The sequence below is a fragment of the Chanodichthys erythropterus genome, chromosome 12 (assembly GCF_024489055.1).
Source record: "Chanodichthys erythropterus isolate Z2021 chromosome 12, ASM2448905v1, whole genome shotgun sequence".
Lineage (NCBI taxonomy): Eukaryota > Metazoa > Chordata > Actinopteri > Cypriniformes > Xenocyprididae > Chanodichthys > Chanodichthys erythropterus.
Window position 1 is genome coordinate 27,788,160 of NC_090232.1, and position 72,089 is coordinate 27,860,248.

At 37.6% G+C, this 72,089-nt stretch overlaps 1 protein-coding gene across 1 annotated transcript; it reads left to right on the forward strand.

Annotated features, from left to right (window-relative positions):
* Nucleotides 1-21,064: 21,064 nt before the first annotated feature.
* pudp (pseudouridine 5'-phosphatase) lies at nucleotides 21,065-55,199 on the forward strand. Its single transcript, XM_067404367.1, has 4 exons — nucleotides 21,065-21,175; nucleotides 21,370-21,588; nucleotides 22,155-22,384; nucleotides 53,205-55,199. Exons 1-4 carry the CDS (start codon nucleotides 21,121-21,123, stop codon nucleotides 53,388-53,390), a joined length of 690 nt encoding a protein of 229 aa, XP_067260468.1. The 5' UTR covers nucleotides 21,065-21,120; the 3' UTR covers nucleotides 53,391-55,199.
* Nucleotides 55,200-72,089: the final 16,890 nt, after the last annotated feature.

The window sequence follows — 72,089 nt, forward strand, 5'->3', positions numbered from 1 at the left end:
ATACACACACACACACACACACACACACACCAAAATAAATAAATAAATAAGCAGCAGGATTGTTTTCAACACAGATAATAATGTTTATTGAGCACTAAATCAGCATATTAGAATGATTTCTGAAGGATCATGTGACACTGAAGACTGAAGTAATGGCTTCTGATAATTCAACAGTTATTTTAAATTAAAATAATATATCACAATATCCCTGTTTTTACTGTATTTTTAATCAAATAAATGCAGCCGTGGTGAACATAAGAAACTTCTTTTAAAAACATTAAAAAATCTTACCAACCCTTAAATGTTGTAAGCTGAATGCAAACTTTTGTATGAATGCAGTCACAATCACCACTTTACTGCAACTGTCAAGACTGTTTATGAGGAATGCTACAAAAAATGTTCTTCTGAAAGATCATTCTTTCTCATAAAAACACACAAGTTGATGAGTTAAAAAAGTTGACTTGTTTTTATTTTAATTTATCACCCACAAGTTCAATTTATACTCCATTAACTTAATCCCCCAGAACCCATTTAATACATTAATTATAGTGGGATACATTTCTTGCAATATGTTCTAAATTCTATTAGGCATATTTTCTGTTATTTGCTGTACAAATTCACTGGAGCCTATTTTAGTTACACACAGTGTTGTTGACATGGAGGAAGACTTCTGACATTTAAATTGTAAAGGATTATCTGTGTTCGTTGTCTGTTTGGGATGGAAGTGGTGAAGTCAGAAGTGAAAAGGGGTGTAACGATATGCTCAGCTCATGATACGGTATGTATCTCGAGACAGAGTTCACGATATGATATGCATCACGATATTTTGAGCAAAATGAAACTGAAATTCAAACAAGATTTATTCAAAAAACATTAACAAATTTCAATAATTTTCCTTGTACATACAAGATCACATTTCAAGGTTTAATAAAAACCTTCTGTATTCAAATCAACAGCTGAATAGGTCTGTCTGTCATTGAAAAAGAATGTTAAATTTAACATGAACAAAGAATTATGAATAGGGGCCGTTCACATATCGCATCTAAAAATGCGTGGAAGGCGCTACCGCACCACTTCTCCTTCTTTCCAAAGCTCTTGCGCTCCCGTCGGCCGTTGCTATGCAACCATGAACTGCGCTCTCGAAGAGGATCAGGAAGTTTATGCAAAGGATAAATGATTTCTAGCCCTTGCATTAGCTTTACTACTAGATATATTTATAGAGATAATATATAAAAACCACCCTGTACAGCTACGATCAGCTGTTCGGCTGAGCTTTTGATGTTTTGTTACGGAAAGGCCATAGCTGATCGGTTGATTCTTGTCACACGACCTGCAGTGCGCTTGCGGCATTCTGAAAAGTTGAGAATTGTTCATCTCGATGCGCCTGGAAAACGCACCGGATGCGCGTTGCGACCGCGTTGATCCCATTATGAGCCGCCTGCCGCGCGGCTACATTTAAAATAACTGACTGGCACGCGGAAAAGACGCAATATGTGAACGGCCCCGCGGAACTTCTTAAAGCAAAGCATCGCAAGCATCTTTTGCTTTTCTGTGAGCACAGCTGTTGCTGTGGCACTGCAGTAAAGGAAAGCCACGACTTTTCTCACGCGACCAAGCAAGAGACTGACGCGAGAAACGTTTAAACCTGCTTTCAAGATTCAATGTGTGCCCGAAACACTTACTGAACTAAAGAGCTGATTGAGACACACCATTTATATGCGGTGACAACCGGCTTTTCTCACTCCCACCTTGCAGAGTAGGTCACGATGGCAGCTCAACCGATAAGATTAGACTGTCGTCATATCATAAAAGCATCGGCATCACTCTACGATGCATATCGTAACATTTTTGCATTGCGAAATATCGTACTGCGATAAATCGTTACACCCCTAGAAGTGAACTGACGAATGAGAGCCCCATCACCTTTGAGTGTAAAATAATCGAGCCAATGCAGTCTTTTCTTGTGGACGCCAGGAGGGCGGCACTTCACCGTGTAGGAAGGGTGACCTGAGGATTACGGTAAGGGCTTCCCCACCAAGACCATCTCCGTGGGCCCCTAATTCCTCCAGCACACTGCAGCCAGTGGTGCTTCCTGAAGATTGTGGTGGTCACCCCCATGAGTGACCATCCGTTTCTTTTGGAGTGCCTGTTAAGGACCAAATGTCAATCACAGCATCGGAAGGTGAGCATGAGTTATCTGGAGATGAAGACTCGGCTGTGTTGCCTCCTTCCGGGAGAGTAGTATTGTCCAAACCCAATCCAGAAGTGACCGCTATGCTTTCCCGGGCCGCCGAGAAAGTCAGGCTCGCCTGGAATCCTCCACCGTGTCCCAAACCTTCTCGGTTGGATGATTGGTTTCTCGGGGCAGCTCACTTGTTCACAGTGCCCCACCCCAGTACCTTTCTTCCCGGAGGTGCATGAGGAGGTGACCAGATCATGGAAGACACCTTTATCTATCCAAAGTCGCAATGAAATTGTGTCCGACTGACGGCACGCTCGATTAGTCAAGCGATGGCCACTTTAGTGGTCTAGGACCTCACCTGTGGCTGAACCTGGCCGGTATGAGGGATAGCGATAAGTATCGGTTCCTGGATTCCCCCATATCTCAGGTCGGCCTATTCAGTGAAGCGGTCGAGAGCTTTGCCCAGCAGTTCTCAGCTGCACAGAAGCAGACGGAGGCAATTAAACACATCATTCCCTAGCGGTCCACTGCTGCCACCACCCCACCACTGGCCGCAGTCCCTCTGCCTGCTCGTCGTCGAGGGTGCCCGGCTGCATCGTCCTCCGCCCCTGTTAAGTCTGCCAAGCAGCAAGCATCGTGGATGCAGCGCCCAGCCCGCTCAGCCAAACCAGGTGGCAAGAGATCCAGGAAGCAGTCCTGAGACGGGTGACCTGGAGGAGATGAGGACAGCTCTTCGGGAGATGATCCCTGCTGTAACGAAATGTAGCGGTTATTAATCAATTTATGGATGAAATATGAATATAATAATTCATAAGGTTATGAATAAATTATGATTCATATATCGACCCAACGGGGAATTAAACATATATCGTGAATCAATTACAACGAATTATAATCAATTACATATATGATTAGTTCTGGTTTAATAATTATTTAGAGAAACTGTTCGTTTGTCCAGCAAACTAAGTCCCTCACAGAATATTACAAACAAAGTTATCTGGCCATGAAAACAACCTGCTATTATAACATCAAAGCATTAAACGATCGAAAAACGTTAAAGTGACTTGGGTTTTCAGCTGAAAGAACAAACAGAACAATCGAGCATGAATAACGTTTTAATATATGCAAACTACGAATACAGAGGTTATACATCTAAATATATATACAAGAAAATACACACCTATGTACAAGAATAGAAGTAGAGAAGGAAAGAGAGAAGGCAAGTAGCAAACTCACAACCAGTCCTAAGCCAGCACGGAAATCAGTTTCATCATCTAAGATTGAGAAACGGCAGTATACTTGCATTGGTTGCGTGTGTCGAATTTCAGGTTAGCGCTGGTGCAGTTCGTTGGCTTCCTCCGTTCAGCGGGAAGGTTTGAACTGAGGACGAGAGTGAGTTTCGCTGGAAGATGGCGATCCCGAAGCTGAGCGCGATGACAGCGCGTGGTCACCGGAGGGGTCCGGGAAAAACGTGCACGAGATGCTTTGCTTTTCTTTGCTTTTATGACAGATAAGCCGACACACCTCCTTGAGGTGGGGTAGCCAATAACATGGGTGCAAAGTTGGCGGGAAAGCTTTCCCATTGTTTGGCCTCACGACTTAATCCAATGATTTATGACTACCAGATCAGATCTCCAAACGGAGTGTGTTCTTCACAGTATCATTAAACACATAGAAAAATACATTTGTCCGTTTGGTGACATGTCTCAATGAATAGCTCGAGTCCGGAGCTTTGAAACGAGATCAAACTCGATAGGTCAGGAAGGCATAGGAGAGAAGTTATGGTTTACAGACAAAATTATATCATTAAAATGCACACTAGCACAAATACACTCATTTAAACACTAGGAAACATGCATACGCCCTAAAATATATGAAATATATATTTCAGCATAGTGGTGCTATATATATATATATATATATATATATATATATATATGCAGTTAAAAGTGTATGTTTGTGTGTTTCTGTATGTGTGTCTGTGTGTGTGTGTTTTTGTGTGTGCCAGTGTGTGTGGGTGCTGGAATGTGGATCTGGCCCGTAGTCCACATGAGGGGCCCCTTTGATGTCCTAAGAGCAAGGAAATTGGGCCTGCTGTGTTAACTCGGAGGGCCACAAAGGTGTCAAGTGGGCTCATCTTTAGTAGACAGTTCGGAGCCGATTTAGTGATTAAGAAACAAAGTTCATCAGGTTAACAGCGTTCTGGAAACTCCAAAGTTTATTGATTATCCTGATACGTGTGCATACGCTACACTGCATTGCTCCCTCCCCTGGAGGAGGGTTGGGTGGAGAATCTTTTGTTTCGTTTGTTTCTGTTCCATTGCTGGCTCCTCAGAGTCCAGAGGTATCCACATCTTCACTAAAATAGCTGTTTCCCATTCCTCCAGGTCCCAAGAGGGTGCGTCTGGCGGTGTGCGACGCTATGCCTCGCCACCCTCAGCCCCCTCCCACTTTGCTAGCAACAGAAGTGTGTGTGTCGAGGCCAACCCTTTTGTACCATCTCCCATACACCCTGTCACCTCACCGAGCCAGACCCCACTTTGGGCCGCTCTGCCATCCAAGTCGGGTCTCTCTGCTCCGCCTTGCTGCCCCACCCCAGGTACATCTGTGGTGCCAATGGTCCCACTGGTTCGGAGTCTGGGAGCTTGGCTTACGCTTCCCAGCCCATCCTGCTGGCTCCTCCGCACCATCAGACTATGGTCCAGGCAGCTATGCAATTCAGTTCATCCAGCATCCCCCATTGTTAAGGGGTATTCACTTAACTCGCATTCCTGCAAGCGATGTCCCTGTTCTCCGGCAGCGATCGATTGCAGCGATCGACTTGAAGGTTGCGTACTTTCATTCTTCCTTGACACAGACCCTTTCTACAGTTTGCGTTCGAGGGTCGGGCATATCAGTATAAAGTCCTACCCTTCTGGCTGGCCCTGTAGGCCCGAGTCTTTACCAAGGTCACGGAGATGGCCATTGTTCCCCTCAGGGAACGTGGCGTTCACATTCTCAACTATCTCGGCGATTGGCTCATTCTAGCCCACTCACGAGAGCAGCTGTGTGAAGATCTGGTGCTAGCTCACCTCAGCCGGTTGGGTCTTCGGGTCAAGTGGGAAAAGAGCAAACTTGGCCCATGCAGAGGATCTCTTTTCTCAGGATGGTATTGTACTCGGTCAGTCGGACAGCGGCCCCTCTGAAACTGTTTCAGTGGCTCCTTGGAGCATATGGCATCAGCAGCCACAGTCACACCACTCAGATTGCTTCATATGAAGCCGCTTCAGCACTGGCTTCACAGCCGAGTCACAAGATGGGCGTGGCAATGCGGCACACTCTGTGTGCCCATCACACTGAGCTGCCGTCATACCCTCAAACCGTGGTCGGACCCCTCGTTCCTGCGGGCCACTGTCCTGTCCACAGATGCACCACTTGGGGAGCCATGTACAACGGGCATGCAGTTTCGGGTCTGTGGACGAGGCCCCAGCTGCAGTGGCATATCAATTGCTTCAAACAGCTGCTACTAGGCAAGCATGTACTGGTCTGCCAGGTCATGCTAGTTGCGCCCTATTGGCCCAACCGGACCTGGTTTCCAGTACTGATGCTCCTCGCGACAGCACCTCCTTGGCCCATTCCTCTGAGGAAGGACCTCCTGATTCAGAGACGCGGCACCCTATGGCACCCGCGTCCGGACCTCTGGAAACTCCAAGTCTGGTCCCTGGATGGGATGCAGAGGTTCTATGTGATCTATCCCTGTCAGTGGTAGACACCATCACTTCTGCTAGAACTCCTTCTACAAGGCACCTCTATGCTTTGAAGTGGAACCTGTTCATCAAGTGGTGTTCTTCTCACCGAGAGACCCCCCGAACTTGCTCGGTCAGGTCAGTGCTTTCCTTCTTGCAAGATGTGTTGGAGCGAAGGCTGTCTCCCTCCACCCTCAAAATGTATGTTGCTGCTATTGCTGCACATCACGATGCAGTCTCCTGATTGAAGTGGGTTTGGGTACCTGCATGCTTTTTCGGTTGACTTTGTACCGGTACGTGGACAGAACACTAAGCTTTAGGACCTCAGAGCAGTTCTTTGTCTGTTACAGAGACCAGCAGAAGGTAGATTCTAGTATCTTCTTTCTGGGCGCTGGCGAATGGCACCATGCTGATAGATACACAGTATGTAGAGCTGCGTGCTGGGCGACACCTAGCACATACATTAGATTATAGCCTCTGTGTGGAACCAGTTGCTTCCTGCGTGCTCGCCCCAGTGGCCAGTAATGCCTGGAGCCTCCATTCTTGTATCGGCCTGCAGTGCCATTCCCCTATCGGAGTGGATAAGTGCGCTTATTGCTCCAGTGATGGGTCACGTGCTCGTCTCCTCAGTGAAAAACAGAGTGCGATTGCACCCACTTTCACATTTATACCCGCACCGCGAGGCGGGTCTCATGAAAAATGGGTCTCTCGCAAAGCTCGCACGCCAATATGCGTTGGCTCGTTTAGTTTACACTTGAAGGTTACTGGGCTCTCATACGATATCTCAGTTCGTTGATTCACTTCTGATGTACGTCTCCGTTCCCTCCTTCAGGGAACGAGGGTTACATATATAACCGAGATGTTATTTATTGCCTGAATTATTGTTTTCACTTTATGTTCATTTGGTTAATTAGACTGTGTATTTAAGCCCTGTGATTTTTTCTGTTCTTTGTCAGTTCTTGTCATGTGTACAGCGCTTGTTCTGTTTCTAGTGTTCGGAGTATTTTGAGTTCTGTTAAATAAATAAACACTGATGTGAATAGATCCATTTCCTCACCTTCATTGCAACTGTTTGTGGAAATGTGCTGAAAACATTATTATCTAAATGAAATGCTAAAAAAAACATCTACTTATACTAGAAATGTTGTTCACAGTGTCGTTCTTTATAAAACTAGGGGAAGTTCTCTTTTCACCCTCCGGGCTGTATTATGCAATACAGGTTGGGTGTGAAAAGTTTTGGTTTAAAAGGCCCCCCAAAAATAAACAGAAATCAATAAATTTAGTGTAATTTTATGAAAACAAATCAATACTTTATTCCAAGCAAGTATTGATCCTTTATTAATTGATCCTATATATTTTTCCACAAAGCATAAATAAATGTGCCATAAGATAGCTAAGCATATCTAATGTCTTAGTCTCCAGTGCATCAAAAACTCTGCTTTGTTAAATATGTTTGGCACATTATGGATTTGAATATTTAAGATTTTTGCTGCCTAGTTCTTGCCAATTAATGAAAAAGAAGGCCTTACCAAACCCAGATCCTATAATTGAGACTCCTCTCAGTCCATTCCAGTGCACTCAAAGGATTTTAAAGGGTCTTATGCACTTCAGGTTCTTACTTTTTACAGAGACTAATAGAGAAGACAGGGCTGCTGATCAGGTACGTAACAGTTGTAGCAGTGGTAAGACACAGACATTGAAAAGCTTGTGGAACATCTGTTTTGAAATGTATTAATTTAAAGACTTGGGAGAAGTTTTATGAACTGCCTAACCTGTCTGGCCCAGTTTCACACACTTCATTTTAGAGACTTTGTATTCACAATGACATTTCCACAGTGTTTGTGCAAGTTAGCAAACAAACAAACAAACACACACATACACACTCACACATGGATATCCCCTTCACAAAGGACCCATAGGGTGGCGTTTGCAATGTTCTCTCCTGACTTTGGTTCTTCATATTGATTGTATCTGCTGAATTAGCATTTCACCTCACTTTTTCTCCACAGAGAGTGTGATTGCCAATACCTCTTACAGGTCTAGAAACAACTGCTGAAAAAGCGATACAAATCAGCTACTCAAATTAATGAGCACATTTGCATTATGTAAATAGTTCAGATGTTGATTGCCTTCTGTTTTATGGAAATGCTATGCACGGGAGAATATCTTCTCTTTGTACTATAGAATAAGAAAGAACATATTTCTATATATATGTTATGTAGACTGGAGTAATGGTGCTGAACATTCAGCTTTGTCATCACAGTAATAAATTACATTTTTTAAATGTATTAAAATATACAACTATTAATTATTTTAAATTCTATTTATTCTATTTATACTATTTCAGAATATTACTGTTTTTTTATATTTTTTTTTAAATATTTTTATATCGAGCCATATCAGCCTCAAAAATAATACATTTACAAAACAAAATTCAAAAATGCACAGCACAATTCACACTTACAAAATCCGATTCATAAATTCAAAACACAATTCATAAATACACAAGTAAAAGCATAAATATTTCCCCAAATGCTCACACAAATACATCTTACCCAAAATAAATTTAAAATGTTTACACAAATATGTATATATCAAGTTCTTGAATTTCCATCATACACTTATGAATGATGTTACATGTATGGATCGGTGAATCTGCATTTAAAAAATGTCACACATGCGTGGACTGCTTTGAATTTGTGTGCATTTTTTTTTTTTTTCTTCCTGGCAGGGTAAGATTCATAAATATCTTCTTTTTTTTTTTTTTTTTTTTGAGGATGTTTAGCCAATCACTGTGAGCTTTTAATGCACCAATCATAATGCTCCTTAATGAACAGACTCAAGAAACTCAATGCTGTACTGTGCATTGTTCATTGTTCCATGATCTGGTCTTTTATGTAAAGACATTTTAATGGGTACTCTTTTTTTTAGCACCTGATTAGAATTTCTAAAAAAATCACATTATGATTTATATCGTTCACACAAAATACAGCTACCCGGTTTGCCTGCTGTCTTATACACCAAAGTTGCACATACCCTGTTTATTCAGATCAATCTGTAATGTTATTAAATAAGTGTTAAATGTCCAGATATTTCATTTAATAACAACAATTATGTAATAGGACTGGGAAAAAAAAAAAAAAAAAAAAAAATATATATATATATATATAGTTAGAGCAAGGTCAGCTCAGAAGGTGGGTAATCTGTGTAAATTTACCAGGTTGGTAATTACATCTAACCAACCCAAATAATTTGTACTTAATCTATTTGCTCTTTAATTAATCTTTAATTAATCCCTCTCCAAGAACATTCATACCTTCATACATGATTTGACTCACTCCTGATCGCTCTTCAAACATTATGCTGAACTGGTCAAAATGACCTGGCTAAACTTTTTTTTTTTAATGAATGGATTTTATGGAAGTAAAATAATGCCATATGTTTTTGAAACAAAAAGCATGTTGAATTGCACTAATTGAAAAAAAAAAAAAAAAAAACAAAAACAAAAAATGCATTGCATTAACCTGTTACATGTGCACTCTGTTTTGGACTTGGTTTGGACTTGTTGTTGTTCTATTTCCCGCCACCAGTTTGTCACCATAGCAACTAATCATCACACCCAGCTGTTCCTTATCACCCTGCTTGTTATCCCTTGTATATAAGCCCTGTGTTTCCAGTCCTGTGTTGTCCGGTATTGTTCATGTATTGTTTGGTGTATGTTCCTGCCTGTTCCTGTATTCTCCTGTGGATATTCCAGTAAAAGACTTGTTTATATATATTTCTTCTCGTTGTGTGCTTTATAAACCAGCATCCGTAACAGATTACCGGACCGAAACAGTCAAACAGATTGGGGCGTGTTAAGTGTTTGTTGTTTTCCGTCATAGTGTTTTTCTTTTTCATGTTTCTCTTTACATCCCCGTCATCATTTACACACCCGCATTTCTGTTAATCTGCCTTGAGCAGAAGGACCGCTCCCTCGAGGAACATCTGAATGACTATCTGTTCCTAGCACCATCGACACAATTCCCGGACAGCAGCCTTTGCAACTTTCTGTTTGCCGGCCTGAACACCACCACCAAAACGCTGCTGTCTGGGGAAGGACCTCGAGGGAGCTTCCCTGAATACGTGGAGTGGGTACTGGCGTCCTGTGGATCGTCAATGACCATGGGCTTCTATGACAACGATGCCAGTCCCATTCCCACTCCCACTCCAGCGCCCAGCCAGGAACCATCAGACGGCGTGGAAGGACAGCATGACCCCACCAAAGACAGAGAGCCCGCCTCCACCGCAATGCAGGAGCCAGCGACCAGCGGAATGACTGAGCATAACATCACTGCGGAGACGGAGCCCAGCGTGTCTGACCAGGTGTGTGAGTTTGCTGTCACCATCGCCGAGGAAGACAGTGTGGAAGACGAGGGGTTGGATGGGAGCCCCGCCCACACTCCCGCCACTGAGAGTGAGTTCCAAGCGCTATAGAGTATGACTTTGGAGAAGATTCCTTACCTGAGTTAGTACCTCCTGAGACTGTCATTTTCATTTTGGATGAAATGGTCCCGCCCAGCCTCCCTCTCCCACCTCCTCTCCAAAACCCCGTTAATGACTTTGTTTGTCCTAGTCCCTCTGCTTTTCTGCCTGTTCTCCAGCCCACAACCTTTCCTGCTACCCAGCCTTCACTGTCTCACATCACGCCCTCAGCTCTACTCCAGCCTCCTCTCAGTGGCGTGGCTACACCTGGGGCCTGCTGTGAGCCAGCCTCAGGTGATGAGGATCCTGTGGCTCCGCCTCCAGCCTCAGATCACGTCATTCCACCTCAACTCATCGTCCTGACACCTCCGCCTCTGCTCCTGCCACCCTCGTCTACAGCAGTGACCATCGAGCGTTCGGCTCCACTGGACTCCCTCGGTCCTGCGACTCCGCCTGGGTCAGTCATCGCCTTCACTTCACCACGGACTTACGGGTCGTTTGAGTTTCTCCGACCCTCCACCCCTACGGCTCCGTTGGGCTCCGCCTTCCCTCAGACTCCGCCTCGGCCCTCAGTCGTTCCAGCTCCACCTCAGCCCTCCGGTACACTGCTGCTGCCTCGGGGGGCGTCGCGAGGACGTCGTCGCGGACTCAGAGGTCATCGGCATCACTCCGCTCCTTCGGCTCTCTGTCTTCGTCTAAGGGTCCCTCTTCTTCGGCGGCGCTGCTTCCACGCCTCCCCAAGGTGGTTTGGAATGATTCACCACCTCGGCTCCTCTCTCCAGCAACGCCGCCTTGGGTCGCCGTCCTGGTTGTGGCCTGGAGCAACATCTGGTCTCCTCTGCTCAAGGCCATTCACTGGATTTCACCACCATCTGCACTTCCATGGATTTCTTCATCTTCTGCACCTTCCTGGATCCCTGCACTTCACCTCCTCCCGGATAGCTGTCCGCCTCCCGAACCGCCTCCTACATCTTTGTTATCTCCTCTTTCATCTTCCCCTCTCCACGGCGCGAGGACGCGCCTTTCCGGGAGGGGGCGATTATGTTACATGTGCACTCTGTTTTGGACTTGTTTTGGACTTGTTGTTGTTCTATTTCCCGCCACCAGTTTGTCACCATAGCAACTAATCATCACACCTAGCTGTTCCTTATCACCCTGCTTGTTATCCCTTGTATATAAGCCCTGTGTTTCCAGTCCTGTGTTGTCCGGTATTGTTCATGTATTGTTTGGTGTATGTTCCTGCCTGTTCCTGTATTCTCCTGTGGATATTCCAGTAAAAGACTTGTTTATATATATTTCTCCTTGTCATGTGCTTTATACACCAGCATCCGTAACATAACCGTGCTTGTATTTTAATGCATTGTATTTTTAGTGCTTGCATTTTTATACAGCCTATAATATTCAGCAGGCAATTTTTGGTCCATTTTATTTTGCGTCCACAAATTCAGTGGTTCAAATTTCAACATTTCACATCCATGAACTGCAGGAACAGCAGTAGAGTACCGAGTATAATCTCCATCTGCTGTTATTCGATCTCACCAGCAGGTGGTGCAAGCGCGTGTTGATGAAGAGCAGAGCAACAGTTACAGCAAGTCATTCATTAAAACGGATTTACATTAAGGGAGCAAGCAGTAAGTGCATGTGTGATGATTATCAGGGACAGTATATATGCAGAAAAGCTGAAAAAGACACCAAAGTTGTGTTTACATTTAATTTAATGTCTTCACTGTTACTTTCCCTGTATAGCCTACATGTAAGCAACTTTACAGTAAATTAGATTATAACGTTATTCTCTGATGCTAATGTACAGTTCAAACATTAAATCTGAGGTAGACATAACTTTCATTATATCGCAGCACTGTGCTGCAGTACTGGGGTTTCCCTCAATACCTCGTACTCCAGGATTCCCATGCCTTCGGGACATATAGAACACTGAAATTATCTTTTTAGACTAAATACAGTGATATATGTCTACTAGCAGCAGATGGAGATTGTGAAATGTTGAAATTTGAACCACTGAATTTGTGGATGCGAAATAAAATAGACAGAAAATTGCCTGCTGAATATTATAGGTTGTATTTTTAAACAGAATTAATATTTTGGAAGTGAAATCTGAAAGGTGAATATGAATTTCAGCCCATAAAAATGCAAGCCTTAAAAATACAATGAATTAAAATACAAGCATGGTTAATTCAATGCATTTTTTTTTTTTTTTTTTTTTTCAAGTAGTGCAATTCAAGATGCTTTTTGTTTCAAAAACATATGGCATTATTTTACTTCCATAGGATTTATTCAACTTTTTTACACCGAGGCAAAATGCAGTTTGTGATTGGAGAAAAGGCTGAGAAAATCTGACTGTTCTGAGGTCAGCATTATAGGGGCTAGCCTCTGGCACTCTAGAAACATAGCATGGCAGAATCAAGTTTCTATAGGTAACCTGAGAATGTGACAGTTGCAGCAGTAGGTGTAATATAAATAGCGTGTGTGCACTTGGTGTCAAAACAAAACTACATCATGTGGGATGTTTCTTACAACAATCTATTTTATTACAGTCAGGTTATTTATTGATTGATAATTATCTGGGCCTCTTCAGTCAGAACTGACCACAAAATTATACATTATGAATTTTTTTAAAGACATTTTCTTCATCAGAATGGGATGACACTTGGTGACTTTTGTTGCATTAGCTATGTGAATAAACAAAAGTCATGGACATGATTCGGATATGTTAAACGGTCGAAAAATAAAAAGTAACACTTGGTACCTTTACAGTAAAAAAAAACTGACATAGGAAATTAATGGATTTTTTTATTTATTTATTTTTTGACACTTGGTGGCTTTTGTCACCTTAGCTATATGAACACACACACACACACATACATAAAAAATAGCTCACAAAATTGTATAAATATTGCATAGTATCATACAATCATCTGTCGCGTTCTTTAACAGTCTGCCTGGAAACAAACGCTGTGAGCCAAACCCTCTCGTAGAAGAAGAACGCCGGTGTCATTGTTATAAACTGTGACAATGAGCGCTTACCAGGATCAAATATACACTGGATTTTGAAAAGTTCATGGCTACATTTCTGCAGTAAACTTGCACAACGTTCTTGAATGAACAATTTATTAGATGCATGCCGGTCTGTTATTGTAGGGACATCCAATTTTTTATTTTCACGCCCCTAAACCTGACGCAGAACAAAATGAACTGTGATTGGTTGTGTTACATGTCAGTCAAACATCTTCTTGGGCGGTCCTTGGCCAATGAAAGCTGCAATAGAGTCCCAGACCTTCTGCCGTCAGTCTGAAGGTCTGGCTCCACAAGACTAACTGAATCCTAATATACAGTAGACTATAGGATTCTGAAGCCATTTCTTTAACAAAACTATTTAACATACTATAAACACAGAGTAACAGTCAGTTAAAATAGTCACTTGCTAAAAAAATAATTGTGAGCCATCTAATGCATGCTCTCAGCTAACGCGGGCATGCTGGCAATTTTTTGTTTGCAAACTAACATTGTTGTACATATAACATAAAAGAACTGAGTGACAACAGTATGACATCAGCTTGTGGTTTATGTTGTAATACACTGGAGACAGCACATGTTATTTCCAGCTAGTTACATTTACTTAGCTGCCAGGACTGGTCCACAGCCTACTCTTTCTGTAAAAGTTTTCAGGTATGCTATTTTCAGTAAATTGGATTAGCAATGTCTGTATCTTGCTCTATGTATCAGTATTCTTTAGAGTGGCCATACACTGCAGTGCCCTGAACAGACAAAAGTTAATTGCCACTTTTGATATCATTTGTTGTCAATGGACTGCAGAGGGGAATATGAACAGAGGGTCAAGTGAAGCACAGTCCCTGTTGAGTGTTTCAGCATGGCCATCATGGACAAAAAGCACATTTGCTAATTAATTTTGGGCTATAGGTGCCCAGAGATCTTGTCCATCTATGGATTTGTGAATGTTGTTGGATAGAACAACACAGAACAGGAATTTTCTTCCTTAACCAAAACTAGGCCAACAATATTGAGTCCAACTTTATATATTTAAATATTGCAATCTACACACAACACTTTTTATTGTTTTTATCATTGTTTTTATCAGTGTTACTACCTCATAACATACCCTGCAATTTTGTACATGCTTATTTTTGCACATAATATGACTACTCTACTACAATTTTATCTACTATGTATATATTTAATGCCCAATCTGAATAGCTGACAAGGTTGTATTCTGTATAACTATGTATGTGACAAAAAATAAATCTTGAATCTTGAATATAATATTCATTATTTTGTGAAAACCAGTAGGTCCAGCATAAATGTGAGTAGGAACTGAAAAAGAAAAAAAAAACATTTTATACCTTTATTCCATCAATCAGGTTTGAGCCAAATCTCCACTTGCTCATCTTATTCAAAGGGAAAAACATTAATGTCATCACTCTGTGACTCACATCCGCTTTTAACTCCATCAGTTCACCCCCTGAATTATTATTCAGCTCCATTAATTGCACATCTATATTTAATCACTGCATTCACATGTCTCTTCATTTGTCTCTTCTTACCAACACAAAACTTAAAATTTGATTAACATGAGCAACTACCTGAGATGTAACTCACATACAGTGTTTGTTGTAATCTTTGTATTTGACTAATGGATGAGGGCATGTCACTTCTGACCTTTACACGCAAATACTCATTAGCACCAAAAACTGATGTGTCAAGCAGAGTGTTATAAAAATTTGACCTTAAAGGTCAATTATTCATAATTCTCACAAATTTAGAATATGCATGGTAACAAACAAAACACCAAAGTGTGGCAAATAACTACCGTATATCTTATTCCAGAGGAGTTCATCTAAAAATAGAACTCAGTATAACTGCACAGTCTAGCATGTCTCAGACTGGCAGCATAGTTTTTCAACATGATGGAGTGCTGTAGATTAAATCTATGCTGTTTGTTTATCCAAAGACTGATGGCCTTGTAATCATTTAGGGCTATGTCAATATCACACATCACATCAGCGTAATGTGTATGTTTACCAATATTGATAAGCAGCCAATAAAAAGAAGCTTGAAGGACGTAGAATAATCTTCTGCATGCAATGTGCGGTTTCAGAGAAAGAGGAGTTTTGCGAATATATATGCCATGTTATCATAAAATGGTCAAATTATGTGATATTTTAAAATATTTTAAAACACACACACACACACACACTCACATATATAATATATAAAATATATATATATATATATATATATATATATATATATATATATATACAAACTATATAGCTTACAAATTGTAGTTTTCAAATTTGTAGTTTTCTGATTTTCAAGACAAATGACAGAGGGACTGTAATTTATTCATTCACAACAACAATTTTCTGACTCATAAAGCATGTTCAGACATTTATTTTGAAACAGCAATGAAAATGAAAAATCTTGTACTTTATGCATGTCTTTTATATGTTTGTTAAAGGTTGAATTCAAACCAAATACTGCCCTTCTGCCCATACTACTTCTAAATAGGATGTCAGTTTCATAAATTGTATGAACATTATGGAAATAAATGGTTATGGTCACTCAAACAAAGGCTATATTGAAATAGAAGAGTCATTATGAGCCTGGATGGTATCTAGTGGAAAAATTTGGTACTGCGCCCAAACAGAATCTTACTGAAAGCTCAATTTTTGAGATATTAAACTAAAATTTGAAATACAACTTTATTAGATTTTAGATTTGAGCTTTGATTTTCTTGTAGTTTTAGAGTAAAACAGATTTGCAAAATATGAATTTTATACACTGTAAAGTGTAAATGATAAGAAATCATATTTTTACCCTTTAGATTTTCCTAAACTAAAACTTCAATAACTTTTTTATTTTATTTTATTTTACTTTCATATTTTTTCTTTTACTTCTAAAATAACCTGCCAGGTGTCCCCTTTATAAAGCCCGGGATACACTGCACGATTTTAGCAATCCTATAAGATCATTACAAATCACACTGGATCTATTAAACTTGGGTACGACATGAATGTAGACTGTACGATGATGACACCTTTTGACTTGTATACGATGCAAGTTTCTATAGAAGAATAAAACGTCATTGGTATGCGCTAGTGGTAAACAAAACACCATGTTTGTTTGTTTTTTTAACAAAACACCATGTTTTGTTAAAAAACCATCAACTGTGCGATGATCATGCTGCATTTTGACACTGTCAAAAATGATCGTAGGCTATCTTTGGTCACAAGACCGGGGAAACGGCAGTCTTTGAACCTCTCTCACTGTAGACTACTACATAGGACCACAGAGTAAGAGCCACGATCACAGAAATCGCCACTATTGTTTCACGATGGCAATCTTTTGTCTGGGACAGCCAAAAATCGTGCAGTGTATCCGGGCTTTAGGAGACTCAATTCAATTCAATTTAAGTTGGGGTTTGTTCCCCAAAAATGGGAGTGACAGTTTTAATTTAATCATAGAAGAGGTATACTCAAGACATTTTATGTATAAATTACATTGCATTTTGAATACAAGTATATATGTATTAAAAGAAATAAAAATAAAATCCATAGACTGCCATTTAAGTGGTTACAAGAAATTATAAATTATTATTTCCAATTGCATAATAATGTGAAGCAGAACAGAGGCTTGTTTTTCTTCATTATGATATTTGGACTCTTTTTTGACTTTATGCCCTCCAAATATCTAAAAATTAATTTTACTTTAGAAGTTTTAATTTGATCATAGTAGAGGTGTACTCAAGACATAGTATGCATAAATTGCATTTGTATTGCATTTTTTTTCTTTTCTTTTTTTACAAGTAAATATCAATTAATAATTTAAAAAATGTGTTGCTGACCCAGGAGTTTGCTCAAGAGAATATATGTATTAAAAGAAATAAAAATAAAATCCATAGACTGACATTTTTTCAAAAAATACAGCCCTCCTGTAGTATAGGAATAAAGAACAATGCACCCCTTCAGATGTGCATTCTCATTCTGTCTATCCATGAAGATCACACTTTGTCTGGCTGAGCATTCGTTGTGACTGGGACACAACAGGCAGTCGGTACAATAGACTAGAGCTAAGTCAGAGTTGAAAGTGGGGCTACTTTCCGCTACACCCAATTAGATCTGGAATCCATAGCCTCATTAGCTGCCCCATGCTGGAGGAAACCTCCACTCCCCAAACATGCCTCTGCTCCTAACGAGGCTCTCTCACTTTACATTGCACTTCCAATTACCTTGTCAAATGTGGATGGAGTGTAGGCCTGGTGGGTTTGTCTAGGTATCTGCTTCTGTGTGATGACCCTCAGTGATGCTGCTGTGTGGATTTTAGCCAGAGCAGCTGAAATACAATAGGCATTTAATTATGTCTAAACATGCAGAACCTAAATTCACCAATCACAACATGTTCCTGGAACAATATTCCAATCAACTAATCAGATTTAAGGGACAAGTTTACAGTTTATGTCAAGTCAGTTTGGCTTACAACCAGGTGCTTCTACATCAGTGTTATTCACCTATCATTTCACATTTTAGGGATAACTTATGGGTTAGGTTAGGTTTAGAGGTAGGGATATGTTTAGGATTACATTTTCAGGCAGGAATGTTGTTCCAGAATCAGCAAAATATGTTGAGAAATGAACGTGTCTAACTCGTCAAAATCAGGATGTGCTCTAAAAATCTCTAGTGCAAATGCATTTTCCCCTAAAAATAATAAAAAGATTTCCTTAGTGTTCGGTCCCCTTGTTGCAGCACAGTCAAGCTTGCATGGACTCCTCACATTTGTGCAAAACCTGATGATTCATGCAACCCCAGCATTTCTAAAGAGCATCTTGTTTGCTTCAATAGAAGCAAGGATACTGACCTTTTGTACAAATTAGATTACATGACAACATCACAAATTTTATTACATGAATAATGACATAGTGCAGGATATTTTTTTTTCTTAGAATCTTACATATACTGTTTTTTTTTTAATTGCTATTTATTAAATTATATTTTTGTTTACACATGGTTAAAATGTTTATTTGTAGTGGTAACCATGGAAATCTACAAATACTATAGGCTTAGCTGAACTGTGCTCACTGTAGTAATGGTTCACTTTCATAAGGGACTGCCAGTGACAGGCTGTTGCAACCATAAAATGCAAACTTTGTATTCTGATAGTGTAGTTACAGAACAGAACATCAATACGAACTTTAAATGTTCAATTTAAATAAATGTAATTTATTTATTAAAACTATGTAGCCTACTATTTAATTTTGTTTGTTGTGAAATAACTCAAACATATTATGTTGTTCTGTCTGCTGTTAAGCATTGTTCTGGGCTGCATTTCCCAAAAGCATCAATGGTTTCTAACAATATCAAATGCATACAGCCGTTTGAATGTAGTGTCGGCAGTGAGCGAACGCTTTCTGTGATCGATTGGTTCTGACTTGCAGCATTTGTGTGTTCAGATGAGCAGGAAAATAGTTCTACAACACATTTATTTGCTAACATAGGTTATTTGTCCAATTCAATGCATATTGTATGCATTACATTTATTGTTAATTAAACAAAATCACTAGTAAAAAAACAAACAAAAAAAAAAAACCAAAAAAAAAAAACACCTTAGTATTGATATTTTTATTTGAGTATCAATACTTTCGATTCTCAACGTCAGTATCGATATATCGATACTTCATATCGATATGCCCATCCCTACTGATCATCACATTTGTAAATAGTTTAGTTTGTTATTATCTAAAGGACAAAATAAAAGCATTTATAATCATAGGATAATTATTATGTGAGAATTCATCCATTTAAATAAAATTCATTACAAACAAATTTCCAGGCATTACTTTTTTTCACAGCTGATGCATTTTGCTTGCTTTAAAAGAAATGTCTCTTGTTTAGTTAAGTTTTCAATTTGGTATGAGACTGGAATCCACTGTATCACATATAACATGTAACATGACTTCCCCGCAAACAATGGTCCGACGGCAACGTTGTGTCCCTGGCCAAAAATAGTCACAGTAGGATGGCATAAATTGGTAAAAAATATGTAACAAAGAACATTTCCTAAAAATGCATTCAGATATGTTTATACATGTCTAAAATTCTCTGGGGTTGCATGTTACTTTTGTTACTATGTGTAGTTCAATATATAATAATGAATTACTTAATTAATTAATAAGATAATGTAGACGTCAGTTCAAATTTAATTTTGGAACTATTTTTCAACCATGACGGGGCATTTCGGATGGACGTCTTTTCAATGGTCATTAAATGTGCAAATGTTCGCTGGGTTGGCACTTGGCTCCTCCCTCCCTCAGCTCCACCTGGGACCATCGTCCTTACGGCTCCACCGGACTCCCTCATCCCTCATGGTCAGATGTTGCTCTGCCTGCACTATGGACTACCTGGCCTTCAGCTTCATGTCGTCCCTCCACCCCTTCGGCTTAGTCTTCCCTCCGGCTCAGCCTTGGTCCTCAGTCCCACCACCTTTGCCTCAGTCCTCTGGCACACTGGCACACTGGCTCCACCTTGGATGCTCGTCACTGTGGCACCACCTTGGTCTCCAGATCCACCAGTGTCACATGGTCTCATCAGCTCTTTGGCTCTGCCTGGGTCTCCACCTGCATCTGGCATTTGTACTGGCTGTGGTCTGCCCCAACTGGCTCCTTCTGCTTTCCTCTCATCCCTGGCTCCTCCCTGTTTCGCCTGTGTTCATTGGTCATTAGTTTCTGATTAATCGCACACCTGTTTCTGTTCTGGTTAATTAACAATTTAGCCTATTTATTTATTTGTCTGGTATTGTCTATGGTTTAAAGTGGTTGTGTTCTCCTGAGTTTCTCCATAGATATATTATGATATTATTAATTTATTTCTCTGAATCTCCTGCATTGTGCGAACACAGCTATATAAATTCCCTGCCAAATAACTGTATGCATAAATCACTATAAATAATATGACCTACTGCACTTGCAATTAAACAAGATTATAATGTCAGCCATTGTATTGTCACAGGTACTTCACAGACTTCTTACATCTATGTGTTTATTTTTATTTGCTAATTTGCTATTTTTTTAGATTATAAAGAATGATAATAAAGAAAGTAATAATAATAATAATAATAATAATAATAATAATGAATTTTAGAGTTTTTAATGCAAAGGACCTCAATATAAGATGATCCCCTTATAAGTGAACCCCTTCTTAAAATATAAAGGCAGCTGTACATTTTTATTTATATACAGACTCTTTATTCTGAAAATAATATCACAGACAACATTGATTGCAATAAATAAATATGTATGTATGTATGTATGTATGTATATTTTGGTTTTTGTTACTGTTAAAATACATTTTGTATTTTTTCTATCTAAATAATGTAAGAGCTTTGGATCAATGTGCGCTTTGAAAAATACATTTCCCATAAACCTTTGCAACAAGACTGGCGAGTTATAAAGTTTCCCTGGGTTATTATTACTCAAAAAGTCAATCTCATAAAAAAAGGACAAGATTGAAATCATATTATATCTGTTCATCAAAGCACATAAATTTGACTTAACATTCAAATATATCGAGCAAGATATGAATTGAAGTTCGTCTGAATTTGGAATGTGTTGCTGTTGTTTTAGTTGTAACGTCGATTGTCCAGCAGTTTTCGTGTCTGTGTCTCTCCTGAGTCAATGAAGTTTCGTGTATACACAAGTGGAGCAAACATATCGATTAAAACATGTCTTATAAACCAGTAACACACGTGCTTTTTGATATGGACGGATTATTATTAGGTGGGTGCGCTTGTCTTTTCCATTCAACAAAATCAGAAAGTCCTTCTTCATCGAGTGTGTTTCTGATAGTTTAAAAGATAATTAAAAGGCTAATTAAAATATAGTTTTTAATGTCAGTAGCTGCACATTAATTCTTTGCAGACTAGCAAATGATATAGTATATAGTTTCTGCATGTTTTTATTTGTATTTGCAGATACAGAGAGATTATACACAGTGTCATTCCAGGAAGTCTGTGACAGGTTCAATAAGAAGTATACCTGGGAAGTGAAGTCCTCTGTGATGGGGAAAAAGGCTTTGGAGGCTGCCAGGATCATAAGAGACAAAATTGAACTCCCCATGACCCCCGAAGAGCTCCTAGAGGAGACCAGAAAAATTCAGGAGCAATTATTCCCCACAGCCTCTCTGTTGCCAGGTAAGGTCCATGTAAAGATTGGAGCTGGAAGGTCATTTTGAAACAGAAGGTGATGGAGGGATGCAGCATAGAGCATGTGTTTTCCTCAAATTCACCATATGAATAAAAGAAACTGGTTCAGGTCACACTGATTGGTTATTAATTTTGGTGTTCACACTTGTTCTTCGGTTCTCTTGGCTTTTTTGGTCAGGACCGTCCAGACCAAAAAAGAAAATTATAAATTTAGTCCTGGTTAACATAGCATCACACTGTCTTTTTTAACACCAAAAAAAAGTTATATATATATATATATATATATATATATATATATATATATATATATATATATTTATTTATTTATATATATTTTTTTTTTATTTTTTTTTTTATTTATTTTTTTTTTTTTTCATATTTCAGTCGAGCTGCATTAGAGTTCATTGTTTGGTGCGCAGCAGGGTTCACACAAGTTCTGAACCACACTGAAACAGAACAACCAGAGTTTGTTCTAATCTAACCTGCCAAGTGTGAACATTATACTGCTAAGTGGCCATTATCTGATGTTTTTTTTTTTTTTTTTTTTTTTTAAGGTGTAGCAAAGCTTGTCAATCATCTACACAAGCATGGTATTCCTATTGCTGTTGGCACAAGTTCAGCAGGTCTGACCTTTGAGATGAAGACTAGCCGTCATAAAGAGTTCTTCAGCCTCTTCAATCACATTGTCCTTGGAGATGATCCTGAAGTAAAGAATGGCAAGCCACACCCTGACATTTTTGTGGTGTGTGCTAAGAGATTCTCCCCCCCAGCCAACCCTGAACAGGTAGGGGTGAAGCTATTCTATTCTGTTCTATTCTGTTCTATTCTATTCTATTCTATTCTATTCTGTTCTGTTCTGTTCTGTTCTGTTCTGTTCTGTTCTGTTCTATTATGCCATTCAGCAGAGTGATGCTTTCAGCCAGTAGGGAGTTTGCATGTCACCACTTTTTTGACAATATATAATCAAGTACAAACAGTAGGGGCTGTTGAAAAGGTAAGTCCTTAGCAAGAGTAGATTTGTACATAAAGAGCATACCCAAACATTTTGCTGGCATTCTGAAGTATGATGATATGCATTATTGAAGGCTCAGGTTTTCCAACAAGGTCCGTCAGGAACTGTATAATGAAAGTTTGCTTGCTTTAGGTTTGTTTAGAGTTGACACAAGATATATTACTACTACTATTACTACCACTAAACAATAATAAAAATGGCATAAAATGTTGCCACACTTTTTCCTATGTTGCTTTTTTGTTGTATAATTTAGTTCTAATCTCTTTATTTTACTACCCTTATCCAAGCCATTCCGTTTATTATGTGGGTTTTAAAATGTTATAAAATATATATTTAGATACAAGTTGGGTATCAGTAAACATTTTTCAAAGAAGATTGATGAAAGAATGATGATGTTCACCAAGGCTTAATTTATTTGATCTTAAACAGTCCAAACAGTAATATTATTAAGTATTATTACAGCTTAAAATAACTGTTTTCTACATGATCCTTAAAAAAATCATTCTAATATGCTGGTTTGTGTGCTCAAGAAACTTTCTTATTAAAGATAAAACATGTTAAAAAATGGTTGTTCTGCTTAGTGAAGTGGGGTCCTGTGGTAACCATCAAACCATGACACTGTCACTGTAATTTTTTTTTTTTTTCAGGATTCTCTGATGAAACAATTACATTATTTGAAACGTTTGAAAAGTTTGGGACTCAGTAAGATTTTCTTTTTGAAAGAAATTAATACTTTTATTATGCAAGGACACATAAAATTGTCTAAAAGTTACAGTAAAGACATTTTATAATGTTACAAATAAACATTCTATTCATAAAAGAATCCTGAAAAATGTATCAATGTTCCACAAAAAAATATTACAACTGTTGATAATAACATTGGCAAAGATTTGAGTACCGGTTGGCATATTAGAATGATTTCTGAAGTATCTTGTGAAAACAGTTATTTTAAATTGTAAGTTCCTAAAATTTCACAATATTAAAATGTATTTCTAATCATGCGAAGCCTTGAATTGTAGTGTAATTGACTTTGCTGTCAATTATCATCTATTTGATGGGTCCTTTCGAAGCAGTAACTTGCTGAAACATCTTAGAATCAATGTAATGCTGGGTACACACTTAAAGATTTTTAAAATCTTATAGGATTTTCAAAAGGTGAGACACAAACATGAGGACAAAAAATCCTGTTTTGCTGTTACAGTGTTCACAAAATCTCTCGAGACTTCATAGTTAACACGACGGACAATAGGCAGAAAGAAATAGCGATGATATTATTTTGACAGAAAATTCACGGGAAAAAAAAGAAAAGAGTTTGGGTGAAAATGGCAGGAACATGGTCTTTACTTTGTGCTGCACCATGACTGTGTTTGTTATGATTCCTTCATCTGTCAGTTTGCTTTCTGATTGTATATTGTTTTGTTTCACTCGATAATCTCCAGAGCGTGCACGCATTTGTCAGGATTTCTGATCGTAAATATTCACCATATTCTATATTGCCACATAATGAATATCAGTACAGCTTGGCCACAGGTCATCACATCAGTTCTGCTGATATTTAGTACAACTGCACCATAATATGTGATACTGCTTTTATGAACTATAAAGAATGTAAATATTAAGTAACTTGTATTTTAGACACCAGTTAATATGTTGTTCCCCTTTTGAAAAAAAAAAAGAAAGAAAGAAAATAATAAAATAAATAAATAAATAAAAAAGTTCCAAAGGCATGCAACCAGCTTTGCATGGCCACTTGACCAATCAAATTAAATGACTAACTGTTGCATAATGTCTCTAAAATTAATTAGTAAAGTAGTCAAATTTGTTGGCCTTTGTTTGATATCACCCTAAGCTACATGTATGTGTGTACTGTGTATTTTAAACAAAGGCAAACATATTTCCTCTGTTTACAGTTGCAATTGTTTCAAATCACTGGATGATGCTCCTTCCTTCTTTCGTCAGCAACAAATTGCATATATATGATTTTAAACCCAACTCTGAGATAAGAGCATAAGCAAACCATTGAACCCCCGTTTTTTTTCTTGGTCAGACATACCAAAGTGATGGGAATTTGTGAACACTATGAAACTGAACGTTTGAGTTCTCCATCCCATGCATGCCTTGTAGATGGGAGTATTAAAATGCAAATTATAGTGTCATTAATTTGTTCGTAAATCTGTATGACGAGATGAACTGTTTAAAGCCGCTTGTCTGTTCGGTAAGTGGCAAGCTGCTCATTTTCTTCTTTAATTACCATACATGAAGCTTGCTAACAAAGTCTAGGAAATAATCAACCACAAATGAGGATTAACTAGATGCATGTTTCATTTTGTTCTGCCATGCAACCCTTCTCTGGAAAATGGTATAAATAAGCATTGAAAGAAGAGAAGAGAGTGCCAGGATGGAGATACAGGACTATGAATTGACTTGTTTCTTTTGTCCTTGAGGGACTGATATTCACTCCTTCAGGAAGGAGTTTTTTTTTTCCCTTTTTTCTGTTCTTGGATCAACTTCCTCTAGCACAATAATGCCCTTAATAAGGGAGTGAATGAGGACCTGAGCTCAAAATGGAAAACACAGAGGGCGTACTTGAAAACTATTTATATCTTAGGCATCTGCCTGTTTATATTATATGTGCTGCAGAAGTATTCATTTTGTTCTCTGTGATAATTATTATTAAAGCACAAAAGGGCATTTTTAATCCAAAACAAAATTGGGAAACTATTCAGCAATTTAAACAGCTTTACTATGAGTCTCAATTCTCATATCACTTCCCTGCCCCAACCACCAATCCTCACAGCACTACAGTAAATGATTGGGCAATAACACAAAAATGACACTAATTGTTATCAAACACTTTTTTTTAATCAATTATTTATTTATTTATTTTTGGAACTGGTTAGTTTGTTTCAAGGCTTTTTGAGGTTTTGGTTTGAATCAATGTTCTTTATTGAAGAACTTTTGTCATTCCTGTGTTGTAAATGAATTGGAAACACCACTGTTTTACTCTTTCATATAACTTTCCATGGCTTTCCAAATAGAATTGGTTCACAATTCAGGAATTTTATGTGGGACACCTGCTATTTCAGATGGAAACCTAGGTGGACGTGAGCTTGAAAAGTACTGATTTAGACTGTGTATCAGCTTCACTTACAATTGTTAGGAGTATAATGATTCATTTGTTGTTGATGCATTGATTAAAATATGCAGTCTGACAGGATCAGAAGCATAAATCCTCCAATATGACCAAATCACAGCCAAAAAAAAAACATAACAAAAAAAAACAAAAAAAAAAACAAATGGCATGAGAGTGAACAGTGCTGAATAATTGTTGGGGAGTTTTGTTTTCAAGGTTTTTTTTTATACACTATATTGCCAAAATTTTTTGGGACGGCTTCCTTTACGTGCACATGAACTTTAATGACATCCCATTGACCCATTCTTAATCCGTAGGGTTTAATATGGAGTTGGCCCACCCTTTGCAGCTATAACAGTCTCAACTCTTCTGGGAAGGCTTTCCACAAGGTTTAGGAGTGTGTTTATGGGAATTTTTGACCATTCCTCTAGAAGCGCATGTGTGAGGTCAGGCAGTGTAGTTGGACGAGAAGACCTGGCTCGCAGTCTCCGCTCTAATTCATCCCAAAGGCTTTCTGTCGGGTTGAGGTCAGGACTCTGTGCAGGCCAGTCAAGTTCCTCCACACCAAACTCACTCATCCATGTCTTTATGGACCTTGCTTTGTGCACTGGTGCGCAGTCATGTTGGAACAGGAAGGGGCCATCACCAAACTGTTCCCACAAAGTTGAGAGCATGAAATTGTCCAAAATGTCTTGGTATGCTGAAGATTTAAGAGTTCCTTTCACTGGGCCAAGCCCGACCGCTGAAAAACAACCCCACACCATAATCCCTCTCCACCAAACTTTGCATTTGGCACAATTCTGTCAGGCAAGGATCATTCTCCTGGCATCCGCCAAACCCAGACTCGTCCATTGGATTGCCAGACAGAGAAGTGTGATTCGTCACTCCAGAGAACACGTCTCCACTGCTCTAGAGTCCAGTGGCGGCGTGCTTTACTCCACTGCATCTGACGCTTTGCATTGTACTTGGTGATGGAAGGCTTGGATGCAGCTGCTCGGCCATGGAAACCCATTCCATGAAGCTCTCTACGCACTGTTCTTGAGCTAATCTGAAAGCCACACAAAGTTTGGAGGTCTGTAGCTGTTGACTCTGCAGAAAGTTGGCAACTTCTGCACACTGTGAACCTCAGCATGTGCTGACCCCACTTTGTGATTTTACGTGACCTACCACTTCGTGGTTGAGTTGCTGTTGTTCCCAATTGCTTCCACTTGTTATGATACCACTAACAGTTGACCGTGGAATATTTAGTAGTGAGGAAATTTCCCGAATGGGCTTTATTGCACAGGTGGCAACCAATCATGGTATCACGCTTGAATTCACTGAGCTCCTGAGAGCGACCCATTCTTTCACAAATGTTTGTAGAAGCAGTCTGCATGCCTAGGTGCTTGATTTTATACACCTGATTTTAATACTTTTTGCAATATATATATATATATATATATATATATATATATATATATATATATAATTATAAATACACAAGGCGCAAGGTCTCTAACATCCACCAGCTCTGGAAAAGGACTCTAGTGGAACCTGTGAAGCTGTGGTGAAGTCCATGCCCATGGGTTAAGGCAGTGCTGGGAAATAAAGGCGGCCACACAAAATATTGACACTTTGGGGAATTTTTGAAAAACAAAAATATCCATACGGTGTCCGTTCTCCATACGTCACCAGTTCAGTTAGCTGGATTTGACTGATGCGATTTGGCATGATCTTGGATTGTTTGGTTATTCAACACTCATCCTGTCATAGCAACAGGTCCATAAGCTCAAACCTGTTCGGGAACAGGCTTATTTCACATAAAAAGGATTGGATGACATCTTTTTAAGTAGATGTGATGCTTTAAGTCTGTCCCAGCCACTGCTACTTTCTTGCTAGTGTACCCTAATGTGAACCAGGGACAGTAATATTGATTTAAAAATAAATTAGCAAATAATATTATAATGTTGTGTAGTCTATCATAATATAGACACAGCTAGTTTTACTCGTAGAGAGATTTATTTGTGAGGTAATAATTACCTAATAGTTTTACTGGAGTGTCACACACATCATGATGTACAGTCTATGCTGTGCGTGGATTAATTTGAACCACGACAGCTATTATGGGAGTGTCTTGATGCAGCGCAGGAGATTCAGATATCTTGATCTTGTCCCTTAAGAAACTTGAATTAATGCTGTCACATAACAAATCTGATTCAAAAGTAAAATTAAATGAATTGTTAATTACAACATTGAAATAAAAATGTAAAGCCTGTAAAAATAGCCTAGAAATTGTGACTATTGCCTAAATATTTGGGAATCATGTAAAAAAAAAAAACAGTGCACATTTCATTTATCTATTATAACTTTTAAGTCGTCTTGGTTGCTTGGCTGTTTTCTTTATAAAGGTCCAGAAATTCGTCAAGTTGTTCGTCAGGTGTCTTTTTAATTATAAGATGTCACTAAATTGCCATCTTGGCGCCAACCAATCGCTGCATTGCTGATCGCGGTTTTGAGTATCGATACATCTGCCCTTTTCAGGGAACAAAAGAACGTGCAGTAATCTCAAACAATTTAATCCAGATATTTGAATCCAATCCCTAAATTTGTTTGAAGAACCAAATTAGCCAGAGTTCAGTTATCACGATTAGATCTGGCATCTGTCATATCATCTCAGATGTATTAAGTGAGGTACGAAGAACAGACCCCTGGTGTAAGTTGGCTCCTCAGTCTGATAACAGTACGGTCCGCTTCAGACAAATTAACGCACACTGCCGACACAGACACTGCAGGGACACAAATATAACTGTGTGCTAAGTGAAGTTTCTTTCAACGCTTTGTGTTTTCTGTTCTTAAACCAGTCTCCCTCTATGTAACTTAAAGGAAGCATGTGTCTTAAGATCAATTTGCTATCAGATTCTTGGCTTGCTCAGGGGTACAGCTGCACTGAATGCAGTGATGTATTTTTTCCTCAATTGACTGGTCAATACCGATAGTTTGGTGTTTGGATTTCATGTGATTGTGGTGGTAATATTATGATAACTAATTTTCACTCAAATGTTTACACACAACTTGTCAATTCATTTGATCAAAAGGAATTCCATTTTGTACAATTATTTAGTTAGATATTTTTGATTAAAGTAATTCCAAACTTCGCTGCGTCTAGATGCAGGCGATAACATTCAGTGATCAAATACAATTTGTTTACGCTTATCATGGATTCAACATGTTGCAAAATTCAAATGATGTTTTTATAATAATTAATTATAAATAATAATAAATAATTTGTGTTTTTAATCTGTAATAATTACTACAGATGGAATATTCAACTATTCGTACACACCCCTAATTTGTTCACCCCCATATTGTTCTAAACACAGAGGGCAGACAACCATAATTCAAATGGGTATCGGTAAAAATTAGTTTCTTCTGTGGAATAAAAAGACATTTACATATTATTATTATTATTATTATTATTATTACTATTTTGTCTGTACAGTGGAACTCGATGGCATCCAACATCCTAGCTTAATTTGAAATGTTCTTTAAAGGTGCCCTAGATTCAAAAATTGAATTTATCTCGGCATAGTTGAATAACAAGAGTTCAGTACATGGAAATGACATACATTGAGTTTCAAACTCCATTGTTTCCTCCTTCTTATATAAATCTAATTTGTTTAAACGACCTCCGAAGAACAGGCAAATCTCAACATAACACCGACTGTTACGTAACAGTCGGGGTGTACGCCCCAATATTTGCATAATGCCAGCCCATGATGTTCCCAACATTATAAAAGGCATTACACAAGGGCCGCCAGTTAACGTCTGGAGCTGCACACAGCCGAATCATCAGACTAGGTAAGCAAGAACAACAGCGAAAAATGGCAGATGGAGCAATAATAACTGACATGATCCATGATAGCATGATATTTTTACTGATATTTGTAAATTGTATTTCTAAATGTTTCGTTAGCATGTTGCTAATGTACTGTTAAATGAGGTTAAAGTTACCATCGTTTCTTACTGTATTCACGGAGACAAGAGCCGTCGCTATTTTCATTTTTAAACACTTGCAGTCTGTATAATGCATAAACACAACTTCATTCTTTATAAATCTCTCCAACAGTGTAGCAATAGCCGTTAGCCACGGAGGACAGCCTCAAACTCACTCAGAATTAAACTTTTAACATCAAAATAAATACTTTACTCACATAATTCGAAGCATGAATGCAGCATGCATGACGAACATCTTGTAAAGATCCATTTGAGGGTTATATTAGCTGTGTGAATGCTCTGTAATATAGTCGACAGCTCGTGTGGCAGGAAACACGCGTCTTAAAGGGGCGGCGCCGAGTGTAAATCAGTGCATTGTTAATGGTGCCCCAAAATAGGCAGTTAAAAAAAAATATTTAAAAAAATCTATGGGGTATTTTGAGCTGAAACTTCACAGACACATTCAGGAGACACCTTAGACATATTACATCTTGTGAAAGAACGTTCTTGGGCACCTTTAAAATAGGAGAGGATGACATAGAGATTTTTAATTTATAACTATGTAAATGGTGAAAGGCTATAGACTGGTGCTGGCATTCCGCCCTTTGGTTTATAGAGTCAAGAACCATCAAAAGCCAGAGAAGAAGTAGATCATTTTCATGAGAGAGTATATTTACAGTAGCACAAGTTACCTGAGAACTGTGTAAGTGACACCAATGATCTTTCTTTCTTTCTTTCTTTCTTTCTTTCTTTCTTTCTTTCTTTCTTTCTTTCTTTCTTTCTTTCTTTCTTTCTTTCTTTCTTTCTTTCTTTCTTTCTTTCTTTCTTTAAATAAAGAGCAAATATTGTATATAGAGTAATGGCATTGACTGATTTGGTATAATGACAAACCTATCCAAAATACTCCCTGTGTATACTGGGAGTATAATACTGCCCACAGCTCACTTTTTAATTGTTTTCAAATGAGATGTTTCCTGACATAAAATAAAGTAAATAAATAAATAATCCATGGATTAGCTATTCTGCAGCATCATTGAGCATGATCCAGTGTCATAGTCTACTGTCAGTCAGGGTCACCAGAGACGTGGCACTGAAATACAGATGCAGTGCTCCACTGCCATTGAGTTACAATGCAACTGTTTGTTGTAGAGGTCCCATGAGACAGAACTCAAATCTGTGAAGGACACCGTGGCCTTGTTTTCAATACTGTAATATCTTCTCAAATAAACGCTTAAAAACCAGTTAATTTTTCGTCATTTTTTTAAATCCATAACATTAATGTAATCGCATACATTGTTTGAATTGAATTCAACCTACAAATTCTGAAATGTAGACTACTTAATAAATTAATTAAGTCTGAATTAGTTTGGTATTTTTAATTGTTAATTTATTTATTTTTCTAAAGATACATTAGTAACATTAGTAACACTATGGATGCATTTTTAAAAAGTTGCTAAAGCAACTGTTTAGTGTATCTTATCAAATAGGATCATTTTGAATTTTTGAATCAGATTGGAAAATTGTGAATCAAATGTATTTATTTTAAACCCTAGGATTTACACTCCTACCATTTACCCATTTTTTTCCTCTGCCATATTTGCTTTTTCCACTCTCTGGTTAGCGAACCATAATTTTAGCATCACAGTTTCTCAGTTGAATAGAGATCAGTTTGGCCATTTTAGTACCTTATTTTCCAAAAATGTGTTTGTTTTGATGAAAGATTCTTCCAAGCATAATAGGACAGTTCACCCAAAAATACAAATTATGTATTTAATCATTCTCATGTCATTCCAAACCTATATGACTTTATTCTATGCAACGAAGTCTCAACATGAAGATGAGTAAATGATAGCAGAAGGTCAGTTTTGGTGAACAAAATCTTTGTCTCAGCTGACCATACCATTCGTTTTCTTTTTAGCTCAATCACTAAACATAGCTCTTTGTTCAGTAACAGTTTTGTGCCACACACTCATACCAGCCAGTGTTATGTCCAGAGCTCTACTAATATATTCTACTGGCACACCTAAATACACATTCTCAATAGACCTATAAGTTTTTTTGTTTGTTTTTGTTTTTTTTAAGCAATGTAACTTTCTGTTCTTGATAAGCGATAAAGCACACTTTAGTTGTCCTTTTCATGATCACGTTGATTATTGTCTGATTTTAGCTAGTTGCTCATCAAGACTTGGTTCTCAATCACCTTCAGAGGTTACTCCTGAAAATAAATCTGCAGAAAAGTGTGTTTTGGCCAAGGCAAATTGGATCAATTCGGAGCAGGATGACTGGTTCAAGAAGGCCTGCATTGCAGATTACTTGGTCTCTGCTCCATATGAGACCATTTCTGTGGCACATACATTGAAAAATAAGTTAATGGCAGTCTTTATAGACTTTAATTATTTCTAGACCTGCAGGGCTGCCGTATTGTGGTGAGGACTGATAATATGCCTGTGGTCTTATATCTGAATCACCTAGGTGGGTACGTTCTCGCCCTATGCCTCGGTATAGTGGTGCATTCTGGTTAGGTCACAAAATAAGATTTTGTCTCAGTTCATCTCTCAGGGAGTTGAATCATGAAACAAACCATCTTTTGAGGGACAGGCCTAGGTCCAGGGAATGGAGGTTGGACCCTTGGGTTGTCAACCTAATTTAGCAGAAGTTGGTCAAAGCGGAGGTGGACTTGTTTGCATACAGTGTAGATGACACAATGTCCCCTCTCATGTTCTCTGTTTCCCCCTGTGCCTCTGGAAATAGATGCTTTGCCACAGGTGTGGTCTAAGGCCAGGATGCTATTCTTCAGGAGAGCTTACTTCCAGCTGTTCTTTTGGAGATTTTGAGGGGGCAAGGTCTCATGTATGGTTTTCGAATTTCTTTCCTCTGGAGAAACCTCCCTGAAGAATCTTGGCCATGGCAGACCATCTCTCTCAGGTTTGGTGCTTGTGATGGCACCCCTCTCCAGGGATTTGGAGAATCCGAACCTCTGAATTCTGAACAGGCACTTTGATGGATACAGGCCTTTCATCTGATATTGCTGAGACCACCCTGAATTCTCCTCTATGAGGCATCTCTATGCTTTGAAGTGGTCCTTATATTCAGGTGTAGACAACACAGAGAGGATCTTGCTTTTTTGGCTTTGTCTGTGAGCCCTTGATGTTTTGATTTTGCTCCCGGTCTAGTTATGGTTTTGCTGAGACCAAGACTTGGCTATCTTCCCCAGGTGTCTTCTTCATTGTTTCACCTGCAGGGTGTTGTTTTGTAGTCTTTCTCTCCTCCTTCATATAAATTCAGGAGATAGAGATGATGCATACAACTGGTATTGTTAGAGCTTTGAGAATTTACATTGACTGTACAAGGCGGTAGCGTAAATCTAAACAATTTAACTTTTTGCATGTTGGCTGTGTTAATGCATCTTTTTTCTCCCCTAACCCTAATTCCAGAGAGAAGTTATGCTAGTAGGTGGTGTCAAGTGACTAATTCAATAATGAATTCATTAATTAAACAAAAATCACTACTTTGTGCTGCTCAAAGAGGTGCAATGATTGATTTTGATAGCTTTTGTTTAAAGCTATTTTCGCAATAATTAAATGAAATATCTGAATCTGAATATCAGGAATGTTCTGATTACCTGCAGACTCATGATTTGGCTATCACACCATGCTGACATTCTGAACAAGAAATCCTGCTTGTGTGATATGGCTTGCAGAGCCCATTATACTTGCCTTCCTGGCATAGTGAAGACAAAATCAAAATTGTTCTACAGTGCTTGAGAAATCACAGTAGAGTACTCGATCTCTGAGAATTATTAAACATTGCATTCCTTATCCTTATCTGTTAGAATAGCTTCATCGGTCCCAGATAAACTTAGCTAGATGATTAATATCAACAGCTTTATCCTTCGTTTTGTGATTTTCCCGAACACATAGAGGAGAGAAGCCCTTGCAGTCTTTGCTGAGAAATGTCTAGCATGCCATCTCTTCTTGATGAGTGAAGGAACTTTTCTGAAAGGTCCATCGTCCAGTCAGCTGGGTCTTGAATTGATTAAAACTGCCACCTCTCCCGATAAGATATGAAAGTGCTGCTGAGAGGGAATCAACAGAGTGATCAAGGGAATAAGAAATGATGCTGCATCACACGCCTGCCTTGAAGTGAACTGTGTGCTCCAACTTTTGGCCTGTTTGTGTGCGTATATAAAAGAGAAAGAGGAGATGAAACAACAGTGGAAGAAGATGAGCATTCAGAATGAGGAAGGATCCAAAAGACTGAGAAAAGGACAAAGGAAAACTGTGTGTGACCATTCAGCACTTAGAATGCTTGTTGCATCAATGGCTCTTTGTATGCACCATGAATTTCTTGTCCTTTTCAAAATGGCTGCAAGATTTAAAAAAAAAAAAAAAAAAAAAAAAAGTATTTTTATATTTGTATAATTTATATAATTTTTTTTTTTGGCAACCATTTTGAAAAGGACAAGAAAAAGAGACAAAAGAAACAGAAACCACTTCTGAATTACATATAATTTCTTATCCTTTTCAAAATAGTCTACCATAAACATATAAATTCCATATCCCCATGATAACTTTATATTAAACCTCTGGGGCCTGGAGAAGTTTTGACATTCTCTGACATTTGTGCTTTTTTTAGTTGTTCATAAACATATAAATGACAAAAGTGTCATTACACTGTATTCAGAACAAAATAGTCTACCATAATATGTGAGGAGCATGTATGTGCATGTTTGCGTTTTTGAAAGAATAACGTTTATGCGTGGTCATTGAAAAAACAAAAAAAACTTAAGTCACTGAAATAAGGCCAAAAAATTAATATTAAATCTGTGTTCACAAAACTTCTGGGTATTGGAGATTGTTGACTAGAGTTTTTGCTTCAAAATTATGTAAAAAATTATCCGTCCTACTCCTTCATATAAAACAATAGAGAGATTTAAATTTTCTAAAACATCTTTGTTCAAGAAACACAGTATGCGTGGAGCATGAATCCTCATGAATAATGGGTGTTTCTCACATGAGAAGACAAAAGAATCGCATAAAGAACTCTAATGACCTGCATAAATAATGAGCTCTTTCAGACAGGTAGGCTGTGAAAAAACCCTCTGTGATAGGGATGCTCACATTGAACGTTTAACCGTTAACCGAAAGTAAGAATTTTAACCGATTAATACTATCAGTTAAACGTTTTTTTTTTTTTTTTGCTGCATGGTTAAAGAAAAATATGCTATATATACATATATGCTTATTTGTTAACTCGTGGGGCGTTTCACACGTGCCAGACATATTTCACTAAGCAACAAGCAAAATGAAGCGAGCAAAATGAAGCGAGTGAAAAGAAGTACTGACCATTTCGATAGAAAGGGTCAGTCGCGCCGTTGGCACGGGGGACAGGGGGATCAGGACCCCCGCAGTTTTGAAAAGACAGAAATCGACCCCCGCACTTTTGATAAGGGTTGCTTCAATCAGTCACAATATATCATCTTTTAGCTTAGGATATTTTCTTTCAAATGAGACAATTTTCACGTTTCTGTGAGCTTTCGTTCATAAATAATCAACTGTTTTGTCGCAGATGTGAAGAAGAGGAAATGCGCTCTCGAACAGAAAAACACGCAATCTCCAAGCAATCGATCACAGCGTGCTAACGTTTTAGGACTGGTCGATGGTATATAAATTGTGGCCGAACGTTAGCGTTTGTCAATCAAGCAAAACCGTCCATTCAGAAAACGAGAAATTTGACACTTTAAGGTAAGAGGCTGATCTCTCAGATTGACGCGCGAGCTGGCTTGACTGAAGTTTTCGTGAGGATTTGTAGTTTATGGAGTTCGGTAATTACATCTTGAAAGTTAAAAGCATTGATGGCATCTATAAAAGAGATATCTAAAAGCGAAATGAAAATTATTGCCTCGACCGGCGACACAGTGGGGAGGACGCACGAGAGGAGACCTGTGTGTTTAATTGGTATGTGTATATCTACTGTAATACTGCATTTACAAAGCTTATCAGTGGCATGCACTTTGATCACGAAAGTGAAAGTGCCTTTTGCGGTCGCATCGCGGTGCCCCCACGTTCCCATTTCTCTCGATGTGAACCGTGAGCTCCAGTCCATTACAATTTAGGGCCATGGTATACTTCATTTCCCGCATTCCGCTCAGTCTCGTGCGCAAGCCTTTCAAAGAAACTCCTTTGCCCATGAGCGCGGAAAGACGCGTTCGGTATGCACACGTGCACCGTCCGTGGTCATAACAATAACAATCCTTGAGGTAAGCCTGCTATTTTTATTTGACGGAAAAATGTCTAAAGTACCGGTTGTTCAAAGCTTCAATGGATTCACCGTGTTTTTGTTTTGTCATCTTAATTTGTTAAAGATTTAAGTGAAAAATATTTAGTGTAGGCCTATTTATTTTATGCCTTTTATTTAAATTATTTTTTTCTGTTGTCAGAAACGCTGCAGGTGCGTGACAATTTGATAATGTGAATCCAGGTTCTGTTGTTTATCTGTTCTATGCTGCTGTTTGCATGTTAAAATAAACCCGTGGAAGACACAGACACTCATCAATTGTATTTTTTATTTAATGTCATATGTCATATTATCATCATATAGGCTATACTATATTATAATCTTATCAGTTAATGGTTAATAATCGGATAACGAGCGTCGGTTGTCGGTCGAGAAATTTAACCGAAATATATAGCAATACTGTGAAATATTATTACAATTTAAAATAATGGTATTCTATTATATTCTTTAAAATATAGTATATTTCTGTGATGCAAAGTGTCTGAACAATTATGTTACCTCTATGGCATTTCAATAGGCTTTTAGCTTAAAAGCATGCACATTTGGAGAAATATTGATGGATTCTCATATGTTTGTCAATTTTCTATACAGAATAGTAATAGGCCTATTTATTCAGGATTTATTGTCATCACTGTGAGTGCTGGATACTGTGTTTTCAATTCATACTTGCAGCCGGAGGGTGCTCTGTACACCTTTAGTCCACAAATGCCTGAGCACTAAAGAAGAATAGGCAATCCAGGAACTAACCGAACTAACAGAGGACATAGATCGCTAACTATGGCTATTCAAAACACTTTTCAAGACAATAAATACACGATTGAGACGATGTATACATGTATTGACTCAGAATTTGCGTCTGAATAGCGCTCCCTCCGTGGGTGTGGCCGCATTAGCGGATAATGAGCTGAATCACTGATTTCTGACATGGTTCTCTTTTCATACAGATTACATAAACACAGAATGTTTGTTTTCGATTTGTACGATTTAAAACCTGACATTTCAATGTTTTTTTAGACATAAGTCTAATTTTTTTGTGATTAGTATTCACTAAGTTACAGTTCATTTTCTGAGAACTATCAGATTGGACTTCCTTCAGAGGGAGACGAGAGATCATGCATCATGTTAGTTTTCTTTATTTTACAAAAAGCACAACATTTTGTTTTTATTCTGAGTGTACACAAATAAAAGAAGATATTCCACAGATTAAAATGGTGTATAATTGTATGTGCAATATTAAAAGAGTATTTTGAGTCTCTTTCACACTGGTAAGAAAAAAAAAAAAAAACGCGGTGGTATCGCCGGCGATACCTCAGACCTCAGAGTGTTAATCATTTATTCACCAAGATTAGTTTTGATATATTATGACCACCTTCCTACTATTGTGTTGTCCCCCCTTTTGCTGCCAAATCAGCCCTGACCCGTTGAGGCATGGACTCCACTAGACCCCTGAAGGTGTGCTTTGGTATCTGGCACCAAGATATTTGCAGCAGATCCTTTAAGTCCTGTAAGTTGCGAGGTGGAGCCTTCATGGATCGGACTTGTTTGTTTAACATCACACTGATGATCAATTGGATTAAAATCTGGGGAATTTGGAGGCCAAGTCAACACCTCAAACTTGTTGTTGTGCTCCTCAAACCATTCCTGAATCATATTTGCCTTCGCTGATTGCCTTCTTCCCATAGTGTTACCTGGTACCATGTGTTCTCCAGGTAAGCAATGCACATGCACCTGGCTATACACGTGATGTAAAAGAAAACATGATTCATCAGACCAGGCCACCATCTTCCATTGCTCTGTGCTCCATTTCTGATGCTCACATGCCCACTGTTGGCGCTTTCGTGGTGGACAGGGGTCATCACGGGCACAAACTGCTATGCATTGTGTATTCTGACACCTTTCTATCAGAACCAGCATTAACTTCTTGAGCAATTTGAGCTACAGTAGTTCGTCTGATGGATCAGACCACACGGGCCAGCCTTCACTCCCCATGTGTATCAATGAGCCTTAGTGCATCACGTTAACTCCGATGACCCTGTTGCCGGTTCACCACTGTTCCTTCCTTGGACCACTTTTGATAGATACTGACCACTGCAGACCGGGAACACTCCACAAGAGCTGCAGTTTTGGAGATTCTCTGACCCAGTCATCTAGCCATCACAATTTGATCATGCAGGTTTTGAATGAAATGAGGCTGAGTAAATCATGGCAGATTTTTATTTATTTATTTTGGATGAGCTACCCATTTAACAGTTTTAATATGCATTTAAATGATGACTGATTAATTATATGGCATGTATTTTTACACTAGATGAAATGTCCTTGGGGCAAAGTGAAAAAGCTCAAGAAGAAATGCCAGAGTGGCACCTCTTTGTTAAGGCAATTGCTGGTGATAATGTAGCTGTCGTTTCAGGAGGTCAGCGGTTCAGGAGTTGCTCTTGAATTATCTTTCAACCTTTAAAAGCTGTGAAAAGATATTGAAATTCAAAGAACTAGCACCATTACTTTGTGCTATCATCTCGCGTGGAAGCTTGCAAAGGTGAAAACTCTGAAACATTCTGCTGATTTAAAACATTATATCTGTGATCAAAGCTCAAGGGCATAGCAGGTAACAAAAGTTACCAGAACCAAACCAATGTGATTTATGTCATTTCAGAACACTGACATCTGAGTGAGGGTCTGGGTATCAATGAGAAAAAATATTCCAAGCATGGATGTCTGTCTGTGATTGCAGACTGTTCATCAGCCTGCACCAGAATACTTTCAATAATATATGTGGGTTCCTGCTCTTCAAAGGGATCCTCAGATCAAAAATTAATCCCTCTCCATTGTGCATGCATTGGCCTTGGACATGGTCAATATATAGTTTCCCTTTGAAAAAAACACACGTTTTGCTTTGGTGTTTAGATCTTTTTTTTTTTTTTCTCAGTATCGAACTCAATAAGTCTCAAGCGCATGAAAACACATGTATTTCCCATAGCAAGATGAGCGGACCCAAAGATCACCACATGATAAGGGCCATTAATCAGCTAAACCTTTTAAAGTTCATGCTAGCTAAGAGCAGATTAGCATTAGAGGGCGACTTTAAAGACGACTCTCTGATCTCCATCCATTACATGCACGTGGTGATGTGAGGAAGGCTAGCATGACATGAATACTGAGTAGTCTTTCCAGAGGCATGGAAGCCCTCTCATGCATGTGAGTAATGTATGTATGTCCAGTCATCTGTCTCCATTGTGACCAAAGGCAAGGAAGTGGACCACCTCTTTCTAGAAGAGTCAGGCATTTTGCTTCCCTCAGTGCTGAGCAGTGCACTGAAGGAAGTGGAGCTTTATAAAAGGTGGGTTCAGTCTCATGGCTTAGACTAATGAAACATAGAGGAACTGAAGTTCATGTTCTTGTGTGAACATGAGGGAAGTCACATTCTGCCCTCATCTGTCATAATGACAAAGAAAGATGAGATTTTTTTTTTTTTTTTTTTTAATAACGGAATCCATTATACACCGATTTTTTTTTTTTTTTTGGATTGGATTTAAATTCTGTAAGTTTGTACTAGATAATTAGGGATCTGCATAGTTTCAAAGCTGACTAGTTGGTGGGTTGTCTCAATGACTAGTCAATTAGTCTTAATAAAGCTCTGTATATATATATATATATATATATATATAATTTCTTTGGCAACATTTACATAAGTTTCACTCTTGCATAAAAAGGTTAAATGAGTTCAGTGGACCACTCAAAGGGGTGGGCACAAAATTAGCTATAAAGGAACACTTCAGTACACTACATTATCATATGTTTACTTAAAATGTTTTCATGTTTTTACCCAAAACAGTGTCGTGTGAGCATTATTGAGTGCTAAACAATGTATGTTTCATTCATACTGGAAGCCAAAGAGTGACCTCATGCAGAAAGTCCAAATATGTCTCACAAAGTAATATAACTTATGACGTTCCAGGAAATCCCTTATATGGACAAAGGCATCCAGCTATTAGCTATTGCTGTAGCTGAATTAAAAGATTATAGAAATGCTTTGACTTACTAAATATGAAGACAATAAACACACGATTGAGACAAATTATTTGATGATTTATGAAAATGATTGATCTGTATTCTTCAAGACATCTCAGGTATTTAAAAAAAATAGTATAAAAGTATTTAAGTATAAACATAACATAAAGTATAAAATAAAGTATATTTATTTTGAGGTGAAAGTATTTGATGAACGTATACTACGTGCAGAGAGCATTCGCTCAATATCATCTCATTTTTGACGGAGGTGGCATTTAGCGGGTTTTGCATCTGAACTCTTCATATATATATATAGTGGGTATGGAAAGTATTCAGACCACCCTTAAATTTTTCACACTTTGTTATATTGCATCCATTTGCTAAAATCATTTAAGTTCATTTTTTTTTTTCCTCAGTGTACACACAGCACCCCATATTGACAGAAAAACACAGAATTGTTGACATTTTTGCAGATTTATTAAAAAAAGAAAAACTGAATTATCACATGGTCCTACGTATTCAGACCCTTTGCTCAGCATTAAGTAGAAGCACCCTTTTTGGTCTAATACAGCCATGAGTCTTTTTGGGAAAGATTCAACAAGTTTTTCACACCTGGATTTGGGGATCCTCTGCCATTCCTCCTTGCAGATCCTCTCCAGTTCTGTCAGGTTGGATGGTAAATGTTGGTGGACAGCCATTTTTAGGTCTCTCCAGAGATCCTCAATTGGGTTTAAGTCAGGGCTCTGGCTGGGCCGTTCAAGAACAGTCACGTTTTGTTGTGAAGCCACTTCACGTTATTTTAGCTGTGTGCTTAGGGTCATTGTCTTGTTGGAAGGTAAACTTTCGGCCCAGTCTGAGGTCCTGAGCACTCTGGAGAAGGTTTTCGTCCAGGATATCCCTGTACTTGGCCATATTCATCTTTCCCTCAATTGCAACCAGTTATCCTGTCCCTGCAGCTGAAAAACACCCCCACAGCATGATGCTGCCACCACCATGCTTCACTGTTGGGACTGTATTGGACAGGTGATGAGCAGTGCCTGGTTTTCTCCACACATACCGCTTAGAATTAAGGCCAAAGTTCTATCTTGGCAAACTCCATGTGGGCTTTCATGTGTCTTGCACTGAGGAGAGGCTTCCGTCAGGCCACTCTGCCATAAAGCCCCAGCTGGTAGAGGGCTGCAGTGATGGTTGACTTTCTACAACTTTCTCCCATCTCCCGACTGCATCTCTGGAGCTCAGCCACAGTGGTATTTGGGTTCTTCTTTACCTCTCTCACCAAGGCTCTTCTCCCCCGATAGCTCAGTTTGGCCGGACGGCCAGCTCTAGGAAGGGTTCTGGTTGTCCCAAACATTTTCCATTTAAGGATTATGGAGGCCACTGTGCTCTTAGGAACCTTACGTGCAGCAGAACTTTTTTTTTGTAACCTTGGCCAGATCTGTGCCTTGCCACAATTCTGTCTCTGAGCTCTTCAGGCAGTTCCTTTGACCTCATGATTCTCATTTGCTCTGACATGCACTGTGAGCTGTAAGGTCTTATATAGACAGGTGTGTGGCTTTCCTAATCAAGTCCAATCAGTATAATCAAACACAGCTGGACTCAAATGAAGGTGTAGAACCATCTCAAGGATGATCAGAAGAAATGGACAGCACCTGAGTTAAACATATGAGTGTCACAGCAAAGGGTCTGAATACTTAGGACCATGTGACATTTCAGTTTTTCTTTTTTAATAAATCTGCAAAAATGTCAACAATTTTGTGTATTTCTGTCAATATGGGGTGCTGTGTGTACATTAATGAGGAAAAAAAATTACTTAAATGATTTTAGCAAATGGCTGCAACATAACAAAGAGTGAAAAATTTAAGGGGGTCTGAATACTTTCCATACCCACTGTGTATATATATTTATATTTATATATATATATATATATATATATATATATATATATATATATATATATATATATATATATATATATATATATATATATATATAATATGTATGTATGTAGATATGTAGATGTGTGTGTTTTGTTGGCGTTTGGCAGTCTTTGCTGTTATTTTTTTTGTTTTTTACAGTGAAGGTGTTTGATCATAATAATTAAAGGGATAGTTCACCCAAAAATTAAAATTTGATGTTTATCTGCTTACCCCCAGTGCATCCAAGATGTAGAGGACTTTTTTTCTTCAGTCGATCGCAAATTATGATTTTTAACTGCAACCGCTGCCGTCTGTCAGTCAAATAATAGCAGTGATTGGGAACTTGAACAATAAGAGTTGAAAAAACTTCCATAGACAAATCCAAATTAAACCCTGTGGCTCGTGACGACACATTAATGTCCTAAGACACGAAACGATCGGTTTGTGCGAGAAACCGAACAGTATTTATATAATTTTTTACCTCTAATACACCACTATGTCCAGCTCCGTTCAGCTTCCGGCTAGTGAGGTCGAATCGCGCTCTGACAACGGAAGTGATGTCTCGCGCTCATTGAAGTATATGGGCGTGACATCACTTCCGTCATCACAACGCGTTTTTTGACCTCACTAACAGGAAGCTGAACAAAGTTGGACATAGTGGTGTATTAGAGGTAAAAATTATATAAATAATATTCGGTTTCTCGCACAAACCAATCGTTTCGTGTCTTAGTACATTAATGTGTCATCAGGTTTTAATTTTGATTTGTCTAAGCAAGTTTTATTTACTGTTATAGTTGAAGTTCCCATCTACTGCTATTATTTGACTGACAGACGGCAGCAGTTGCAGTTAAAAATCATAATTTGCATTCGACTGAAGAAAAAAAGTCACCTACATCTTGGATGCACTAGGGGTAAGCAGATAAACATCAAATTTAAATTTTTGGGTGAACTATCCCTTTAAGGAAATACCTTTAAAATAACAGTGTTTTTCTGCAAAGCGTGGCAGAAAAATGCTTTTTGCAGTTTAGAAATCATGCATACATAGCAATTTTATTGCAATTTCAATTAATTGCACAGCCCTAGTCCTATTTGTTTTATATGTGAGCAGTTAGAGTTGTCAGAGTGTGACCTAAATGTTTGACACTGTCAGAACATTGTTGAAGACTAAGAGTCATTGTCAAGACTATTAATTTGCCATTGCCGAACATGTCACAATCAAAGACAAAATTCATGGCCAAAATCGTACAGTGTGCAGGGGGCTTAAGGCAAATTAAAAAACATTTTGATTTGATCAGTCTCACTAATAGACTAATCAGTTGTAGGATTACTAGTTGGCCATCGTGATCCACCTCTAATTTGAGCAAATTTAAAAAAATAAAATAAAAAAAAAGTTAAATTTTAAAATTATTGAGCTAAGAATGGACATAAAAAAATGTGTTTTGAATTGTACACATTGCAAATTGTGTTGCTTACAGATAAATCTTGAGTTAGTAATATAGCATTTTAGTGTGTATATATGTGTGTGTGTGTGCGTGCTTATTTGCTTATGTCTGTGTGTCACACAGATACTGGGATCTTCCTTAACCGAGCAGTGCTTCACAATCCCTCTTAGCACTTTATCAACCCACAGCTTTGTGCAGAGTGGAGTCTGTGCTGAGTTCAAGACCTCATGAAGAGTGTGAGTGGGCTGAAGAAGTGGAGTATGTGTAAGTTTATTGAGGTGCTTTGCTGTATCGATCACCCGCCCAAGTCCCTCTGAAGAACATGCCAACTGGGTGTTGAGAAATGCAATTTAAGATTAGGCCAAATATATCATCCGACGACAGGCCCCAGTTGTTCGCTGAATCCCATGAAATATGTAGAGATATGTCTGTGGAGAAATTAAGTTAGCGCTTTTTGAATAGACTTTGTCATCAAGCACAGAACTTGTGAAAGCCTATTTAAACTGTCGTCTATAAAAACAAAAATGCTGACCAAGATGCCTTTCCGACCTCAGAGGGTTCTATTAAAAATGATTTTTCATATTTGGTAGAAAAGGCCATTTGAGTCAGAGGCAGTGATGGGTGAAGATTGCATTTATTCAATGATGTTTAAGTTTTACAGTGAAACAGTAGCCACTTTGTTTTGGTCGTCTTGACCAAATAAAATGCTCTGTGTCAAGCGTGGGTGTTTTCAGTCTGCTTTCTCTCCATTACATGTCATCTCGGTTTGGGCCAGCCACAGGCCCACTGATCATTTAGAGAATGCTGTCAGCAATCTGTCAAAGACTTGACAGATCTTTAACAACCTTCTTTACTGGCACACATGTTTACAAGTCCCTATAGTCACATGGCATTTGTACAGTCATCAGACTCACATGCTTACATGCTTGATGAACACATGCTTCTCTCTCCTGTTGTTGTCATCTCTGCCATGTCATGTCTGAGGTTTGGCTCTATATCAGAGCAGATGGACTTTGGCTAATGACCACAGCCTTATGAAACTAGAGCTGAGCCATTAAATTTTGTTTACTTGTCATGTGCATTGTTTGGCATGACTCTTGGGCCTACTACAGTATAACCCCTCCCCTCCAGACTTAGGGGCCCAATGGGAAACCTCTTGCACTCCATCCATACAATTATCCATCCATCCGTCCAAATATTCCGTCCATACATCCTTCCATTAAAGCTTTATATTTCAAATAAATGCTGTTTCCACACAAAAAAAAAGTGTTTTCAACAATGCTAATACAAAATGTTTCTTAAGCAACAAATCAGCATATTAGAATGTTTTTTTAAGGACCATTTGTCACTGAAGACTGAAGTAATGGCTGCTGAAAATGCAGCTATAATAGAAAATAGAAAATATTATTTGTAATATTACTGTTTTTACTGTATTTTTGAGCCTTGGTGAGCATAGAAGACTTCCTTCAAAGACATTTAAAAATCTTACTGACCTAAACTTTTGAACAGTACAGTATATACAGTATATACGCTTTTTTTTTTCTGTATATATATATATATATATATATATATTTTTTTTTTTTCTTTTTTTTTTTTTCATTGCAGTCAGTTTAGACTGAAAATATGACTGTAGTTTCAGTAGGCTGGCTCTGAGTGCTAGGTTGTAGAGAATGCAGCGTACTATGGCAGTCTTCTGTATGTTGCAGAGCGTGTACAACATCATTCCACTGCTATCTAGGCACCAACATCTGCTCTTTAAAATTTCGAAAAGTACTCTCGTCTGGGTATGTGCCCAATTTTAATGCTTTTCACCATCATTTGATCCTCATGTGATGACTGATACCATGATTAAATAATTGGAAACAAACATTGCTCTTAAATAAAATAGAGGAAAGCAGGTGGTAATTGGCCAGTGTTAACTGAGCCAGGCAAATAACACTAAGTTTTGTGAATAATGCACAATGTGTAATGAGCTTAATTTGCATAGAAAAGAGACATGTTTACACTAAAAAGAATGATGGTGACTTGATTTAAACACTCAATGCTTTTAACAAAATGTAAAACTGGATTGTGCAGGTATTTGAAATGATCCAAAACAAACATCAAAATCAACAAAAAATGGGTCACTGAGCACAAAATTAAGGTTCTGCCCTCTGACCCTCCCTCTGAAGAGGAGAATGTATTAACATGGACTTGGGAATTTGAAGGAACTGTAGAGATTCTGTATGGATGAATGGTTTCTGATCTTTTATCAGGTGTTCTCCAAACTCATCAGATATTGTAGGAGAAGCTGTTATCTTGGCAAAAGAAGGTTGCAAAAAGTATTGTAACAAAAAACAAAAAAACAAAACAAAAAACAAAAAAACAAATGGATTAACAAATGCAGAGGCTTGTTCATATTTACCAAGGGTGCCAATAATTCTGACCATGACTATATTCCTTCATGGCTGCATCATGCCATGCACATAGGATCTGTGTTGTGTTTCATAGGCATAGTTCCCTCTGTGGGATCTCACAAGAATATGTATAATAAGACTTTTTATAGTCTGTCAGTTTAATTTAAGTCTGCTGTGTGTGTGTTAGCTTGTGAGTATGAAAAACATATCAGTTATGTGTCTTCATATAACACGTGATGTTAGTCACTGTGATGTTGCTTAGCCTAGATGGTCATCTGGCCCCTGACATTTCCCAGAGCAGTGGACCGTAGATGGACTCCACTGTGTCAGGTCATCTTTGCATCATTCTAGAATTCATGTCTCTTCATTAAGTGTGCCACGCTTGTATATGCGTGCTAGAGATTTTTGGCCATCCTGTAGAAGTGCCACATATTATGTCTTATGTCACTTCTTGTTCATATCCCACCATGCTTTTATTTGAAATTAAACAAGTAGTCTAAACATCCGCCTGCTGGGATATCTCAGTTTACTAAATCATTATAATTTTTGTGTTATTTTTTTATCTGTGGGAGGTAACTATTATTAGCAATAGCTTTGTTGTGAAAGGACCGCTCACAGTCCTTCCCAATCAATGTCCATTACTGTAATAACTCTTTGTGATGGTGAGTACGTCAACTCACATTAAACACAGTGAGATGTGAGTTGGCTGGCATGTGCTGAGAGAGATCCAACAGTCCATAGTCCAACAGGTGTTTATAATTTATTACCTTGGACATTTTAGTGATTTTTTTCTTCTTTCTATTCTACAACAGCAGACATCAGTGCATCCTAAATGTTTTTTTTTTTTTTGTTTTTTTTTTTTAGTATGTAATTGGACCCTGATTTTTGTTTTGTGCTTCTGCGTTTGTTATTGTACTCAAGCTTGCAATCAAAAAGACATAACAGACACACACACACACACACACACACACACACACACACACACACACACACACACACACACACACACACACACACACACACAAAAGCAAAAGGCATTTTTACATAAATGTAAAAACTCTCCTGTTGTTGACCAATCATTTTTGTAAAAAAAATTGTAAAAATTCACAATGAGCAAATTGTCAAAAATGTTAGTTATTTTCATGTTCTCTGTTAAAAAAACCTTCAAAATGATGTATGATTCATTGGAAAATCCGACAAAAAATGATTGAGCTACACCTGTTTGAAGTCGATAGAGTCAGCATAGTCAATTTTGAGAAAAATCGTATTTACGTTTTCTGAAGGTTCCAAAACTATAACTATATATATATATATATATATATATATATATATATATATATATATATATATATATATATATATATATATATATATATATATATATATATATTATATATAATTCAACTTTTCTTTCCATGATCCCACAATTGTTTGATTAACATTAATGAAACAGACAGCATGATATGTTAAGACCTACTGTACCACACTGATCTAATAATGTTACACATCAGATGTTTTTCCCCAACAGGTAACCAAACGTTCATTTAAGAAGTAACAGATCATGTTTGCATGAATACTCGCCAAGACAGATATTTTGAAATATTGTGATTCAATGTATACATGTGTTTATATCAGGATCGCGTGCTGTCTTTTTATGCATATGCGAGGGTCAGCGCACAGTGCACGTGACGTGAATTTCACCATTAGAAGAGTATGTGCGTACTGTACACGCACCTCTGGATTTTTGTAACCTCGCGTACTTTGTACGTGCAAGGTCGCACATGCGCATTTATTTATTTATTTTTTTTTTTTTTCAGTAATTAGTTTATCCACAAGGTAGCTACCATGCCCTGAGGGCATTGATTCACAAGGTAGTCAAAGAAAAACTGCATAAACAGAACAGACTAGGGTAATCAACTGTCCGGCATTTTGCAGCACAGTCCCGAAACTGGGAGCTGTGTCCCGCAAGACTTAAGTAGTGTCTGTATTATTATTATTATTTATTTTTTTTGTCATCCCTGAAATTTTAATACCACAGTAAGAAGTATAATAAAAACTGTGACTGCCATTTAAAAATCTATTTGCACAGCCGTCATGTTCTAGCTGTGAGAATATCCAACCAACCCAATTGTAAAGAGATGTTTTCCTGCTGATGACATTTGAGTGGACAGCACATAGGAATAAGTGCGGGCCTCATCGAAGTCGGTAAACACAGCTACACCAGCAAGGATTTCATCTCACATGCTGGATAAGAACCTCAAGAGCTGCTCAAAGCTGCCAAAATTGATGATTTATAGCACGTCATCATCCATCCTGATGCCAAATATTTCTAATGAATATGCGCCGATCTAATGGAAGCTTGATCTGAAATGGTCAAGCATCTACAGAAAAATACAAGATATTCTCCATTCATTTTAACCAATGAAAAGATTGATTCAGACACATCAACTTTCAGACACAACATTCTTCTCATGTTAAAGGGATAGTTCACCCAAAAATGAAAATTTGATGTTTATCTGCTTACCCCCAGTGCATCCAAGATGTAGGTGACATTTTTTCTTCAGTCGATCACAAATGATGATTTTTAACTGCAACCGCTGCCGTCTGTCAGTCAAATAATTGCAGTAGATGGGAACTTCTTCTATAAGAGTGAATAAACCTTGCTTAGACAAATCCAAATGAAACCCTGCGGCTCGTGACGACACATTAATGTCCTAAGACACGAAACGATCGGTTTGTGTGAGAAACCGAACAGTATTTATATAATTTTTTACCTCTAATACACCACTATGTCCAACTCCGTTCAGCTTCCGGTTAGTGAGGTCAGATTGCGCTCTGACAACGGAAGTGATGTCTCGCGCTCATTGAAGTATATGGGCGAGACATCACTTCCGTCTTCAGAACAGGTTTTTTGACCTCACTAACAGGAAGCTGAACGGAGTTGGACATAGTGGTGTATTAGAGGTAAAAAATTATATAAATACTTTTCGGTTTCTCTCACAAACCGATCGTTTCGTGTCTTAGGACATTAATGTGTCGTCACGAGCCGCAGGGTTTCATTTGGATTTGTCTAAGCAAGGTTTATTCATTGCAGTTCCCATCAACCGCCATTATTTGAATGACAGAGGGCAGCGGTTGCAGTTAAAAATCATCATTTGTGATCGACTGAAGAAAAAATGTCACCTACATCTTGGATGCACTGGGGGTAAGCTGATAAACATCAAATTTTCATTTTTGGGTGAACTATCCCTTTAATAGTTAATTTAAGGCAATTTCTATGGCATCATTATAATGACAAAAGTCGAGAGCGCATTCTTATAATGCGAGAGCACATCAAATGCACAAGCAGGAATCTCTCCGCTCACAGGCGGATTCCCTTCTCGCACAAAAACTGGATGCGCTCTCTGTCTCGCACAGATATTACATGTGCATGCTCAAACTTTGTCCTCCTGCATGTGCACTCGTGAATCTAGAATTGTTTTCTCTCCAAGATTTAATTTTGCTAGAAGCGCAACATTATAGTGTGGGCACCCACCGGCAGAAACATGAATCGGCGCATATGCAAAGTTTGCAAAGCTGTCAAAGTCTCACACTTGTCCTGCATTGCCCCGCAAAATTACAAATCAATAGCCAGGTGGTCACCCTAGAACAGACCGGAATGCATGCAAGCTACAGTGACCATGAAGGCCTACATAGACGAGAGATTGTGCGAAGAGGTTAGAAAGTACCCACAGTTGTACAACTCTAGCATGAAAGAATACAAAGATGTTTACATGGGTTGTAAATCGTGGCTCAAAACTGCACATGCGTCGAATGCCTGTGTATGTGCATGAGTCAAATGAAATATGCTTTGCAAGGCTGTGTGTTTGACTGTGCACGTACACTAGCGTACACGTAAAAAAAAAGTATACCCAAGGGCTTGTGGCGTCTTTGTGCACATGCATCGGATCTGTCAGTCGGCGTGAGTGAGATTATTTTGTTTACATCAAGAGTTTGAAAATCAATTTCAATGGTTCAGACTCATGCCATTGAGAATTTGCTATGAATATTCACAAAGTTAGAATGCTGCACTTTAAAACGATACCAAGGTTGTGCTGAGCGGAAGTGCGAGTCATCGAGAAGTGAGCAGAGAAAAACTGCATTTTTCCTCAAAAATGGAAAGGTACTCCTCTCAGAAAACATACAAATAAAGACACTTTTATATGTTTAATTGCTACTGGGAGCATTGGGATCGCTAGACGAGGGCTTAATGAAGTAATTTTTACGAAAACCTCAAATTCGACCAAATTTTTTCTCTTTTTTGCCTTTAGCTCCAAATTAGCCCGTGCGCATTCTGACTCCTTTCACCAACACGGGTCATATATTTCACCTACAAAAACTTTTTTACATACAGCTTTATTATGAAAGGTAAAATTATTTGTGTGTGTGTGTGTGTGTGTGTATAATAGGGGTGTGTGTGTTGTTGTTTTTGTTTTTTTAGAAGTTTTTATATTGATAAACTGCTTATATGCTCATGGATGTACTTGTGGTTGAGTGGGAGGAAGTACCACAACTGAGCGATTCATCCAAGATTCAGACTGATGGCTCCAGTGATCAGTAAAGTCTGATTCGCTAATCAATTTGACTGAATTATTAAAAAGTACAGCACCAATCAAGCATTATATTTGGCAGATGAACTGCACATTTTTAAGGACAGTGTAATATAATGTTGTCTTGACTCGTTAAACTTAATACATGCTACACATAAAAAATAGCTACATGTTTTTTTCCGCGCAGCTTCACTCCTGAATCGCTCTGCAGAAAATGCTGATACAGATTTGTGGAGGTGTATGATGGATGGTTTATGACGGAAAGGGTATACCTTGGATGGCATCACTCTTTAATGTTCTCTTTATTGTAAAACATTTTCTCTCATTAATTTGCTTATTTGTACTAAGTCAAAGTTTGGCTTCTGTTTTATTTATTTATTTGATAATTGTTTTCCTCCTTCTGATGTTCATGTAATGCTGCATGTATGCCTAAAAGCAGGATTTCAAATAAAACTGGCAACAAAAAAAATCTATGTTCTAACATTCCCCATGGTCTGAGGTGAGAATCAAATCCGACTGTAAAATGCTGATTCACTCCCTTAATTAGAGGTATTTGAGACAGTCGTCTCACCCTCTCATCCCCAGCTGTCTGCTCAAGTGACGTGTGAATCTTAAGCCTTCTCATACACTAGCTATGACTAATTACCGAATCTCTCTTGTGTTAGATGTCCTGGACCGTTTCTAATCCAACAAGATGCTTCACTTCAAATTGCTGACAGAGAAAAAGCCAGCATTTGTGCTTTGCTTAGCTTTTGTACTCCAGCTTTTTTTTTTTTTTTTTCTTCTTCTTCTTTTTTTTTATTTATTTCCTTTATGTTCACAAAAATGCGAGCCTTGGTAATTATGGGTCATTTGCTGGGTTCTTTGCGTAATTAGAAGGTTTAATTGTGCTCCGGTACAAGGGAATTAGCTAAGCTTTACTCTCTAAAGTGAGCCCCATGCTTCCGCTGGTCTTTGTGAGGCACTTTCACTCATCGCACAACTGGCTTACTGACATCAGTCAATTAGGGCCATTCATGGAAACTCAAGTGCCTTTTTTTGTTATTTGTTCGTCTATTTGATGAGTGGACAAAAAAGTTGAGTCTCTGTTCCTGAGGGTCAATTATATGTACTGAGTGGCTCATTCTGACTCTCTGATGGCTTTTATGATTCTAGATAGACCAACATGTGAGATAACATGCCTACTTGGTCGATTGCATGGAAATGCATGGTCCCTGTTGTTTTAAATTCTACCAAGAGCATGTCAAAGGATAATACAAAGGATAATGTATCTTTCTGTAAGTAAACATTGTGCATTTAATTATTGTGCATTTTTGTGTACATCTCATTTGCTGTCATTAAATTGTATTAGTTATCAGCATTAAATTCATCATTGGCCACCTTGATTTCTAGATATCAGGATCTGACGTCAATTTTGATCTCAATTTTGTTCTAAGTTCACTTTCTTTACAGTACAGTAAGTCCTTTTTTTAACATTCTGCTTTTATGTCTGCAAGAAATTATATGCCGATACGTCGTACTGTCATCATGATCTAGATCAGATCGCAATTTTTCAAAGATCAGTTCTCATCCGCAGTATTGTAATTTAACATTTTAGGTTTAACAACACTGTTACGTGTTCTCGTTTTTAAACTAATTCAACATTTACTAATGGTCTTGTATAATTATTTATTACGTGCTGTTATGGTCATTAAGACGGAATTTCAATTTTGTTGAGCACACCCTAAACGTACTCCAATCTCAGCGAAATTTGGTTTGTTTCCATTTCTCATGAAGGAGAGTTGACAGGGCAGGTGAGAGCGGAAGATTTCAAACGTCCAAAAATAAGGATATATATATATATATATATATATATATATATATATATATATATATATATATATATATATATATATATAATATAATATATATATATAATATAATATATATATATATAAAATACTGTGCATGTACAACAGCAAGAGCACATTTGTTTGTATTCTGTTGTAATGATTTCATGAAAACCGGTAGCAAGTCAGCAAAAGCAATAGAGAATTGTAGTGCTCATCTGATAGAGCCGTCTGTGTGATCCATGACTTGACTGATAACAACCACAAGGACTGCTCAACAAAACTGTAATTACAAATTACAGCATCATATCTACATATCTATAATATCTACTAACAAAATGAAAACTCCTGCTCAAGTATGTATGTGAGACATTACTGTTGTAAGATGTGTCATATTGTGGTTCTTACAAATTGTCAGTGGCAAATGGTGACAGAGTAGAAGGATGATGGCTTATGTGACATTGTCACATTGCGACATTGATATTTGGCTACTTTCTGCCCACAATGTTGTCTATTGAACTCGATTTTGTTGTGGTTTTGTTGAACTTGGATGCTATGAATGAATGACTGAGAGGACTAAAGGGAGAGATCTAGATCAAGAGACAGATTGCCTGACATTTAAACTTCTGAAAAGCACTTGACAGCAGCTGTCAAACTCTTTAACAAATCATCAAAGCTTTTATTCAAACCTTAACCCTGATACATCCTTTGCCCTGTATAAAATTGTCTGTATAAGAATAAGAAAATCATTATCGTCTCCATAATATCCTCTAATATCCTACTAAGTAGTGGGGGAAGATGCCTCCCTTAAGAAAAATGATGTGGGGGGGTGTAACATACAAACTACCCTACCCTACCCTACCCTGTGTACTATTGCATTTCCAATATTTCATTTTTCCATCTCCTGCTTTTGGATCTTCTCTCTACAGTTAGTCAGTATTCTGAGGGCAAATCTCTTTGAACATTCATATGTTTTAATTGATTAGTCTTTTCTGATTCTGCCTTCACAGTGTCTGGTTTTTGAAGACGCTCCAAATGGAGTAAAGGCGGGTCTGGCAGCTGGAATGCAGGTGGTGATGATCCCAGATGATAACCTGGACCGCAGCCTCACCCAGGAGACCACCTTGCTGCTCAGAAGCATGGAAGAGTTCAGACCAGAACTCTTTGGTCTTCCAGCCTACCCACAAGGACAGTAATAATAGCAGTGATTTAAATTCCACTGTTATATCCTGTCAATTTAAAAAAAAAAAAAAAAAGAAAGAAAGGAAGGAAGAAAGAAACAGGCTAGCAGTGTTAGCTCCTGCAATCAAAAACAGGAGAAACTAATCTCTACCATTATTTCTGTCAGCCATGGATTTGCTGTTCAGGGACAAAACAGAATGCTGATTGTTTCGATTTTTTTTCTTTTTAGACAATCACAACTCTGAATCTATTTCCTTTGACCACCCGAATGACACAGAGACAAATTTTGATTATGCTGCTCAATTCGCCTCTGTCAAACCATTAGGCCATATTGACATTTTGCATTTCTACCAATTACAGGGTATCATTTTCTTTCTTTCTTTCTTTCTTTCTTTCTTTCTTTCTTTCTTTCTTTCTTTCTTTCTTTCTTTCTTTCTTTCTTTCTTTCTTTCTTTCTTTCTTTGAATGCAGTTGGTACTGTTTTGAGCGTTTGTGTCTCTGTGTATAAATCTCCAATTTGACGAAAGCTCACAACTTACCGGTCATGGTTTAAATTTACAGTAGGTGACGGTTTAACAATCCCGCTCGACCAGTCGTATTTTCTATTAGCGTTACCTTTCCTCCTTGCAGAGGTCTATTAAAATACCAAAGAGATTTTTGAGTTTGAACCATGTGGCGTAATCCAATAAAGGGATTCGAGAGCACAGTCGTCTTTCATCTTCTTCCAATGTCCGCCCTCACAGAGCTGGAGTTAGCATGTTCACTCACTTCAGCGCTGTCCAACATCTCAGAGAGTTCAAGCCTGTCTTCTTTCAGCCTTCCCCTCTGGTAAGAAGAAAAGGGATTTTGCCAGAATCCACTTCGTCCTCCACATATGCCATGTCCTTTCATCCATAAAGATGGGGTAATCTGGAAAGCTTTTCCTTTTTTAAGATTTTTCACTCTATGAAGGTCTTTTACATGTCATTTCACACCTGAAGAATCTAAGGCTCAGGGTGTGACTGGGGCATGTGTTTGTGTGTGAACACCGGTGTTAGAAATTAACTTTTTTTTATATTAAAGAAAAATATTTCCTCAGGTGGAATTGATTTTCATGGGCATTTTTACCTTTATAAAGTTTTTTTTCTTTTTTTTTTTCTTATTTTGTCTTCCATATAAAACATAAAGTATTCTCCATTTGCCAAATACTCCAGTTGAATTCATATAAAAATGAAACCTGTCATCCATTTGTTAAATACTGCAGCTGAATTTTTAATTGAAATAAATTATCAATCAACAATAAGCACTCAACCATTTTAAATATTAATTTTAAATTTTAAATTATACTTTTCCGCTCCCTGTGTGAGATTATACAGCTCTTTACTCTCCAAACAGATCATTAAAAAGGCTTAGAGCATAATATCACAAAATATACCAAATGTTAGCAGGCAGGTAAAAATTCACTGTTTTAAAAATGTGGGGCACTTTTGAACCAGATCCCTGGTTAACTTTTGTCCTTGGTACACATTTCTGCATGTATTGGAAGTTCTTTTGTGTGCAGTGCAGTCATTTAAATGTGTTGCCATGGAGAATATTTGTATGGCGTATCAGTAATTCCATTATGTTGGTGATTGTTTGATTGATTGAATGAGATTGAATAAATTTGAAGCAGGATTTGTAGTGCCAATTGTAAGCACACTGTATGTGTATACATATGTCTGTGTATTAAACTGTTACCTCCATTGTAATGAAGCATACAGTACTTGAATGAAGCACACTTTGTGTATTCTGTTTTTGTTATTGTTGTTGTTTTTTGTTTTTTCCTCTCTTTTGTAAATGTCTAGCTGAACAAATTAAATTACTTATCTAATTGATCCCTTGAGATTTTTATAACATATGACTCATGCACATTGGAGTTTGACATATAAATCTGAGCTAATCTTATATACAGTAAAAACATTTTAGTTAACAGTCATTGCATGAATTAATTTAATGAGACAATCTTAAAAACACATTTTAAAGTATTAAAATGTGCTTTTCTAAATTTAAGGCTGTAAATTATTAAATTTGATTAAATATTACGGTAAAGTCCATTTGACCAATTGATTCCAAATCACTGAGTCAGTAGTTTTGCTCATAAGTGTGCACAAATGTCCCTTGTGTTTAATGATATACTAATGCTGGTCATATAATTAGAATATCATCAAAAAGTTGATTTATTTCACTAATTCCATTCAAAAAGTGAAACTCGTGTATTATATTCATTAATTACACACAGACTGATATATTTCAAATGTTTATTTCTTTTCATTTTGATGATTATAACTGACAACTAAGGAAAATCACAAATTCAGTATCTCAGAAAATTTGAATACTAAGACCAATACAAAGGATTTTTAGAAATCTTGGCCAACTGAAAAGTATGAACATGAAAAGTATAAGCATGTACAGCACACAATACTTAGTTGGGGCTCCTTTTGCCTGAATTATTGCAGCAATGCGGCGTGGCATGGAGTCGATCAGTCTGTGGCACTGCTCAGGTGTTATGAGCCCAGGTTGCTCTGATAGTGGCCTTCAGCTCTTCTGCATTGTTGGGTCTGGCATATTGCATCTTCCTCTTCACAATACCCCATTGATTTTCTATGGGGTTAAGGTCAGGCAAGTTTGCTGGCCAGTTAAAAACAGGGATAGCATGGTCCTTAAACCAGGTACTGGTAGCTTTGGCACTGTGTGCAGGTGCCAAGTCCTGTTGGAAATTAAAATCTGCATCTCCATAAAGTTGGTCAGCAGCAGGAAACATGAAGTGCTCTAAAACATCCTGGTATACAGCTGCGTTGACCTTGGACTTTAGAAAACACAGTGGACCAACACCAGCAGATGACATGGCACCCCAAACTATCACTGACTGTGGAAACTTTACACTGGATCTCAAGCAACGTGGATTGTGTGCCTCTCCTCTCTTCCTCCAGACTCTGGGACCCTGATTTCCAATGGAAATGCAAAATGTACTTTCATCAGAGAACATATCTTTGGACCACTCAGCAGCTGTCCAGTCCTTTTTGTCTTTAGCCCAGGCGAGACGCTTCTGACGCTGTCTGTTGTTCAAGAGTGGCTTGACACAAGGAATGCGACAGCTGAAACCCATGTCTTGCATACGTCTGTGCGTAGTGGTTCTTGAAGCACTGACTCCAGCTGCAGTCTACTCTTTGCGAATCTCCCCCACATTTTTGAATGAGTTTTGTTTCACAATCTTCTCCAGGGTGCAGTTATCCATATTGCTTGTACACTTTTTTTCTACCACATCTTTTCCTTCCCTTCGCCTCTCTATTAATGTGCTTGGACACAGAGCTCTGTGAACAGCCAGCCTCTTTTGCAATGACCTTTTGTGTCTTGCCCTCCTTGTGCAAGGTGTCAATGGTCATCTTTTGGACAACTGTCAAGTCAGCAGTCTCCCCCATAATTGTGTAGCCTACAGAAATAGACTGAGAGACCATTTAAAGGCCTTTGCAGGTGTTTTGAGTTAATTAGCTGATTAGAGTGTGGCATCAGGTGTCTTCAATATTGAACCTTTTCACAATATTCTAATTTTCTGAGATACTGAATTTGGGATTTTCCTTAGTTGTCAGTTATAATCATCAAAGTAAAAAAAAAATAAACATTTTAAATATATCAGTCTGTGTGTAATGAATGAATATAATATACAAGTTTCACTTTTTTAATGGAATTAGTGAAATAAATCAACTTTTTGATGATATTCTAATTATATGGCTGTATACAGCACCTGTATCAGTAAACATAAATCAATATGATTAAATATGATTCTTAAATAAATAATTTAGTATAAATTTTAAGTGGAAAACATTAATTATTTCAACTCGGAGTTTAATGTATTGTTGCAATGTATCATCAGAAGACAAATCAGTATTTTATTTACTTTTTCTCTTTATGTTCTAGCCCAGGGGTCTCAAATTCAAATTGGGGGGCCGTTTCTGTGATTGACACCTCATAGGAGGTCCATATTAACATTCAAGCGCAAGAAAGTGCAACATTTCAGAAAATTTACTTTCCTTTGCATTATTTCTCATTTACTTCAAATTTCATTAGGCCTACTAAAATATTTTTATACGTATACTATAAATATTTTATTTACCATACTAAATGTAAACAGCAGTGTCTCTCTCATTGTTAGAGTGTAATATAATTATATAATACTATTACTAATATAATACTATTAATTTACTAATATAACACTAATATAATACTATTAATTACAATAGTCTGGTGAAACTTCTCACATCCAACAAGGTGCATGGAATAAAAAAAACAGTAATTTAGAAACAAAAACAGCAACACTTGTGGCGTGGAGGGGTCAGAAATAAACAAAAAACTGGAGCTATATATCAACTTTATTTTGCCAAAAAATAAAAATCTCTCATTGTTACATACATTATTAGTTTTTAACATCTAGTGGAAGTATTTTCCCTTATTTTACGTTAGCTTAAATAACATTGAAAACTTGCACTGAACAGCCCTGTACTGAACAAATACAATCCCTGAATGCATTTGTACCTACACTCCTCTGTTTCTTGACAGACACCTGGCAGCGCATTTGTCCAACATGCCGTTTGAGCATTGGTAATGTTTAATGGTTGCATCGGACGCGTTTCGGTGGTTTAAATCGACGCTCGTACCTTAAAGTCGAGTGATTTTACTGTAATTTAGGCAAGCGCGCTCATAATAGAAGCGACGCGGTTGAGAGAGCGGCTCATGGTTGCATAGCAACGACAGACGCCACTGGAGCAAAAGCGCTTTGGAAAGAAGGAAAATGCGGCGTGGCCGCTTATGTGACGCGATATGTGAATGCCCCCATAGAACGGCGACTTTTTCTTTGCATATCAGACAGGTAGCAACTAGAGAATAATAATAATAATAATAATAATAATAATTTAGCGGGCCGGATTATGTTTAATTTTTGAGATCAGTTGCGGGCCGGGTAGAATGGGAGGGCGGGCTGTAAATGGCTCGCGGGCCGGCAGTTTGAGACCACTGCTCTAGCCCTTTACTAATCTGTTCAGACGATGGGCCTCATCAATAAAATGTTGCATAGAAACCATCCTACATTCAATCTTACAATAATTTCTCAAATTTGCATACGTTTGATTCAGAGAACAAAATGTAAGCACAAAACGTGCGTAGGCCTACTCCTCTCTTCCAAAAGACAAATCGCAAATGATCTTGAAATTGTGTGCAGCTGAATGGTTTCAGATCTCTGCATTGTAAACGCTGCCTACCCTAATGTCAAGTATAAAGAGCGCCAATCAACATCCTTTATTTGAGTATTTGCGAGCGGCAAGAATTGCTTCGATTTCAAAATACCAGTACCTTGACTCTCTGATACAAAGGAAAAGTGCGTAGCTACATCTGCTTAGACCCTGACGCTAAGAACTTTTCCACATCAAAGACCATTTTTATAAATATGAACTAAGTTCATATCTGTGCGTACGCACATTTTAAAAATGAGGCCCCACGTTACAGTGCTTGAAGCTGTTTCCCTCGCTATTTCTTGACTTTTATCTTTCTTAATTTCATTTTAATGTCAATTAATAGCTCATTTTCATTGTCATTAAAGTGAATTAACTGAACATAAACATACAAGCTTGATAAAAATGCTAATTTTAGAAGAAAAGTTCAGATGGCACTTAGAGGCTTTTGCATTTGAACTCTTCATTTATTCATTTAGCAGATGCTTTTCTTTAAAAATAATCAGAAACATTGCAAGCATGACAAACATCATACATTTATGCAAGTGTACCTCATAATGGATAGTTTATCTGAATACCATATGACTCTATGATGTCAGTGCTGTGCCATGCAATCCAAACCGGGACAGAAGCACCTGGGATAAAAAAAAGCACTCGAGTTACCTCCCTGATCTTACACGTATACACAAATGCATAGACCTTGTTAGGACCGATTCCAATGTTGTTTTTCATAATGTAAGCACAAATTTTAAGTTTTAGGCTAGGTTTTTCCATATGAACAAACCAATTGTACTTTATTAACAGGCCCCTCACACCCCTCACAACTCTACATAAATTAATTGACCTACAAAGTCAGTGCTTCGAGGAGTTATGTCTGGAACTTGACATTAACACCATAAAATATAAATATATTCACATTACGTAATAACATAAATCCATAGTGCCACTGTGCCCTGGTGTAGAAGCTGTTGCGTTTGTCTATGCATAGCATAACAGACGGAGAGGGGGAGATGCCTTAGGCTGGCCACCGGCCATATCCTTAGTTTATGTAAAAATGAGCCACCTCTGCCTGACCAGAACACTGAAAATCCATCCTGGGAACACTTTGATTGGTCAGGAATGTGGCTGTCACCTGACCGCCAGTAGGCAGAGTATAATATGCAGGTCTGTAGGGAGATCAGTCTGTGTTATTTGAGGCTGGTTTAAATGGCCAGGGAGACAAGGGGGTCAAAGCGAAGTGACAGATAGAGTCGGAGAGAGATGGAAAATACATGGTTAGTAAAGATATGGAAAAGGAAAGCTGAAAGAGAAGATGCAAAAGCAGACTGATAAGGAAAGGAAGGAGGGAATGGAAACTGGGAAGAATGTAGGAGAGGTGACAGTGATATATAGGAAACAGAGCAGGGAGCAGAAACCAGGAGAGATGGCTCTTTTCACATGTTCTCTTCATCTATTCACTGCAATGCCGGAGGGGCAGAGTGCATGGACTACATTCATCCACAATGTCAGTCTTTGTCAGGATTTTATCAACACTCAGGGAAGCCGCTCTTATGTCGACCAGCAGAACATGCTCTTCCAAGAGACTCTTGGTATAGATGACCTCAATGCAAGCATAAAAGCCTTTTTATCCTCTTAGAGACTGTCAAGCCCTATTGGACAAGTGATACAATACATTAAAAAAAATAAATAAAAAATAAAAACCTCATCTGATAAGGCTGACAGTCCTTCATGTTTTAAAGCCACCATTCAGAAATGACACTATATACTACGAAATAAAAGCTATTTTAAAGAGATTTAAAGCCATCTTAGTGTACTGCATAAATTGAAATGGATTTCATATGTGAAGTTTCACATTTAGCTTGTAGAGGGGTAGCTATAGCTAAATGAACACCATGATATACAACAATTGTGCAAGACTTTGTATTATGTCAGTATGACTTCAAGAAAATAGTCAATTTTAGAAAATTGGGAATTCAAGGAAAATGAATGTCATTAACAAGACATTAACAAACGGGCAATCTTTGGTCTTTAACATATTACTTGTTCCAGAGTGAATAGATTTGACTTAAGGTAGGAAGTAGTTCCTCACAAAAGAGGGTTTTTAAGGTGCCTCTATTGTGGATTTTTGAAAATTACCTTTCATGTAGTGTGTAACTGCTCTAAGTTAAATGAAAACATCTTGCAAAGTTTTAAATCTGAAAGTGCACCATATAAATTTAGTCAATTAAACAAGTCATTTGTAAAACTAATCCCAAACCATTAGCATATTGCCCACCCACTTATTGCATGTGCAGACACTAGGGGAAACTTTGAGGAAACCCCTCAAACATTGCCAATACGTGAAGAATCAGTGGTTAAAGTTCAGCTTTACAGTGATACCACAGCAGTATAACCCAAACCTTGTCCTGTGTTCCTGTCATTTTACTGATGAATGCTTCTTCAACCTAAATGTGTTCAATGAGGGATTCGCAAACTGGTTGTTATTGAAGGTCCCAGTTTATTTGGACCAGCTTCTTCCTCCTCCAAATTATAACCTTTTAGTATGATTAATAATTGTTGATGTTATGTTCTCTGTAGTGTGCACAATACATATTTAGTTGTGTGCGTTGTGTACGCTCTGTGCAGCTTGTAGGTCTCCAGCTAACCAGCTAACGGCAATACGTGTTCACTCGCAAATGTCTTTCAAATGTTTTCCGTTGTTATTACCTGTAGTTATGATAAAGAATAGAGCAATACGTTGGTGTACAAATGCAGTACTTTATCAATACATTTCTGTGATGGGATAATGCATATACCATGACTGTTTGGGTGTTTACCACCGAGCTGTGGGCTTGGTTCACTACCATAAACATAAAGCAACTTATTTCCTTAGTCTTTATTTTTAGTCTTTATTTTAGTCTTCCTTAGTTTCCTTAGTCTTTCCTTAGTCTTTATTTTTTCCCTAGTCTTTATTTTTAGAACAGAGCGGAGCCCCATCATTATTATAATACAATGTATTGGTGCAAGCACTGTATACCTTACTCAGTGTTAACCAGCAGAAGTCATCTGACCAATCACCACAGATTAGAGGGGTTCTGCAAAATGAATGGTTAAAATTCATTTAAAATTCATAAATTTATGAATGTTTTTTTGGTTAAAAATGATCCAAAGTCAATTTTTGAGCAAGTACATAACCAGTGAGTGTTCAAAACTATCTCATTATCTTGTCTCGATTCACAATGGTAAGCTTGTAATAATATTTTATAATAAGAGCGACATGGTGGATTTCCGCGGGAAATTTGAGCATGCAGCAGTTCCTCTGTGTGTCATTACGTCACATCCGTAAACAGAAAGGAAGGAGTCCAGGCTAATCGGTTTTATCACGCGAGGACGCTGCTGGTAGCGGCACATTTATAGCCTGTTCTCACAGCAGCTGAAATAATTCAACTTATCATTTTGATGGTGGATTGCTTTTGATGGCGGATTGCTTTTGATGGCGGATTGTAATCCAGAAAGTTCCAAATGACAATCATCAGTGACAACTGGAGATTCTACAGGTAACGCTAATATACACATAGTCATAGTAATGCTGATGTTGTTAAAGGGCATATTGCAGGTTAGAGCTTTAGTGATTCAATGTATAGAAAAATAATGTATTAAATAGATTTTCTTGAGAAAAAAAAACACGCATAAACACGCTACATAGGCTTCTGGAGTCGTTTTTTTGTGAGAGAATTTTACTTCCGCATCTGAAAAATGCCAAATCGGAAGTGACGTAACTCAAGGGAGCACGATCAATATAGACAATATGAAAACAATGGATCACAATGACAGTTCGGACGCTGAGGAAAATGTTTATTCATACTCGTATTACAAACCACAGCCATACAATTAGCCTGCTATGTGTTTAAGAGAGCAGGGACAGGCCAGAATTAGACAGAATAACGGTCAAAAGAGACACATTGAATTGTTGTGTGAGGAGATCAGTGGAGAACAGGGCAGCGACCGATGTAAGCTTAGCTAACGATATGTGCTCAGATCACAATATTGTACAGATTATTATCATGAATCAGGCAATAGCAAAGCTATTGGTCATCTAGGAGTAACGTTATTGATTACTAATAACAGAATCTAATAAACCTTGATCAGGCCTAGCCTATGTCACACGCGTTAATATCCGTCCACACTAAAGTTACGTGATATAGCGCCCAGACAGCAACATAGTGTGGCCCAGATCCGATCCACATCTGATACATGCGGACCAGATGTGGGCTGGATCTGGGCCGACAATATTGCTGTCAGGGCGGTTTCTCATCACGACTGATTTGGTAGTTAGCAAATGAAATAATAAAATAATAATAATAATAATAATAAAGATTTACGGTGCACAATTCACATGTTCATCAAGTTGCATCTCTGACGGATCCGTGATCATGTCTCCCGCCGGCGGCCGAACGTAGTAGTGCGTTTCATGTAATGTTATCCTTTGTTCATTATTCTGTGTTATGAGTTTATTCCGTGCCCATTCACTTATAGTGTGAGGATGTATATGACGCCATGATTATGTAGTTGTGTGAACTTTAATGTATACGTTTACAGTACAGCTATAGCCTACATGGCATGAATGAAAATGGAGTATTTACATTACCAGCACATAATTCAAAACTGTTTTGTGTAAGTGTGAGACTGTATGCATGTGTACATAATTTGTATTCATCAGTGCTCAAATTGTACAAGTAAAAACGGCGAAGAAGCATTGCGTGTGTAAGTTTATTCATTTAATAGCCTATCATTATTTACAGTAGTATTACAATGTTGAACTCCATCATATCACCAGGATGATAATCCTCCGGTATATAATGAACGCGTTTTTCGAAGCAGATGCAGAAGTGAAGTCCAGTCTCTTCACCTTCACCTTCCCCGGCACGGAAGATAGCAGTGTCCTTTTTCTTGTTATTAAACCTCTGGACTCGATGTCCTGAAGTTTGTGCAACCTCCACAAACACAATAATTGACCATGACGATGATAAATAGAATACAAAAACTACAGAAAACACACTGATTCACGACCGCTGTCACTGAATACCAGCCTACTCTGCACTGAATCAACACAGAGCTCGGCGAACAATTCCCTTTAGTGACGTAAAATGATGCAACGCTAAAAAAAAACCTTTTTTTACAGAGACCGTCACTTTATCTACTAAATTCATGCCCTTGTGTCCTGCAAAACATTTTTAAACCCTGCAGTACCCTTTTATATGGTATTTTTGTACAAGGATATATATTTATCTCGAAAAAAAATGTTTATAACCTGCAATATGCACTTTAACATTAACGATTTGAGAACAAAGTATAACAGTAATAACAATTTGCATGGTTTGGCATGATCCAAGTTAAGTGATCGTTAGATTTAATCATCATTGGCAGTGTGTTTTATTGTAGACCTAATGCTTTTTTCCTCAGTTGGTCAGAACAAAAGTGGCAGAGATGTTACTTACTTGTTCAGATGATATTTTACAGTGAAAATTCTTATATTGGTCAAGACGTAGAATCTGTTATTCTGAAGTACAGTATCCACAACGGTGCGGGGATTGACAGCAAGCATTAGATTCATCCGCGCTGACGAGCTGTGCCGCATATGACTGCAATTGCAGGTTTCAAACAGAGATGGCGACAAAGAGGAACAATCACAGACTGCAGCTTTAAAGAAACTCTGTTGTTGTTCTTATTTATTTACACACTCGTTCCATCAAACTTGTATAAATGCAATGTCACACGAGTAGACATGGCTACTGTGATATTGCTCACAGGAATATTAAAAATAGTTTGAAATATGAAATTTTAACATATCAACGATAACAGTGAATGATGAATATTAATATAACACAATAATCATATAATTGTAATATATTATAATAATAATTACATTTTGTTTTGTGAACATTTGAAAGTTTGTTCACAGATTGAAACTACATTCCGAATCCTAGATTTTCAATGTGATCCCCAATCCACTTGGAATTATTTTCCAGAAGGAACGATGACATATACTTACACAAGCCTCCTATTTCTCATGAACAGAATTGGATATGAAAGATTGCGAGTAAAAACTTGAGATCACCAAGATCAGATTGCAACAATTCTCAACTGATCAGATATTTTGTCCCATAACATTGTGTCTCAAGTGGAAAGCAAAGCATCCTGCAATACTGAAGGAAAAGTAATGCACACAGGCTTTGGATTATCTGTCTTTATTTATGAAGAAAAATAAAGATATTGCTCTGCAATTCAGCTGGAAGTGAAAAGCAGCCAGAGAAATCAGACATGAGGTTGCAGCATCCTTTATTCATACAGGCTTGATGAGAGAATAAATTCTATTAGAAATTCTATTACGACTGCAGGTGGTGAAGCAGAAATGATAGGAAAGAGACAAAAGAAAGACAAAAAAGACACATTTAGATATGCAGAAGGATTTCAGCGACAATCCTGCTGCCTAAGGTTGGACATTGTTTCTAGCAAATTAGTTATTTCTCCTACAAGGAGACTCTCTTTAAAGGTTAAGATAAGTATTTTACGAAGTTCGTTTTGCATATGAAGAGCTAAATCATAAAATCTTAAGTTAGTTTTACACAAAAAATAATGTTGCTCACACTGTTATTTGATATTTAGAGGTGTTGCTGTTTCTTCAGCATTCCATTGCTTGCAGGGATGCCATTGTCTTTGAGGTTTGTGCTTCTAATGCAATAAAGTATAGGCATGGCTTTATATGGAATTTGCTATATATGAATGAGAAACATGCATGTGGTTGGTAAAAGCATAGTTACTCTCCATCTCTTTCTTTCACACACAGTTTTTCCGGCTCTGTCTGTCTCCCATTACATCACATAAAAGCCAAATAACTCTCTCTCACTCTATCACCAGAAGGCCCGTCTAAGAGATGACAGTTTAGCAGGCAGGAAATCCAATGATGCTCAGCCAGCGAAAAAAAACAAAAAAAAAACAAAAAAAAAACTGGTGGTGCTCTTAAAACTTCAGATGATACTGTAGACGTTTGAGTCTCCAAGCCTGCTTTCCATGTCTAACTGTACATGTGAGCAGGTCAAAACCCTGCATGAACTTCTTGTGCTTCATATTTAGGGGCCAAGCCCCGAAGGGGCTGTAGCCCCTATTGTAATTGTACGTTTTCCCTTTTATTATTATTCTTCCGAATGGGAGTCTATGGCAGCCCTATCAACGGAACATGAGAAAATTATGAAATTTGGCATACTTGTAGAGATGGTCATGTCTAGAAATCTGACCAATTTTGGAGTCTCTAGGGCCAACTCTATAGCGCCACCACCAGTTCAAAATTTCAACATTCTAAAGATTATAACTTTTGATCCATTTGCTCTAGAAAAATACAATTTAGTACATCTGATTTGGCTCTTCATGCTGATGCTATTCAACTTCTTACATTAAGTCTCCGCCCATTACAGTAGCAGCCATTTTGAAAAGTACAGTATTCCGTTTTTTCGCTACTCCTCCATCTTTGATCAGATGATCTTTGGTCTGAGCCGCACAGAAATGACTGAACAGATTTTTTTTATTCATCTTTGTTCAAAAGTTATGATGTCATGAAGTTAACGAGGTTGACCCAAAATTGCTATAGAGGCTGTATCTCGGCCAAACTTTGAGCAATCGAAACAAAAATTGGTACACTTGATCAAGACCATGATCTGAGGTTCCATTCCAAATTTGGGAACAGCGCCACCTACAGATCATGAGATCTGAAAGATGGCTATTTTGGCCAATAACTTTTGAACACTTTGTTAGAAAATTAAGATCTTGGTGTCTATGGATTCCCTGTGTCATGCCGAATCCGAGGATATCGAATTTGTCAACATCGGATGAACCACGTGTCCGCCATTTTGAATTTTGTCATAAATTGCAATAACTTTTAAACAATTCGACATCATCACAAAAATTGGTACATATGACCATCAGAGAGTCCTGAAGGTACATGAAAAGTTTCAGCACAGCGCCACCTAGTGTTCCACAGATATAATGATTTTTGCAAAATTGCTTATAACTTTTGAAAACATTATCCAACATTTGTCTGCTTTATGTCATTTTATTCCCTGGCTTATGCCGATTCCGACAATGTGTGATTTGTCATTTTCCTTAAATGTACCTGTCTGCCATATTGAAGTAAATCAGAAACAGTTTTTTCGCTACTCCTCCCACAAATTTTGGTCAATTTTGTCCAAAATCAGCTCAGATGATCTTTGGACCGAGCCGCACAGAAATGACTGAACGGATTTTTGATATTCGCTACCATTCCCGAGATATTCATCTCTGAATGTGACCTTGCTTGTGTTTGTTGCTTAGCATGCTAACCAGTTGTCATTCTCTTTAATGTGGCTCTTCAGTTATCAAGTTAACCATGAGCTTCATTAGCATTAAGTTAGCTTAGCATGCTAATATGGTTAGCATGCTAAGTAATGCTTTTTTGTAAATTCTTTCTTACTGTAAAAGTTCTCTTCCACAGCCTGTTGAATGTGCATCCTCAAGTAGCTAAATGTGTAAAGCCAGTTACCTGAAGAGCTCTGTACTCCAAGATAGTGGGTTCGAATCCCAGGTGGAGCGGTTTTATGAAATTGTGTGTTTTGATTCCTTTATTGCCTCTTAGATTAGAAATAAATGCTCTTTGTTTCATGCTGTTTTCATTTTCATCTAAGCTTCTGTACATTCTGAGTTCATTTTCGCCCGTAATTCTGAACCAGCTGTTTCATGTTTGTTCATTTTCTGCTGTTTTTCCTCTTCCTGCTCTGTATTGCGCTACAGCATGATGAGCTGCAGAATGATCTAAAGTAAAGTTATTAAATATAACATTCAGTGCAGTTTTATTAAAATTCTTCATGTTGAGTTCATTTTCACATGAACTAATGAACTTCAGCAGTTGTGCTAACAATCACCTGCACAGTGGTGCAATGAGATGCGCAATGGACACTGGACCTGGAGGTTGTGGGTCCGAATCCCGTGTTGGGTGGTCATTATGCAATTGTGTGTAATGAGTCATTTTGATTCCTTTTTTATCCAAATAAGCATTGTACTAATCTTTATTCCTATTGAATTAGATACAAGTGTTTTTAGTTCATTCTGTTCATTCTCATCTGAACTTCTATTGATTTTCATTTCATTTCCACCTGTCCTTCTGAACCAGCTGTTTTGCATGTACGTACAATTTCTGCTGTTTTTGCTCTTCCTGCTCCGTATTGCGCTACTGCCACTTCTGGGGCTTGGCCCCGAATTGCTGCTTGCAGCTATATTTCTTAATTATTGTTGATAGCTGTGTGATAACGTAGTCAAGCCAAAGGCTAATCACATCATTACCGATATGTGTCTAACGTTGTAGAGAACGATATGATGCATTGCCATTCCGATACATCAATTTGTAGATGACACTATTTAATTCACTCTTCCTTTTCTTCTTCTTAATCAGTTTCTGGTTCAAACATATATGGCTGAATCAAACCAATATTTCCATTTGTCATTGTGTAGCGTTTACTACAATTGACCAAGTTGATCCGAGCTGGTGTGATTGAGTAGAGGTGGGACTAATTTGCATATTAATGGATCCATGTATTAACGTTCAGTTACGCTCAAGCTATTTTAAGGCATGAATAAATTATTTTCAAATTTTTAATATGTTATTTTGATTATCAAAGATGAGTTTTAAAAGATAAAATTGACTACAATTTAACTCTTGTTATATGACAAGATACATTCACATAGTTCATGTAATGAATTATTTTGTGAATTTAATTTATTCATTTTATTAAAGGGGAAGTATCATGAAAATCACACTTTTTCCATGTTTAAAACCCTTTGATGCACAAGCTATAAAAACCCCTTCTAATGCATAACATGGGTCAAAAATGACCCGTATTCATTTCCTATATAATTTCAATAACGGTTGAGTGTTTCTTTGCTGAATCTTTGAAAGAAATTTATTTTGTCATTTATTTATTCCAGGTATTCCTTAAATATCTTGCTTTTGATTGACAAAAATCATCATGCTCATTTTTCTTTCTTACTTTATAAACAAGCACAGTTTTTGTTTGTCTACATCAATTTTACACACATGGGTCAAAAATGACCCGTATTCATTTTCTATGGTATTTCAGTCATGACTGAGTGTTTCTTCACTGAATCTTTGAAAGAAATGTATTTTATAATTTATTTATTCCAGATATTCCTCAAATATCTTGTTTTTGATTTTAACAAATCACTGTTTTTCTTTTTTCTTTCTTTTTTTATAAACAAACACAGCTTTTGTATTTCTACATCAATTTTACACACATGGGTCAAAAATGACCCATATAGAAACCTTTGCAAATTTTCACAAGTAGGAACATATTTACTGCAGACAACTATTCATCCATCACACATTTCACCTCTCAACATGGCTGCTTTTGTATATTTGATGGATGAAAGTCATATTATATTTCATATAACAGGCTATATATTATATTTCAGAATTTGTATTTTTTGTCATAAACTAATGCTACTGGTCACTTTTTACATCTATCAGTGTTCCTGAAATGTAACAGTTTTGAACAAGGTTTCTGTCCAACAGTGAAAATAAATAATAAGTGAATCGATCAACAGTGCTTTTGATTTTCTTTATCTAGAATGTTAGCGGCTGGTCCTCAACAGAACTGAGGTGGATGATGACATCACTGTAAAAAAAAGCTGAAAGTTTACTTTGCGCACAAACGCAATTTAAATGTGTATGTGCAGGTTGCACACACAGTTACAGAAATCCGGCAGAAATTATAAAAAGTTACAAAAATCTGTAAGCTGATCCTCACATATGTGAAGTATACATTGGCCTTTAGAATGGTAATGACACACACACACAAAAAAAAATCATTCAAAAAGAAAGGAAAAATTAAAATAAGGATTTGGTTATTGAGTAATAGATGGAATAGTGAATGATAAAATTAATGTATTGTAATATATGCAATATAGAAAGTAATAACTCATTCAGGTCACTTTAGACCCATGTTGTATATGTCCAAAACTGACATTTTTTTAGGAACACTGACAGACTTAAAGGGTGACCAATTGCATTGATTTATGACAAAAAATTAAAAAAAATATGAAATATATAGCCTAATATATTAAATATAATAAGACTTACATCCATCAAATATACAAAAGTAGCCTTGTTAAAATGTGTGGCAGATGAACAGTTGTCTGCAGTAAATATGTTCCTACTTGCAAAAATTTGCAAATATTAAAGATTTCTATATGGGTCATTTTTGACCCATGTGTGTAAAATTGATGTAGAAACTGTGTTTGTTTATAAAGTAAGAAAGAAAGAATTCAGCGAAGAAACACTCAGTCTTGACTGAAATACCATAGAAAATGAATACGGGTCATTTTTGACCCATGTGTGTAAAATTGATGTAGACAAACAAAAACTGTGTTTGTTTATAAAGTAAGAAAGAAAAAATGAACATAATGATTTTTTACAATCAAAAACAAGATATTTAAGGAATACCTGGAATAAATGAATGATAAAATACATTTATTTCAAAGATTCAGCAAAGAAACACTCAACCGTTATTGAAATTATATAGGAAATGAATACGGGTAACTTTTGACCCATGTTGCGCATTAGAAGGGTAGTGATACAAAAATTTTTATTTATACAATATACAATTTTTATTAAAAAAGTAAGAAAGAAAAAATTTAAATGAGGATTTGCTATGATCAAAAACAAGTTAATTGAGGAATACCTGGAATACTGAAGGATGAAATTAATTTCTTGCAAAGATGTAGAAAATAAAAACTCAGCCGGGTCATTTTTGACCCATGTTATGCATCAAAGGGTTAAGTGCTATAATCAGGTCCCCAGTGCATCTACCAACTCAGAAAACGTGAAAAAGGACAACCCAGTAACTTTGTTTTGGCAAACTTTTCTCTGCAAGCATGTGAAAAAAAAAACGAGACGCTCAGATTTCGCTCCACTTGTGATGTAGGAAGGGGATCATAATATTACTGGCCTTTAACCTGCACGTTTCCACCAACGGCACCGTCATTTTGTTTTCGCAAGCGTAAATGGAGTACGAGTTCTAAGGCCATGGCAAAAGTTCGAGCAGCATGATAACTGTTCTGTTGTTGACTGCACGGATGATTAATTAATTAACTAATAGAAAGAAAACTACTAACACCAACGTTTTTTTAATACATTTGCCTATAAATACTGGAGGTTTATTTGGACAATATTTATGGATGAATGTTTGTTATCTTAAATTATTTTATTCAACAAAAATATTTGGAGGAATTAAATAGTCTCTGTGAAAAATAAATAAATAAAAACAACAAGTACATCCTTAAAGGATTAGTTCACTTCTGAATAAATTTTTCCTGATAATTTACTCACCCCCATGTCATCCAAGATGTTCATGTCTTTCTTTCTTCAGCTGAAAATAAATTAATGTTTTTGATGAAATTCCAGAATTATTCTCCTTATAGTAGACTTCAATGGACTCCAAACCGTTGAAGGTCAAAATTAGTTTTAATGCAGCTTCAAATGGCTTTAAACAATACCAGACGAGGAATAAGAGTTATAACTTATTTAGAGAAATGATCAGTCATTTCCAAAAAGAAAAAAAAAAAAAAGAGAGCATTGTATATAAACATATGTTTAAAGCCCCTTGAAGCTGCACTGAAACATTTTGACCTTCAACTGTTTGGAGTCCATTGAAGTCCACTATAAGGAGAATAATCCTGGAATGTTTTCATCAAAAACCTTCTTTTAGACTGAAGAAAGAAAGGCATCTTGGATGACATGGGGGTGAGTAAATTATCAGGAAAATTTTATTTGAAAGTGGACTATACCTTTAAATTTAGCTGGTATTACCCCTTGGCTGAAATACCTCTTGTAGGCATTTCTTATATTTGGCAAGTTTGCTGTCCATGGCTATATGCATACTCTTTTTTTTTTTTTTTTTTAAACCTTATCTGCTTTTTTGCTCTCTTCCCAGCAGTGTTCGTCCTACAGTAAAATTATGCCCTATTGGTTCATTAGTTTCCCTTTTAACTATTCAAAAAGAATCTCTTCCTCTCCATCCACGTTTGTTATCCTCGTCCCGCTGCCTTCTGGCTCAGGAGGGGTTAGGCGCGGGTCGATGGCTTTGTTGCTGTTGGGTCTTGTTGCCTGCTGAGATATCAATAGATTGTCGACCATGTGAGAGTGTTGTTGAACAGGCTTGGCAAACTGTCTAGGCTTTTAAAACAATGGTCCTTCTTACTGACAGCCACTTTACAAGTATGTATGTGTGTGTGTGTGTGTGTGTGTGTGTGTGTGTGTGTGTGTGGGTTTGTTTGTGTGCGTGCAACCTGCTGTTATCAAATGGATATTGAGCTGTGCCTATTCATGTGATACTCTTATTTATATGAGTTTATAGTGTTGATAAAGCACATTAGTATCTTGGATTTAATTTA

What these genes read in the sequence shown, in the direction of transcription:
- pudp (XM_067404367.1), top strand. Translation starts at nt 21,121, where the DNA reads ATGTCTTATAAACCAGTAACACACGTGCTTTTTGATATGGACGGATTA. An exon ending in TATGGACGGATTATTATTAG is followed by an intron (nt 21,176 to 21,369) that starts GTGGGTGCGCTT and finishes TTGTATTTGCAG; the next exon opens with ATACAGAGAGATTATACACA. An exon ending in CCCCAGCCAACCCTGAACAG is followed by an intron (nt 22,385 to 53,204) that starts GTAGGGGTGAAG and finishes CTGCCTTCACAG; the next exon opens with TGTCTGGTTTTTGAAGACGC.